Raw genomic sequence first — 71,613 nt, 5'->3', positions numbered from 1 at the left:
TCTGTCCCATTGCTCTGCCATCCTTAACATGCAGCTAGCTTTCTTCTTGATAGACCAGATGGCCGCTCTGGCTCCAGCCATAAGCCTACATTCCAGAGAAGAGGGGAAAGAAGGGCACACACCACTTCTGCTCACGTTCTAACGGCTAGAAACGATCGTATAACCATGTCCAGCCGCAAGGAAAGCTGGAAAATGTCGTCTTTAACCCGGCTGTGATATACCCAGCTGACCATTCATTACCACAGAAGGTTGATTCTCAAAGTGTCATTCCTGGACCAATAGCTTCACTTGCGAACTTGTTAGAAATGCAAATTCTCGGCCCCACTCTGGATCTATGGAGTCAGACACTGTGAAGGTGGAGCCCAGCAATGCGTTTTAAGGGCCCTCCAGGTGATTCACTCAGGTTTGAGAAGCACTGCCCTGGAAGAAGGAAGAGGCTGTTGGAGAAGAGCTGCAGTCAGTTGACTTTACCTCCAGTGGCCTCACCTTGTTTCTTCTGTAAAAGTGTGACGGGAATTCCTACCTTGCATAAGAATGAAATGAGAAAGTCTTTGGGAAGGATTCTTGTCTAGACCAATGTTTGGTACTAATAGGTGCCCATAAAGATCATTTCTTTCTTGCCCACCCACTGGGATAGAAAGTACCGGGGATGGACGTCAGGCCGGCTGAGTCAGCCTCAGGGGCGGATGGACCAGGAAGTGAGAAGTGAGGGGTGTTGGACGCTGTGGCTCCCAGGCCTTCCCTACTCCACACATGAAGCCACCTAAAATGCCCCATGAGTGCCTCAGCCTTTGGGTTAAGTATCGTCCTCCTCAGACTTTTAAAGAGAACACCCCTGCCCTAGCTCCCAACCCCCTTCAGGAAGTAAAAGAAACGATCTCCTGGACTCTTCCCAATAAGTGGGAGCAAACTCAGTAATTATAATTATAGTAGCTACTATGTATTAGGGGCTTAATATCTGTCCCAAATTATGCAAATTGTGTTATAAATACTAACTCATTTCATCCCCACAACCCTAGTGGATAGGGCCTGGTTTTGACAGGTAAGAAAACTTGAGGCTTAGAGAGAAAAAGTGACTTGTTCAAGGTCACCCAGCAAGAGAGTAGTGGATGTGGGATTTGGATCCAGACGGACTTCACACTAATGCTCCTATTACCACTGGGCCACACAGCAGGTGAGGAAACTAAGGCTCAGAAGGGGAAGGACCCTGGCCCAGTTCCCACAGCGAATCAAGGCAGAGTTAGGATCAGAGCACAGACATCTGTGGAGTGAAGCTTTAGGGAGTCTAATGGGGTGGGGGTGGACAGGGTGGGGAAGCTCCTCTGTGCAGGGCACCCTAACCCTGTCACTGGGGACCCTGGCTCAGTGGGAGAGCGTGGGCCTGGTCGGGTCCCGAGCTGCCCCCCCTCTTCCCGCCTTTCTGCAGTGTTCCCGGAGAAGCCCATCACCTTGACGGATGAGCGGAAGGCCCAGCAGCTGCAGCGCATCCTGGATATGAAGGGCAACCCCGTGCAAGGCCTGGCCTCCCAGTGGGACTATGAGAAGAAGGAGTGGAAGAAGTGACTCCCACACCCCAGCTGCTCCCCTGACAGCTCCCTCCTGGCCTAAACCTCTGGAGCACCCCTCCCCTCTCCGTCACCCCAATAAAGCTGCCTGTTCTCTTCTGCCTTTCATCTCCACCTCAGTCTTTACCTGCCATAAAGCCTACATTATACCTAAAATGAGGCAGTATAGTAGCTGAGGGACAAGAACAAGCCACTTTCCAGGGCCTCGCAGCCCGGGGGCTTCCTGGAGGAGTAGGGGCTAGAGCTGAGTTTTCAAAGGGTTAGGAAAGGCAGGAAGGAGAAGGAAAGCATTCCAGGTGGAGGAAATGGCTTGAGCAGAGGCAAGGACGCTCCCTTATTCAGTCCATTAACAAATACTTATTGAGTAACTACTGTGTGCCAGGTACTTACTAATCCAGGCCTTGGGGATGCAGCAGTGAGCAGGCATACAGTCTCTGGCCTCATGAAGAAGACATTTTTTTAATAGGGGGAGACAGAAAAGTGAGTAAGTAAGTATAATATGTATGTGGCATGGTAATAGGTGCTATGAAGGAACAAAACAAAGCAGGATAAAGGGACAGAGCTAAAGGGTGATGGAGGGTATTGGGTAGAAGGCCTCTTAGGAGGTGGCATTTGAGAAGAGGTCTGAATTAAGTGAGAAAACAAGCCTTGTATCAAAGACAGAGCAGCAAGTGCAAGACCCTGAGGTGCAATTCTGGTTTGCAGAACTTCAAGGAGACCACCCACAGTGACTGGAGTAGAATGACTTGGAGAGTAGCAGGAAGATGTGTGTTGGGGGAGAGGGTTGGTCTGGGGGAATAAAGCAGATTATATAAAGCCTCAAGGGATTTTATTCTAAGTATGATGGGAATTTTCATCAGCCTGCATCCTCTGAGAAGCAAATGCCAAGAAAGAATGAAAGATGTCCAGAGATGTGTTGGGGTTACACCTGTGAAGGATAAAGGAGACAGGGAGCAGAAGTAGGTGGTGAGACCCTTTAGACTGTGATGCAGGCCTGACCACTGTGGAAAGAGAGAAGGAAGGAAGGAGAATTGGGTAGGAGAGCCTTAGACTTCTGTGCACCATATCTGTTTAAGCCAACCAGGAGATAGTAATTTAACAGGGGCTGTTTAAAGAATTATTACATTTACACAACAGGGTAACTATAAAGGTACAAAGAGTATCCTCGGGAGCATGTCCAAGGAAGGACAAATTTGGAAGGGGTGTGCCTTCCCCAGACTGGGATTCAGACCTCGCTGGAGAAGGTGTGGTTGAAGCCCACCAGATGGCAGAGAATTTTGCTGGGTTGACAAGGCCACAGCTGTCCATAGTCACTGGGCAAGCAAGGTTAGAAGTCCTCAGAGGCCCAGTGAAGCTGAGGCTGGTGGGTGGGGGAATTGAGGCACCTTTGCAGATGTGAGGCCTAGAGCGTGTGGTATCTACCTGAGTTAGGAGAGTGGCAAGAAGATGGTCCGCAGGCGTGGAGGCTGCAAAGTTGCTGATAGACTGGACTCATGGCTGCGGCAGATCACCACCAGATGTCCTCACACACTATTGACCAACCGCACAGCAGGACCAAGAATACCCCCCCCCCCCCACACACACACACATACACACGCTCTCAGAACTAGAACATTTCCTCCTGAAATGTCCCCTCCAACACCCTCTGCTGGCAAAGTTTAGCATCTCACTGTAGAAGAGGCAATGCTCAGAGTCCAGTTCATTATTGCAGAGCAGGTACCAAAGGGTGAATTTGGAGTTGAGAGGCAATAAATTGAAAACTGGAACAGCAACTCTGAGAAAGTCTTGGCCAGGCCAGGCTTGGGAGCCCAGAGCAAAAAACAGCCCATCAGGGGAGTCTTTTGTTGGCAAAATTGACCCATCCTCAGGACCCCACTGTGCTGTCCTTGGCTGGGAGCAGCCCAGGGGGACCATGGCCTCAGCACAAAGGCTGCAGCAGAACCATAGCAGGTTCGCTTGGAGAGAAATCTGGGCAGCACACCTCTTTGGACACCTTAGATGCCCATAGAGGGATTTAGCAGAGCAGTTGTGACAACAATACCGGGTGGGGCAAAAGTTGGTTTACAGTTGTTCCTATGGAAAATAACACAATAATTAGCAAATAATAATACAAGAATAAGTTCTGGCCCGGCCGGTGTGGTTCAGTGGTTGAGGGTTGACCCATGCACCAAGAGGTCACCAGTTGGATTCCCAGTCAGGGCACATGCCCAGGTTGTGGGCCCGATCCCCAGTGGGGGGCATGCAGGAGGCAGCCAGTCGATGTTCTTGCTCATCGATGTTTCTATCTCTCTCTCTAAAAATCAATAAAGAAAAAAAGTATTTTTTAAAGAATAAACTGTTTCGCAACTCACAACTGTAAACCTACTTTCGCCCCAGACTGTACTTGTTCAATCAACAAATACTTACAGTGCATCCACCATGTACCAGGCTCTGGGGCAGAGCAAATGAGACCTCAATCCAGTCCTCATGACTCTGAAAGTCTGGAAGGGGGACATAGACATTAATCAGATGATCACACTAATAAATTATAGTACAAATGAGTGCTAAGAAAGGGAGGTGCATGTTACTTGGACGGATAGGGTGGGGAACTGACATAGTCTAGAGCAGTCAGGGAGAGATTCCTTGAGGAAGTGTCCTCAGACCTAAGATATGAAGAATGACTGGATATAAACTAGGTGAAATGGGTAGTAGAATAGCATTCAAGTCAGAAAAAAAGCATGTGCAAAAGCCTGTGGTAGTGAGGACTATGGCATGCATGATAGAGGGAATTAAGGGAGCCAAAGGGCTGTCAGAGGAGAAGGTAGTGATGGACAAGGGGTAATGGGAAAGTAGGAAACTCATACAGGGCCTTGGAGTATCTGCCGCCTCAATTGAAGGGACATGTCTGGAGAAAGCAGGGAAATGGAGCTGGGGGACTATGTTGGGGCCAGAATATGGGGAGCCTTGAACATTCATTTAATTTTTGTCTGAGGGAGACAGTTGCTTTGGTCCTAGGCTCTGTTTAGTATGAGGGATTCATTTATTAGTCACCATCTTAGCATAAGAGATGCTGGGGACCCAAATATGAAGCATATAGGAGCCTTGACCTCCAGGTCTCCTAGCCTGTTGTGTAGGACAGCCAGTTGGAAGCCAATGAGGGAAAAACTATGAAAATGTTTGGTAGTATGTTTTGACCCAGACCCTGATGCTTTTCTAGCAGCAGGAGCAGTTTCAATATACCTGAAAATGTTGAAATACGCAGTAGAATTTGTTTAGATTAATATATTGCTAAGGAATCATGTTGTGAGTAACAAAGAAAATGGTCAAAATTGGCCCAGGGAAATATTAGATGTTGTACTAAGTCAATTTCCCCCCTACAATAAATAATGCTGTGCAACAAACAACCCTAAAGCTTGGTGGTTTACAACTTAGAGCACTTATTTTATCTTTTATGGGCTTGTGGTGTGAGTAGGCTGAAGCTCTGCTGGGATCTGCAGGTTTTGTTCGTTAAACCCATAACCGTTGGGTTGAGGATTATTCCATGCGTTTCCTTGTTCTGGGACCAGCAGACATCCAGGGCATGTTATTCTCACGGTAGAAGTCAGAGACTCCTGAGGGGGCAGAGAGACAGGGGGACACATGGCACTCTTAAAGCCCAGCCTCAGAACTAGCACTCAGAAGCAGCACCACATTCTACTGGCCAAAGAAAGTTCCATGGTGTTCGGTTACTATCGGTACAAACCACCCCAAAACTTATGGGCATAAAACAACCATTATATTATGTCTACCAAGTCTGTAGGTCAGGAATGTAAGCAAGGCAGAGTGGGAACTGCTTACTTCTGCTCTAAAATGTCTGGGGCCTCAGCTGGAAACACTCAAAGGCTGTGGCCACAACCTTCTGAAGGTGTTTTCATTCATACATCTGGTGGTTGACGCTGGCTGTTAACTGGGACCTCATTTGGAGCTGTCAACCAGACACCTCTTTATAGCATCCTCAGGTGGTCTCTCTGTTTGGCTAGTTGGGCTGCCTCGAGGCATGGTATGTTGGTTCCAAGAGAGCAAGAGGGAAGTGCGTTGCGTTTTTATAATCTCACCTTAGAAGTCAAATAGTGTTACTTCTGTTGAACTCTATTGGTCAACACACAAAGGTCCACTCAGGTGCAAGGGGGAGAGGACAGAGACTTGCCCACTTGATGGGAAGACATTAAGGTCACAACATAAGACACGAGATGCTTACGAGATAGAAGTATTGTGGCCATTTTTAGAAAATACAGGCTGCCACCCGCAGTCAAACCCAACATCGATGGGCAAAAAAAGTCTTCCATCCACATGCATATGGAAAGTATGGGGAAAGAAGGCAGAACTGAGTGAAAAATACACCCCACCACAGAGGTATGGAAGTAACCAACACAAAATCAAGTTGGCAGAAACTAAAACTGACTATGTTAAATTGGAAATTGACTAAAATCCAAACAGAATATAAACTTGACATTTAAGATAATCAGATGTGACCTGAAAAAACTGGACCAATTGAAGATAATGAACAAAGTAGACAACGCACAATAGCAGGAAACTGGTGAAATCAGATGTGGACTAAAAATGACTGAGAAAAGAATGAAATCTCCCTGGTAGCATTTACTCCATGAAACCATGCGATTGTCATGAAAAAATGACTTTGTAAGATTACATTTAAAATAGAAATGAGAAAGAATTTAACTTTGGTCATATAATAATTGATCAAGGAATTAACTTGTCTTCGTGCAGCTTGCTCAAGAAAACTCTGTCTTGATGAATTAGAATTAGAGTAATTCTGATACAAATTACTGGGTTCAAAGCTCAGTCAAAATAGTCTTGTGGGAAATACGTCTATGAGGTCAAAACATTTGGGTCAAAATATCTTGTCACAGTATAATTTACTGTAAAAAATGAGAAAGAAATGCAAAAGACAAATGAGGAACTCAAAAGTGTTTATATGTATGAGAGATCAAGGGTTGATTTCCTTAATATGTTTTTTTTAATCTGACAAATCAGAAAGATAAAAAACAGGAATGCAGTAGAAAGTGAGCAAAAGTCAAAACCAGGGAGACTACAGAAACAAACAAACAACAAACCAGACAAACAAAAGGCCTAAAAAGTTCTTATAAAAAGATCAAACATACAAACCTGGCCAGTTTAGCTTAGTGGTTTGAGTGAGGCCTGCAGACCAAGAGTCTCAGGTTCGATTCCAGTCAAGGGCATGTACCTGGGTTGCAGTTCCATCCACAGCCCTGGTTGGGGTCGTGCAGGAGGCAACCAATAAGTGTGTCTCTCTCACATCAATGTTTCCCTCTCTCTTCCTTCCTCCCTCTCTCCTACTTTATTTGAAAATCAATGGAAAAATATCCTCGGGTGAGGATTAAAAAAAAAATTCAAACATACAGAAAAGAATTGTGTGTTTTTTATTAAAAATTTTTAATATTTATGGATTTTAGACAGAGGAAGGGAGAGGGAGAGAGAGATAGAAACATCAATGAGAGAGAACATCAATTGGCCACCTCCTGCATGCCCCCCACTGGGGATTTGGCCCACAACCTGCCACCCGCAGGGATTGTGCCCTGACTGGGAATTGAACTGGCGACCTCTTGGTGCATGGGTTGATGCCCAACCACTGAGCCACACTGGCCGGGCCAGAAAAGAATTATTTAACAAACCTCTATGTAACTCCCCAGTGTCCATAATTATCTGCTCATGGCTCACTCATTTCTCTACTCCGACCACTGAATTATTTAAACAAATCCCAAGTATCAATAATTTCATATATGTGTTTCTAAACAATAAAGACCATTTTAATACACATAACCAAAATACTATTAAAATACATAATAGTCCTAATATTTCTTTAATATCAAATATCAAGTCAGTTTACAAATATCCCTAATTACCTCATAAAAGTTTTATTTATTTGAACTTCCTTGGAATGAGGATCTACCTTAAATCTAAAGATTGCAGTTAGTCATCTGAATCTTTGTCTGGTTTTGATATTAGGGTAATTCCCTTTCTTCCTCTTCTACTTTCTGGAAGAAATTGGGTAGAAATAGTGAAATCATCTGGAACTGGAGAGGTTTTTTTTAATATGTTTTACTGTTGTTTTTTTTATCCTTACCGGAGGACATTTTTCCATTCTTGTTCAGATAGAGAGGGAGGAGAGAGAGAGAGAGAGAAAGAGACATCGACGCCTCTGGCACAACCCCAACCCTGGGCAGGGGACAAACTGCTACCGAGGTTTGTGCCCTTAGTGGGAACCGAACCCAGGTCTCTCAGGACCGCAGGCCGATGCTCCAACTGCTGAGCCAAACCGGCCGGGGCTGTTTCACTGATTTTTTTAGAGAGATATAGAAACATTGATATGAGAGAGAAACATCAATCGGCTGCCTCCTGCACTCCCCCTTTTGGGGATCAAGCCTGAAACCCAGCATGTGCCCTGACCAGAAATCGAACTGGGGCCCCTCAGTCCATGGAATGACACTCAATCCACTGTGTCACACTGGCTGGGCAAGAGTTTTTAAATTAAAAATGCAATTTCCTTAATTGTCATAAGGTTATTCAAATGATCTATTTCACGTTGGGTGAATGTGGTAGCCTGTTTCTCTCAAGTAATTGGTCCATTTCATCTACTTTGTACTCACTGCTATAAATTTCCCTCTGAGCACTGCTTTTACTGCATCCCATAAGTTTTGGTATGTAGTGTTTTCATTTGTGTTTAAGTATTTTCTTTCTTTCTTAAATATGTTTTTATTTTATTTTTTTAAAGAGAGATAGAAACATTGATGTGAGAGAGAAACATCAATCAGCTGCCTCCTGCCCGCCCCCTGCTGGGGATCGAGCCTGAAACCAGGACCTCTCACTCCATGGGACCATGCTCAATCCACTGAGCAACACCAGCTGGGCGTCTCTAAGTATTTTCTAATTTCCTTTGTGATTTCTTTTTTGACTAGCTGGTTATTTAACAGTGTGCTATTTGATTTCCACATATTTGTGAATTAACTAGTTTTCCTTCTGTTATTGATTTCTATCTTTATTCCATGTGGTCAGAGAAGAAACATTATATCATTTCAATCTTTTAGATTTATTGAGACTTATTTTGTGGTCTACCATACAGCCTATCCTGGAGAAAATTTCATATACACTAAACAATATGTATTCTGCTTACATATCTCTGGTGTGGAGAGTTCTACATCTGTCTGTTATGTCTAATTGGTTTATGGTGTTGCTTAAGTCTGCTATTTCTTCTCACTTCCTTTTGTGTATACTTTAAAGATATCTTCTTAATGGTCACCATGGGGATTACAGTTAACATCTGAAATTTATAACAGTCTAATTTGAATTGATTACTACTAATTTAGCTTCAATAACATACAAAAACTGCTCCTGTACAGCTTCATGCCTCCCTTTTTGTATTATCTTTGTCACAAATGATATCTTCATCATTGTGTCCATTGACACAGATCTTTACAATTTTTTATGCATTTATTTTTTAAATCATGTAAGGAATAGAGTTACAAACCAAAAGTACAGTAATATTACTTTTTTTTTTTAATCATCACCTGAGGATTATTTTTTTCCCATTTATCTTTAGATAGAGTGGAAGGGAGGGAGAGGGGGCAGAGAGAAAGAGAGAGAGAGAGAAAGATCAATGTGAGAGAGAAACATCGATGTGAGAGAGACACATCAGTTGGTTGCCTCCCACACGATCCCTACCAGGGTCGGAGACGAACCGAAACCGAGGTACGTGCCCTTGGCCAGAATCGAACCCGCAACTCTTTGGTCCACAGACTGACACTCTAACCGCTGAGCCAAAGCTGCCAGGGTTAATACTACTTTTATAGTTACCTATGCAATTACTGTAATCAGAGTTCTTTATTACTTCATATGTCTTCAAATTTCACTGATTTCTGTCCTATCTTTACAACTTTCTTTCCCCACCCCCCAGTTTTATTGAGAAATAACTGATTTACACCATTGTATAAATTTAAGGGGCACAGCACGATGGCTTGATGTACATACATTGTAAAGTGATTACTACAACAGGTTCGGCTAGTTATTGTTGTTCATATTCTTTCATCAGTGGCACTTGCCTTCACCTCCATTCCCTGCTTCTCCAAGTGTTTCCTTGGTGCCCTTGACAGCCTGTGGCAGGTCAGCAGGCTTAAGAACTGCAATGTTGCCCTGGCCAGTTTGGCTCAGCGGTTAGAGCGTTGGCCTGCGGTCCAGAGAGACCCGGGTTCGGTTCCTGCTAAGGGCACGTACCTTGGTTGCAGTTTGTCCCCGGCCCTGGTTGGTCGTGTGGGTGGCAGCCACTCGATGTGTCCCTTTCACATCGATGTTTCTCTCTCTCTCCCTCCCACTCTATCTGAACAAAAAATGGAAAAATGTCCTCGGGTGAGGATAAAAAAAAAAAAGAACTGCAATGTTGAATTTTCTTTTTGAAAAAAAATTTTTCTCCTTTATTGATTTTAGAGAGAGAAGAAGTGAGAGGGAGAGAGAGAGATAGAAACATTGATGAGAGAGAACATCGATTGGCCACCTCCTGCATGCCCTCCAATGGGAATCCGGCCCACAACCTGGGCATGCGCCCTGACCTGGAATCAAACCAGCAACCTCTTGGTGCATGGGTCGACGCTCAACCACTGAGCCACACTGGTCGGACAATGTTGACTTTTCATAAGTGAATAAAATGTTTTATAAACTATCACAGGCTCAGGCTCTCCCTGCTACCTTTGCAACACTGTGAAGGAAAAAACATTCATTGTCAATGTTCCCAGATTTTCTTTTTCAGAACTCCCCTATTTTTTGTGCTCCCAGTGCTTTTTCAAGATGCTCTCTTTCTGATCTCAAATACTCAGAGCCCTGGTGGTCTCTGCACCCTAACAGCTTCTTGTGATAACATGTTTTTATCTTTACAACTCTCTTCCTTCTGCTTGCTTTGAGCTTACTTTGCCTTTCTTTTCTTTGCTCTTGAGGCGGGAGCTTAGATTACTGGTTTGAGGCGTTTTCTCTTTTCTGATGTATACATTTATTGCATAAATTTACCTCTCAGCACTGCTTTAACCCTGTCCCACAATTTTTTGATATGTTGTGTTTCAATTTTATTCATTTCAATGTATTTTTAAAATTTCCCTTGGGACTTCCTCTTTGACCCATAAATTATTTGGAAACATGTTGTTTATTTATCTAATGTTTGGAGATTTTTCTGTTATCTTTCTGTTATTAATTTCTAGTTTGATTCCACTGTGTCAGAGAACACATTTTGTGTGATTTTAGTTCTTTTAAGTTTGTTGAGGTTTCATGACACAGAATATAATCTATCTTGGTATATATTTAGTGGGCACTTGAAAATAATGTGATGAGTGTTTAATAAATGTCAATTAGGCCGGTTTGGCTCAGCGGTTGGAGCATCAACCTGTGGACCAGAGAGTCCTGGGTTCGGTTCCTGCTAAGGGCACGTACTTTGGTTGCAGTTTGTCCCCGGCCCCGGTTGGGGTTGCGTGGGAGGCAACCACTCGATGTGTCTCTCTCACATCGACGTTTCTCTCTCTCTTCCCCCCTCTCTCCCTCCCGCTTTATCTGAAGCTAAATGCAAAAATGTCCTCAGGTGAGGATAAAAAAAAAAAGTCAATTGGATCCTGTTTGTTGATGGTGTTTTGAGTTCTATATCACTGGTGATTTTCTATCTAATTGTTCTATCAAGTGTTTAGAGAAGGGTATTACTTGTGGATTTGCTTGTTTCTCTTTTTAGTTTCATCAGTTTTTGCTGCTTTCTTTTGATTAGTGATTGCATGATATATATTTATTTATCCTTTTTCTTTCAACCTGCCTATATATTTAAATTACATTTATTATAGATGACATATAGTTGGTTTTTAAAAGTCACTCTACTTTTTTTTATCCTCACCCGAGGACATTTTTCCATTTTTTGTTCAGATAGAGTGGGAGGGAGACAGAGGAAGAGAGAGAGAGAGAGAAACATCGACGTGAAAGGGACACATCGAGTGGCTGCCACCTGCATGAGCAACCAGGGCCGGGGACAAACTGCAACCGAGGTACGCGCCCTTAGCGGGAACCGAACCCGGGTCTCTCTGGACAGCAGGACGACGCTCTAACTGCTGAGCCAAACCGGCCAGGGCTCTACTTTTAATTTGTATATTTAGACTATTATACTTAATATAATTACTGATAGGTGAAGACATATCTCCCAACTGTTTTTGTTTTCTGTGTGCTCTGCTATTCATTTTCTGTTTTTCTGCCTTCCCGTGGGTTTAAAAAATTTTATTTTAATTCCAATTTAATTTATCTTTAGTGTTTTCTGAGTGTCCCATTGTGTAGCTTTGTAGGGGTTGCTATAGCTATTATATTACATATACACAACTTAGCACAGCCTTCTGTCATCAGTTTCTGAATTTGAGTGAAATGTAAAAAACTTATCTTCCCTTATGTTCATTTACCCACTTTCTTATTGCCAGGTAGGGGTGAAATTCTGGTCTCCCAATGTGGTCTCCATTGACACTGTGGGAAGAAGGGGGTGGCAGGATAGGGCTCATTAATGGCCAGCAGAGATGAAAGCTTTGGCCTTATCTGACAGCACCCTACATTGGTGGGGGTGTTGAGTAGGTTGACTCATGAGGGTAGAAGTCTAGGCCCCCCACTCGGCCTTTGCTGATGTGGATGGGGCCATAGTTTTGTCAGCGGTAATTGGATGAAGTAGAACTGCTATTGTTGGGGCTATTTTTTCTTTTCTGTGCCCATTGGCATTTTGGGTAGCCAGCTCCAGCTTCTTTGGCTCCAAGTCTGGGATCTCTGAGGCAGAAAGAAAACCAAGGGAACTCACCACCATGTCATTCCTCAGGCCCTGATGTCCCTGACTGGTCAGCCTTCTCTCTATCTTTTAGAATTGTTTAATGCTTATTTTATATACAATGTCCTGGTGTTAGTGTAGGTAGCTAGATATTAATAATAGAAGGGAGTTGCCCAGCTATCGTGGCTCAGTTGGTTCAGCGCTCTGCCATGCACCAAGAGGTCACTGGTTAGATTTTCAGTGAGGGCACATGCCCCGGGTTGCAGGGCTTGATCCCCAGTGGGGGTTGTGCAGGAGGCAGCCAATCAATATTTCTCTCTTACTGATGTTACTATCTCTCTCTCCCTCTCCTTTTCTCTCTCTAAAAAAATCAATAAAAATATATTTTAAAATAGGAAGGGAACAAAGGAAATCAAACATTATTAAGTAAATTCAACTAGGCCTGGCCAGTGTAGCTCAGTGGTTGAGCGTCGACCCTTGCACCAAGAGGTCTTCCAAGAGGTTGCCGGTTCAATTCCTGGTCGGGGCACATGCCCAGGATGTGGGCCCAATCCCCAGTAGGGGGCATGAAGGAGGCAGCCAATTGATGTTCTCTCTCATTGATGTTTCTATCTTTCTCTCCCTCTCCCTCTTCCTCTCCCTTCCTCTCTCTCTAAAAATCAATAAAGATTATTGATTATCCTCACCCGAGGACATTTTTGCATTTATCTTGAGGTAGAGCGGGAGGGAGAGAGGGAGGAAGAGAGAGAAACATCGATGTGAGAGACATGTCTAGTGGTTGCCACCCACACAACCCCAACCGGAGCCAAACCGAGGTACGTGCCCTTGGTGGGAACCAAACCCGGGCCTCTTTGGTTCGTGGGCCCAATGCTCCAACCATTGAGCCAAACCGACCAGGGTAAAAAAAAAAAAATTTGTTTTTAAGTATAATCAACTAGGGAGCATTAGCCTGCTTAACCAGGAAATTACAGCTTCACACATTCCCCAGGGAATCCTCTGCCTTGAGGACCTAATGCCCTGAAGCAGGCATGGGTGTGTGTGTGTCTGTGTGCATAAAAACAGCAGGAGAAATTCTGCAGGGCACACATGCAGTGAGCCAAAATGAGGACCGCAGAGGCCTGTCTGTCTGCCTGGGAAAAGGATAGAATTGAATAGGGAACACAGAACCCCAAAAGATCTAGAAAATGGATTGGTTAGAGGGTGGGCCCATTGCAAGTCCCGGAAAGCATAGGAGGTTGATGTTATTTTGAAAAAGCACTTGGTCCTTCCCAAACCTGAAATAATATGACCCAGTTTAACAAGGAAGCGCGATCTCCCTCTCACACGCACTTGCCCCGTTGGTTTGCCTGTTCTCTCCGTAGCAGCCATGCAGCCCCAGCAGCTGCCTGGGGTCCGTGGCAGACTGCATGGGCCTGAGCACAGCACCAGCTGAAAACATACTAAGCTAGCTGGATCCGGACAGGGACATGGACCAATGGTGCAAAACTTCTGGACACGGGCCCTATTTCTGGGCCTGATGAAGACAAGACTGGACTTTTTCCACCATGGGAAGGACAGAGATGGGCCATTGGAAACCTGGGGACAGCCTTCAAGTTTTATCATGCTACAAGATCCCACGCATGGGTCTCTAGGAATGCTTTCCTTGGGACTGCATGAAAGAACATGACTTCCACTTGCAAGAATGAGTTTTTTGCCCAGGCTGGGAGGCTCAGTTAGTTGGAATGTCATCCCATACACCAAAAAGGCTTTGGGTCCCACTCCTGGTCGGGAGGCAACAGATTGATGTTTCTCTCACATCAATGTTTCTTTTTTGCTCTCTCTTTCACTTCCTGTCTCTCTAAAAATCAATAAAGACATATCCTCAGGCGAGCATTAAAAAAAAAAGGCTGGGTTTTTAGCTGGTGAAATAGGGAAAATTACATTTGCTTCATCTTCCTGAAAGTGGAAGCACAGAAGTGGGGTCATTCATCCTAAGGAGCTTCCTCCTGTCTGGTTCTGAATGGTTGCTTTCTTTTTTTTAAATCCTCACCCGAGGATATTTTTCCATCTATCTTCAGGTAGAATGGGAGGGAGGGAAGAAGAGAGAGAGTGAAACATTGATGTGAGAGAGACACATCGAGTGGTGCCACCCACACAACCCCAACCAGGGCCGGGGACAAACTGCAACCAGGTACATCACCTTGGCCGGAATTGAACCCGAGACTCTTTGGTCCAGGGGCCGATGCTCAAACCACTGAGCCTAACCGGCCAGGGCTACTGATTGCTTTTTCATGTGTCTTTTATTGCATCCCTCTGTCCTCTGTATTTTCCATTAATGATGGTTAGATTTAGAGGTTTTGGTTAGAGTCAGATTTGACTTTTGGGCAAGAATATTTCATAGGTGTGCTGTGTTCTTTGGCCAGGAGTCACACGGTACCTAACTGTCTTTGTGTGCCATTTGCAGCCTTTGTTGGTCACTGTAGATTCATTAACTTATTAGGGGTACAGACTGCTTTCAAATTATCTAAAGATGCTAACCTCAATTAGAGTTTTGAAAATAAAATTTAAAGTACAGGATGTTGCCCTAGCCAGTTTGGCTCAGTGGTTAGAGTGTTGGCCTGTGGATCCTTCGGTTCCCACTAAGGGCATGTATCTCAGTTGCAGTTTGTCCCTTGCCCCAGTTGAGGTTGTGTGGGTGACAACCACTCGATGTGTCTCTCTCACATAGATTTTTTTCTCTCTCTCTTCCTCCCACTCTATCTGAAGATAAATGCAAAAATGTCCTTGGGTGAGGATAAAGAATAAAATAAAGTATGGGATATCTTTCAGATTGACAAAGATCAAAGAGTGTTAACATGGTCCAGAAGACAGGCAGTTTCATTGGATGCCTGTTTTGGTTGTCTCCATTAAAATGACAAATGCAGGTACTCTTTGGCCCAGCGATTCTATTTCTATGAACATGGATTCACACCCATGTGTGCATAATGGACATGTGAGGTTGTTTATTGCAGTATTGTTTGGATGAACAAAAGTTGAGAACTACCAAATTTTCCTTTCTCAAGCAGAGTTTCCCAACTGGTGTGCTGCGAAGTCTCACAAGTTGTGGCAGATATGTTGGCGCCTCAGCCATGTGCCCTCAGCCCAGCTTCAGAGGTCACGTGCAGCTTTGGTAGACAGGGCTCATTCAAGGGAACAGGTGTCTGTGTTTCTTTGATGATAGGTTTATGCTTGGCCCAACCTGGGATTGAACCTGAAACCTGGGCCTATTTGGAGGACTCTCTAACCAAATGAGCTACCTGGTCAGGGTGCATTATTCTTTTTTTTTTTTTTTAATCCTCACCCGAGGACATTTTTTGCATTTATCTTCAGATAGAGTGGGAGGGAGAGAGGGAGGAAGAGAGAGAGAGAAACATTGACATGAGAGACACACATCGAGTGGTCGCCACCCACATGACCCCAACTGGGGCGGGGACAAACTGCAACCGAGGTATGTGCCCCAAGCAGTAACTGAACCCGGGTCTCTCCGGTCCGCTGGCCAATGCTGCAATCGCTGAGCCAAACCGGCCAGGGATATTCTTTTAATATGTTGTTAGATTCAACTTGTTAATATTATACTTAGTACTTTGGCTTGCATGTTTGCAAGTAAATTGGCCTAGAATTCCCTTTCCTCTCTTTCTTTGCCTTTCTTCCTTTCTTCCTCCCTTCCTCTCTTCCTTTGTGCTCTACATACAGTCTTGGTCAATTCAAATGCTATAATTTTGTCAAAAAAAAAAAAAAAAGATTTTGAGGAGGGACATCTGTAATAAAAAAAATTAAGTAGTTAAAAAAACTTATTTCCTGTGTTCTGGAATTCATCATTTTAAAATTTCTTACATTTTTTTCTTCATATAGACTGAGAGGGAAAGTGAGGGAGAGAGAGAGAGACATTGATATGAGAGGACACATCGACTGGTTGCCTCCTGCACGACCCTGACCAGGGCCGGACAAACCACAACCAAGGTTCGAGGCCTTGACTGGAATGAAACTCGAGACTCATTGGTCCACAGGCCGACACTCTAACTGCTGAGCCAAACTGGCTAGGGCCATCATTATTTTTAAATACTCAAAATGAAAAAATTCATTTGAATTTGAAATTCACTTGATTACAACATTATATTTGTCAACTAAAGAAAGGGAAGAACTATTGGAGCATTTAAATATAATTATTTAATTGTAAACTTTGGAATGGGTTAAAATCTTTTATCACCTACCTTAAGTTATTAAGTCTCTTAATGATGTTGACTACTAAGAATTTGAAAAGATCATTATTAATAGGCCTTGATCAGGAATTGTATTGGTAAACCATTCTGATAAAACCTCATATAGAAAGTTTGCATTCACAGGAGCAAGATCAAATTTCTTAATAAGTTTTAAAATATATTTGGATGTTTCCATTAGAGTTGTTGATACTTCATTTCCTCTCTGTGAAATATGTTGTCTTTCACTTCTCTCATCAGAAAATATTATAGAAATGGGATACATTTCCCAGGACCCACATAAATAGTCGGAATCGCCCTTCCAGCTTTCCCTCTTCAATATTTTGTGTGTGTGACATGGCACATTTTAGATTGAGAATCAACGAGTTAGAGGTCTGGTTTAAAAATTGGAGAAATACTACACAGCTGGAAAAAATAATGAAGCTGCCCTGAATTGTTAACTGGTGAAGCGCGATCTCTCTCCCATGATAAGTACATGGGAATTAATGTACTCATTGAAACTTCTGTAAGATTCATTATTTAGGCGTAAATGGCAAGACACAGTCCTCTTGTGTTAAAAAAAAAAAGTGAGATAAAACTGTATTGACATCTGTGTACTTGCCTGTGTGTGAAAAGACATTTCTGGAAGGATATCAAGAATCTGGGGAGGGGACTTCAGTAGCTAGATAAGAGCCAAGGGCCAGGGACACTTAATAGGCATAGAGGTGGGTGGGAAGCTGTAGGCTTTGGTTTTGAACTAAGAATGGTGACCCTGAGCTCCGGGTGAGCCGTGGCAAGCTCTGACTTCGGCACCCCAGAGTTGGAAGTGTAGACGTCCTTCTGGTGAGCAGGAAGGGCGAACACTAGAGAAAGCTGGCCAGCTAGGAGATAGGCTGAGAGGCCTGCAGGAAGGAGTCTTGGGGTGGGAGTGGCTTTCAGGTCGCATTCTCCGGCCACTAGGGGGCAATCAAGCCCTCTCCTGAAAGCGGGTTGGGCGGAGCGCCGAGAGCAGGTCCCGCCTCCAGGCCCGCCCCACAGCTGGAGCGCCCGCCCGCTTTCCCAGACCTCTCCCCGACCTCGGGTCTCAGCCACGTGGAATTTCGTGAGGTGCAAATCCTCTCTCCTCCTGGGAGTCCGCCTATTGGTGGGGTCATCACTGCAGCCCCCCTCATGGGTTATCTCATTCATTGTTAACCACCATAGTGTAAGATGACTACTGCCATCACACCCATTTCACAGAAGGGAAAACTGGGGCTCAGAGATTGGTAACTTGCCCAAAAACCAGAAATGGTGACCCAGGGTACACACCTGACCTGTGCATCCTCAGAACTGGAGCGTTAACCAAACCACCTCTTCTTGTCAACTCTGCTCCTCCTCCAAGACCTTTTTCTTCTTTTTTTAAAAAAAATATTGTATCACCCTGGCTGGTTTGGCTCAGTGGTTGGAGTGTCAGCCCACAGACCAAAGAGTCACAGGTTCGATTACGGTCAAGGGCACGTGCCTCCGTTGCGGTTTGGTCCCCAGCCCTGGTTGGGGTCCTGCAGGAGGCAGCCAGTAGATGTGTCTTTCTCACATCCACGTCTCTCTCTCCCCCCCTCCCACTCAATCTGAAGATAAATGGAAAAAATCCTCCGGTGAGGATTAAAAAAAAAAAAAAAAAAAAAAAATATATATATATATATATATATATATATATATATATATAGTTTCTATTGATTTTTTGAGAGAGGGAGAGGGAGAGAAACATTGATAGGCTGCTTCCTGCATGCCCCCTACTGGAGATGGAGCCTGCAACCTGGGCATGTGCCCTGACTGGGAATGGAACTGGTGACCTCTTGGTGCATGGGACTACGTTCAAGAACTGAGCCACACTGGCCGGTCCGTCAGGACCTTCTTTACACAGCAGCCAGAGCACCTTGGGGGCTCTAAGGGAGCATGTCACTCCCTAACAACCTTTCTCTGGCTCTGGATGACCTCAGGATCAGGTTCAGTCCCTTTACCCCACCTCTTTGGCATCATCTTGACCCAGGAGCCCCCATTCAACTCCAGACACACCAACTTTCCTTCAGCTTGAAGAAAACTCATTCAATCTGTCCATTTGCTTCTTCATCAGGACCATTCTTCTTGCCTCCCCCTTATTTTATGTTAACTCATATACAGTCTTCAGGCCTGGGCATCTGAAGCCTCTGAGGTCACTTCTTCCAGGGAGCCTGACTTCCTGAATCCGATATGCTCAGGTCCCATATTAAATGCTGTTCAAAACTCATTATGAGTCTCCTCGGTACTACTGGTCTCAGCCATGGGCTCCATTTTTTAAAAAATGTTATTAATTTTTTAGAGAAAGGAAGGCAGAGAAAAAATCATCCGTGTGAGACACATCGATTGGCTGCTTCCTGCATGCCCCTTACTGGGGGCCGAACCTGAAACCCGAGCACGTGCCCTGACAGGGAACTGAATGGGGACCTCAGTCCATAGGATGACGCTCAATCCACTGAGCCATACTGGCCAGGCTAGGCTTTATTTTTGTAACTGTCATGGCATCATTATTTCAAAAACTCGAATCACCCTTAATTCCTCTTACTCTCTTACTCTCTAGAGCTATCTCTACTTCATCAGCTGATCTTGTGAGGTCTACCTTTCTTTTTATTTTTTTATCCTCACCCGAGGACATTTTTCGATATTTTGTTCAGATAGAGTGGGAGGGAGAGAGAGAAACATTGATGTGAAAGGGACACATCGAGTGACTGCCACCCACACGACCCAACCAGGGCCGGGGACAAACTGCAACCGAGGTACCTGCCCTTAGCGGGAACCGAACCCGGGTCTCTCCAGACCACAGGCCAAGGCTCCAACCAGAGTCAAATCGGCCAGGGCTGTGAGGTCTACCTTTAAAATGTTATCTCACCTCTGACTCCTTATCTTGCCAGGTGTACTCATAGTCATCATTTCCACCTCTGCCTTCCAACAGCTGTCTTTATATTTGTCCACCTGTCTCCCTGACTAGAATGGACGCTCCATAAAGGCAAGGACTTTGTTTACTACAGAAGTCCCAGAGTCTAAGATTGCCTGTAGCTATTTAACTGTTTCTCCCACTAGAATATCAGCTCCTGAGGGCAGGAATTGCCCCAGTGCCCAGCACACAAGCAATAACTCAATAAAACCCATCAATGTACCGGTGGAGACTTAGGACCAGCGGGAGAAAGGAACTTGTCCAAGGTCCTCCTCGGAGGGCAGCAGAGCCAGCACCAGCACCCAGACCTCCTGCAGCTGTCAGGCAAGCAGCCCCTTCTTTCCCATCCCGGAACACACAAGAGCCCAGGCCCTCTGTTCAATGAATTAACACAGTTTATTACTGAACTGCACTTTCACCTTCACACAGACTATTTCAAAGAGCTGGAACAAGTGTGGGGTGGGGATTGGGGGAGGGACAGGTGCCCCTCAGGAGCCAGGACCCCGGCTGGCTTCCCCGGACCAGGGCAGGGAGGGAGCGTCAGGCTGTTCAATCTCTAGGCACCAGCTCTTCACGTGCACACGCACAGCAAGCCAGCAGCTCCTCACACATAAATACAGACACGCTTAACAAAAATAGTATATCATCTTCACAAGGAATAAAAACTAGTTTTGAATATGTACAGCAGAGAGCCCAGGGGGGCCAGGGCTAGGCCAGGACCCCCAGGGATGAGACAGGCCATGGGTAGAGCAGAGGAGAGAGGGAGGCCTGAAGGGCTCCTGGCCAGGACACTCTGACCTGGCAGCCCGGCTGCCCAGGCTGAATGGGGGTGGGGCACAAATCTGTTTGGCCAGGCAGGACTGGCCCCACTGGCCAGCCGCACTTTCACCCTGTGCACCAGGCTCTCCTTCCTGCCCTTTCTGCCTGAGGTAGGGAAGACCCTAGGGCTCCCACAGCTGCTGCCTGTAGCTCCCCTTCACCTCTGGGCCGAGGCCCCTGAACCCCATGGGCAGCAGTCCAAAGCAAAGATGCCACAAGGCTGATCTCCTTGCAGGAAGTGAGGCAGCTGAGGTCATAAACAGCTCTGGGGCACCTGTCTTGGGCCCAGTTGGTCCCTCAGTCATGGTCATGGGAGCCAGGGGAGGGGAAGCGGAAGGGAATTGGGATAGTGCTAAACTGCAAGGGCCACCCTAGCTTTGGCATGGGGTGCTTCCTGCAGCTACAGCCCTCTCCTCCTGAGTTGGGCTGGCCTCTAGCCAGAGACCTCTAGAGGACATTGGGGCTGGGGGGGCAGGGACTTTGGCCAGGCCAGAGTTGGGGAGGGGGGTCCTGGTCCTTGTTTCTTTATCCCAAGCAGCCTGAATCCCTAATTGGTCAGAGTTGGCCCCTAAGTAGCTACTGAAGGGTGGGAATGAAAGGAAGGGAAGCCCAGGTCCGGGGGAAGGGGTGGGGGTGGGGGACTGGGATAAGAAATGATTAATTCTGAGGCCACAAACATGAAAACGAAGGCAATCTAGTCTCTTTTTCTGGGAAAAAGGGTCAGAAAACTTTCTAGCTCCCTGGCAGGAAAGCATTCTTGGGGAGGCTAAGGGGTAAGGGGTTCCACCAATCAGGCAGGGCCCTTCCAGCCCCCAGCCACAAACTCCCCCACACCTGCCAGCTTCCATGGGCAGATTTTGGGGAAACTTTGTGGGTTTCAAGGCCAGGAGAACTGAAGTGTGGGGGAAGGTGGCTCTCACAGAAGCATAGTAGATTCTAGAAAACTAACTGCGGGGGACCAGGTCTAGGCCCAACCCTGTGATGTGTAGGGTGGTCATGGCTGCATGTAGTGGTTCTCCTGGTGGCAAAGGTGGCTGAAAGGAGGGATGTGGTGGGGGCAGGATGGGGGTGGGAGGGTGAGTGGGTGGGTGGTCAGTGTCTGGTCATTTCCGACTAAACAGTGAGCCCAGCAGAACCACGCCAGCCACAGTCATGCCCGTCAGGAACCAGCGGTTGAAGCGCTCCTGGCCCTTCCGGCTCTCGGCTGCTGCATTGTTCCCATAGAGTTCCACAAACGTGTCCTGCAGGGAGAGAGAAGAGAAGGAAAGGTGCTGTTTGAGTCTTCAAAAGGTAACGTGGGTGGGTGGGAGAAAGGGGGCCATCTTCACGCTTTGTCATCTGTGCCCACTCTGGGCCTGATAAAGGGTTAAGAGCTGCTCTCCTTTTTGACCTCTAGTTGGGAATGACCAACCCATGTTATTGTTAATAGGTGCAAAGCACGAAAACAGCTCTGTCCAAGGTCAGACAACTAAGAAATGGTACTCTAGAACCTGAGGTGGGAAAGAGATGGGCAGGGCAGGGAGCGACAAGTAGGCCAAACGGCTAGAGCAGAGGAAGAGATAGGGAGAGATGAGGGTGCCGGGGTGAGCGAGAGCTGGACAACGGGAGGCCTGGAAGCCACAAAGGAGCTTGGAACAGAGTCTGAGTGAGGGCAGAGTGGAACCACTAGGCTTTCCACTGTTGTGATAGAGGGACGGAGGAAGGGAGGGAGGGAGAGAAAAGAGATGGTAAATTTCCAGAGTGATTCACAGGGCAGAGTATGTCTGGAAACTCTTTACCAGAGGCTCCTTCTTCCTCTGGAGGGATTCTCTGTCCAGGGCAGGCTGAGTGGGGCAAAGCAGAAATGGTAACAACCATGCAGGACTGGGATGGGTCTATGAGCTCCAAGTCCCTGTGCCCCGCCCCAGGAGGTGTGACTCTGGGCCCAGGAGGAGGTGAGCAACAACCCTAGGCTGTGAAGCTAGTCAGGAGGGAGGCACATGATACTGGGAGGGAGGGGCTTCGGGTTAAATTACCCAGCCCCAGCCCAGGGTGGAGCTAGCCTGTGGGGCAGGGAAAGGGGAGCTTAGAGTACCTTTTAATGAGAAGCTTCCCACCCTATTTGTCCTTTAATCCTCCCAACAATGCTGCAAAGCAGGCTGTTTCTCCCCACTTACAGACCAGGAAATTGGGCCTCTGAGGGTGGAGAGACTCGATTAGGTCACCAAGCTTTGTCAGTGGTGGAACCAAAATCCAAGCTTAGTGTCTGGCACCTAGAAATCAATGTACTGTGTGTGTCCAGGGAGGGAATGACATGAATCACTAGCTGGTTCCAGGGCCAGTGTTTTTGCCTCTCCACCAAGAGCTCATACCTTGGGCCCACATTGCCACCTGGTCCCAATTAGCCGGGTGGTGTCTGCTCCCTCAGACAGGGCCTGCAATCCCCGATTGGCCCCAGGTCCCACCCAGCCAATTTGCTCACTCTGATACCTGCCTGGCCCCACTTCTGGTCTTGATGACCCCTCAGTCCAGGCCCCACAGAGATTTTTAACAGCATGCCAGTGCTTCAAGTCTTCTATAGTTTCCCCCTGCACTCAGAAAGCCACTGTCAGGTCTGTTCATATCCCTGGGACCCGAGCAGAGTGCCATGTGCACTGAGCTGCCAAATGACTCAAAGAATACTCAACATTTATTAAACGATTAGGAAGGTAGCAGGAGCCACAACCCTTATCAGAGAGCTTGCCATCTGCTGGGAGAAGGCATTAGGGAAAACAAGCAGTGGGGAAAGCCCCATTCAGACCACATCACTCCAAGCTGTCAACCTTTCCAAGGTTTTCCATCACACCTGGAATCAAGTCCTTACCACAACCAGCAAGTTTTAGCAGGACCCGGCCCCTCCCCACTGCACACTCCACACGTAGCACCAACCTCCTTGCTGTTCCTCGAATATCTGCTGAGCTCAGGAGCTTGTTGCTCTTGCTGCCTGGAGCACTTGACCCCAGATCATCACCTGCCTCACTCCTTCATTTCACTCCCGACTCTGCTCAAATGTCATCTCCTCAGAGAGACTTCCCTGGCCACTGTGTCTAACATGGTATCCATCCCCATCTCTCTCATCTATCCCCTTACCTTGCCTTATTTTTCTTTTCATAACCAGATTCTATACTTTGTTTTTGTTTGATTTCTCTCCTACACTAGATGTGGCTTGATGAGGCAGAGATTCTGTCTTGTTTCTGTATACCCAGGACAGTGTCTAACAGAGTTGGTGCTCAATAAATACATGAGTAGAACAAAGGTATTGCATGTCTACTAAGTGCCAGGCACTATTATCTCACTTCATCTTCATAATTCCCAGACTAGACACTTGAAACTCACTTCACAGATGAGACAACTGAGGTTTACAATAGGGAAGACCTTGCTGAATGGTGGCAAAGCCAGGATCAGAACCCAGGACTGCCTAGCTCCAAGGCAGTGCTGCTATACAGCAGGACAGTCCCTGTGTGGGGCACTGGAGAGGACCTGTCCTGTCACTAGTGCTGAATGGATTCCGTGAAAAAAAAATGTGGGGGTGGGGTGGAGGTAGAGTCTTGGGTCTAGAGGACAAGGCAGTAGCAGCAGCAGCAACCATCTCCTAACTCTTGGCCTTGTTGCTGCCCAGGCATGGCTGGTGTGGATATGCTCCCCTCTCTCCCCCCTTTCACCCTGGCTACACTCTATGGGTGTTGGTAAAGAAAATTCTTATAGGAGTTTTTATTTTTCTGATCCCAAGCAAAGTAGGTGCAGGTAAAGTCACAAAAAAGATGGACCTGTTATGGGGGGAGTCCTGGGCTGTGGGAAGCATGGGAGAAGTGAACCCATGGCCAGAAGGCCATGGTTATCCCAAGGAGCTAAATGTCCCACAAGAAATCAGAGACATTGGGGTTGTAGCCAAAGTGGGAGAGGTCTGGCTCCCTCAGTGGGAACTTTCCTGAAGTAGAGGGCTGGCAGCCACAGGACATTTTCGGCTCTGGGGCTGGACTGGAGTAAACAGGCTCTGTCCCTGCAAAGGCACAAAGCACTCACTGTCCAGGAACAGTCATTGCAGGGTGGAGGGAACATTCTCATTTCGGTGCCATAGAGAACAAGGCTCTGGCCTGCCCAGCCCCCATGCGTGTACATTCCTGGCCAGAACAACACTTCCCATCTCCACTTCAAGGAGCCCCTTCTTTTGGGGAGGGGGAGTAGGATTTCCAAGGGCTGGGATTCTGAGGATTGCTTTTGTAGAGAGAGCACCAACAAAACGGGGCGTGCTGTTCTAGGGCGGTGCCGGGAGGCAGTGGTGTGGGTATATTTAGCCCACGGTTCACACGACACACTTGGAAACAAACACGGCCATTTTCTCAGCAGGCGGCTGCTCTGGATAAATAAACAGGATTGCAAAGCAGCCCAGTCTGGAAAAGCAGAGATAAGCTCCCACTGCTCCTCAGTGGCTCCCACTGGTTTTAGCCAGAGCTGGCATGGTGGGCAGGGAGGTCTCTGATGTCACAGAGCCTTTCGGAGACCCAGGCCTGAGAGACTGTATCCTCAGCTTGTGTTAGAGCAGCAGTTCTCAACCTGTGGGTCGCGACCCCTTTGGGGGGTCAAATGACCCTTTCACAGGAGTCGCCTAAGACATAACAGTAGCAAAATTACAGTTATGAAGTAGCAACAAAAATAATTTTATGGTCGGGGGTCACACCAACATGAGGAACTGTATTAAAGGGTCACGGCATTAGGAAGGTTGAGAACCACTGTGTTAAAGCGAATGGGGAACTGTCACTCTGCAACTGTGACTGCTACCGTGGGGATCCATGTGGGAGTTTTCAGGGCCAATGGGGAAAGCAGTGGCTAATGACCCCCATGGGAGAATCATGGGCTCCTAGCCAGGCAGACACCACAAATCAGCAAGGCCAACACACCTGCACATTCTAGTGTCACACAGCCAGTTTGTGGTAGAGGGTGGACTAGGAATTGGGGTCTCTCAACTTGGCAATGGGGTCCTTCAGAATGGTGAGACAAGAACCAGGGTTCCCAGGAGAAGTCAAGGCTGGGCCCACTTTCAAGGTCCTGCCTCCCACAGTCCTGGCTACACACAAGGAATGGTTCCTGCCCCTGTGCCTTTGCCAACACCGTGTCCTCTAACTGGTCACTCTTTCTGTATCTCTCTTCCTCAGTTAGCCAACACCTAGTCAGTTTACAAGACTCCACATTGTTGTTGTTTTTTTAATTTTTAAATTTATTTTAGATAAAGAGGAAGAGAGAGTTAGAGAGAGATAGAAACATAGATGCCCTCCTGCATGCCCCCACTGGGGATAGGGCCCACAACCTGGGGATGTGTCCTGACCGGGAATCGAACTGGTGACCTCTTGGTGCCTGGGTCGATGCTCAACCACTGAGCCATACCAGCCGGGCCAGGACTCCACTTTGAAGTCCTGTCTTCCTAGAGGCCTTCCTTACTAGTCCCTCCTCCGATGCTGGGGAAAATGTCTCCTTTGTGCTCTCAGGGTTCATAGACTTTCATACACACCATAAATATTTATGAAGCACCTACATGCTCTAATCCAGCACTGGAGACACAGCAGTGAGCAAGACGAACAAGGCTCCTGCTTTCATGGAGTTTATGTTCTAGTCCACGCGTGCTCAATGCTGGCAATATCAACTCCAATGGGGCAAAGTGAAAAATTCTTGGATATTACAGTGGTTTGTGGCTCTCTGTGGGGCCACAGCACATATAGGACATAGCTGTGGTATTCAAATGTAACGGGAGAGCAATTAGGACAAAAATATCTAAAAAGACTCCTTAGGGGAGGTAGTAATAAAGGAAAAAAAGGTTGAGCAACACTGTCCTAGTGGGAAGCAGAGAAGATAGTAAGAAACAAGAAAATTTCAGAGGTGATGGGGTTTTGAAGATAGTAAGTTGTGGGGAGGTGACAGAATATCTGGGGACTGAGGTAGGTGGGGTGCTCAGGGAAGGCCTCTCTGGGGAAGTGAGGCTTGAGCTGAGATCTGAATGCCAAGGTGGAGGTGGCCAAGGGAGAATCAATATTCTTGAGTAAAACAGAGCACATTCCAACAGAAGCATGTGCAAAGGCCCTGAGGCGGGAAGGAGAGGCATGGCTTCCTTAGGTAAGGCCCTCTATCTGTGTGTCAGTCTTTCCCATCAGTCTGGAGGGTGCTCAGTGTGATCAGGGACCAAGTCTGATCCATGGATGAATATCCAGACAGGCATCTCTAAGTTTGGCTAGATCTCTGCCCAGAGGCAGCCAAATGAATGCAGGCCACCTGCAACCCTGGAGAAATCAGGAAAAAGGCTAGCATAAGGATGTTCCTGGTGCAGTGGCCCAAGTGCCAGTGGCCCACTGACCCTGTCAGGGCTACAGTAGTCCCTGCTTGAACCAGATCAGCCCTCCAATTCCCAACTCCTCTCCTCCCTCACCTCCCACATTTCCACGCTTCTTCCTAGAGGTATGACTTTGAGCAGGTTACTTCACCTCTCTGGCTCTGAGTGTCCTCACTTGTCAAATAACAATAAAATAATAACTGCTGTTATGATGGCTGCCCTTTACTACACATTTGAATGTTTAACCTTTGCCAGTCACTGAGCTAAAGCACTTTACCCTGACTGGGCCATATTCCCTGATTACATGCACCATCATGGTCACTTGAGTGATTATTTTTTGTCCTGTTTCCTCTACCAGACTGTGTGCGGTTTTGTCCCTTGTATCTCCAGAACCTGGTACTGTACCTAGAACACAGCAGGTACCATTCTACATGAATCTGGTGATCTGGCTGGGTTGCCTGCACCAATAATCTGGCTACCAGTGTCTTTGCTCCTAATCTTATACACCTCTCTGCTCACTCATTTTTTAAAAAAATATTTTTTCCTTTATTGATTTTAAAAAGAGAGGAAGGGAGATGGAGAGAGACAGAAACATCAATGAGAGAGAACATCGACTGGCTGCCTCCTGCATGTCCCCCACTGGGGATCGGGCCCACAACCTGGGCATGTGCCCTGACTGGGAATCGAAATGGTGACCTCTTGGTGCCTCGGTCAACGCTCAACCACTGAGCCATACCAGCCAGGCTCTGCTCACTTTCAAAAGGACAATACTTCTTGAGGCCCCACTGTGGGCCAGGTGCATGTACTTCTGTGACTGAAGGAGGTCCTCATTCTGAGTCCAGGTAAACTGAGGCTCAGAGATACTGAGACCTGCCCAAAGTAGGTAAGTGGGGAAGCCAGTTCAAGCCCCAGCATGCCCAGCAGCAAACCACTTTCTGGGCCAGGGCTATAAGCCTGAGTCCCTCTAGGAAGGGGAAGGTGGCCTGAGACTACTAGCTGAATGAATGAGCTCTGGCCCCTGCCAGCTGAGGGGGAACTGGGTGCCACAGGAAAAGGATGTGACGAAGACCAGGAGGGAAAGTGAAACCCTTCCGTCCTGGCTTCTGTGGGGAACAAGTGCTTGTGCCAGACGAGCCCTTCCTTCCTCTAGGGTGACTCTAGAGGGCCCTGGCCCCCTGCTTCCTTCCTGCATGGTTATTTTGGGAAAGAGGTAGGTGGAGAAGAGGAAGGGGCTCCCAGCAGCCCAGAGAAAGTGCAAGGGACATCAGGACTATATTTTGTCTTGGCCTCGCATGGCCCTGCATAAGCAGGCTGTGAGACACTTGCAAGGTCACTTTGTGCTCCTGGCCTTAGTTTCCCCAGGAGAGAGACTGATAAATGCCTGCTGAATAGCCCAATAAAACCTTGTCAAGAGATCCCTAGAAGATGACAGGAAGGGTGAATGGGGCAAATGGAGAGGCTTTATCACTCTCTTGGCAGGGAGTTGCAGGCAGAGACTCTGAGACTCGGAAGAAGTGAGGTTTGTGGTTGGAATCCACTTCCCCTGGCTTTCCCAGGGGAACATGGTCCTGGATGTGGGCAACTCAGAGAGGCGGCTTAGTGGGGCAGGGGCAAAGAGATGGGTGGCCAAGCTCTGCTGGGCCTGACACTTCAGTCTAGCCAGTGCAGTTATGGGTGACATAGCAACCCTCTACTTCTGAGCCTCGGATTCTCCTGCTCTGACCCCACCCACGAAGAGTGGTGGTATCAGGGGATGAAGGCACTTGGTAAAGCAAGGTGACCTTGGTGTTACTGGCTGAAGAGGATGGCATAGGGGGTCCAAGCCATCTGGGCTTTAGAAAATATTTGAAGGCATCCACACAGCAAACTTCGTTTTAATCTTTCTCCAACTCTGCCCGTCAGCTGCCAGTCTCCCTCCCCCGCCTCCTCCCCACCATTAGTTCTAAGAAGCTAAGCCTGACAGATGTGCTCATTTCTCAGAAAAGGAAGTGGTTGTGCCGGGAGGAGATAACACCTCAGCTGGGGAATTGAGAAAGCTATCTGGCCTAGCAGTGCAAGCGTGGGCTTTCCACCTCCTTCCTCAGCTTAGAAACAGGGTGCTAGCCTTGGAGACAGAGAATTCAGAAAAGCATTTATTGGGGGCACAGATGCTCATTTAGGGGCTCACAACCTCCTTCCCTGGGAGTGATGGCTGATATTTACTGAGCACTTACCATGGTGCTAAGAACTTCACTGTGTACACAAATTCACTTAATCCTCACAATAACCCCATGAAGTTAACTGCTATTAATACTTTCCATGTTATAGATGAGAAATCAGGCGCAGAGTTCCAGTGACCCTCCCAAGGTCATATAGTTCATAAATGACAGAGCTGGGATTTGAATGCAAGGCGTCTGGCTCCAGAGCCTAAGCACTTGTGGCTCCTGGGTGGCTGCTGCTCATTCGCGTTAATTCCCTAGAATTCCAAGGCCTCCTTCATCTCAACACTCTTTCATCCCACCCCTGGTGACTCCCTATTCTTTCATGAGTAGATGGCCACAAGCCTTTCATTCTTCTCCTAGTGTCCAGGGTGAGAAGGAATAAGGCACACCCTTGACACAGAGTCAGAGACTCAAAAGTGACCTAACAACATACCCACCCACTTTCTACAGGATGTGCAAGCTCAGCCCGTACACCATCACTGCCCAGATGGGGTTCAGAAAGGCGGAGCATCCAGGTCACAGTGAGGGTCTGCTTCGGTCTAGATGGCCCATACCTGTGGGAGCTCACAATCCTCTCTAGGGCTTACACACTTGTCATAAGGGGCTCCCTCCCTCCTGGGTGGAGCATTTAATCTTTGGACAAATCTGTTGGAAAACTTTTCCTTGTCAGCTCTCCTGGAAATCTTTGCCTCTTTCTCTCTACCCCTCACCCCCTCATTGGCTGGGCCTTAGTTCTGGTCCTCACTCCTCTGCTGCTTTTGTCCAACTCTGTCCCAGGAGCTGCCCGAGAAGGCAACACAAGCTGACAGAGGAAGCTTTGCTGGCCTTGCTCTGGGCCCTGAACCAGGTCCTGCTCCTCTCTGAGTATCAGTTTCCTCATTTGTAAAATGGTGGCACTACTGGATGAGACCAAGGCAGGTGACAAATTACGTTCTATTTCTCCACCAAGCTGGACTGCCAGAGCAAAGAGTAGGCAGGTACCCAATAAGTCTTGCAACTAGACTAAGATGTTTAGCTGTGGACCTCATCTATAAATAAGGATTAAAAACATACATATTTCACAAAAACACTGTGAGGATTCCATACATGTAAAGCTCTTAGAACTGCGCACAGCACATAGAAGACTGAGTAATCGGTAGCCTTGTCACCAAGGCTCGGTTTGAGACTTAGAGCCTTCTCCATGGTCTGCAAGACACTGCAGGGTTTCCTCAGCTTTGTCTAGGCTGCTTCATTCCTCACATGCCATGTTCTGTTCAGCCCCAGGACCTTTGTCCATGCTGGTCCCTTTGCCAAGCTCTCTCCAAGTTCTTAACATACAGGTCACTTCTTCAAGGAGGCCTCCTGCTCTCTGCCTCCAAGTCTTCTTGAGCTCTCTCACCAGTTTGTTAGCTGCTCATTTCTGACCATGAGCTCTGTCTCCCAGGCCTAGCCTAGTTAGCACTGGGCCCAAAGAAGGTGCTGATAAGTGCGGCTGACTGGTAGACAGTGAGGAGGGAAGGGAAAAAAGACCAGTTTTCCTCTCTCTCCATCCCCATCCTCATTGCCTGGCAACAGTAGGAGGAGGACCTGAGACATCAGGTGTTTGGGCAGGGTGCCTAGGACTGCCCAGACACCAGTTCTCCCAGGCTCAGGAAGAGCGACAGAAAGCTATGGGAAGGTTTTGGAAAAGGTACCTTCTGCATTGTGTTGAGGCAACAGACAGGAGAGACTGTGGTAGCAACCTACAAAGAATAGAAGCTTGGTTTCTAGGGCCAACCCCTTCCCTAAAACTGTTTCATTCTGGGGTCTATGCTTCCAACTACTGTACTCCATAGTCTAAAGCAGCCACTAATTCTTATCTGCCCAAATCTGTTCCCACTCCCTCATCTGGGGGTGATCAATGCTGTATACTGTAAAGAAAACAGCACTGAACTGTGACTCAGCAGATGCAGGGAAAGCCTGGGACTTTCACCATCCTGTAATGAAGGGGATCATCTCAAAGGGTTCCTACTAAGTGCTGCGGCATGAGGAGGACGAAAGTAACTCATACACAGATGAATGAGTGCCACCCTAGGTTCTCCCTCTCAGGGGTATCCCAAAGATCCAATAATTAGTGTGGAAGGTGATAGGTGACATTTTGGAGTAGAAGGACATGCTGCCACAAAATAATCTGATCCTCCTCCATCTCAAAGCCTTCTGAGCCTTGCCCTGAAACCTGCAGAATTCCTGGGAAAAAGAGCAATGGGCACATATGACCCTGGGCAAGTTCCTCGGATGGGTCAGACCCTGCTGGTCTCTGCCCCTGTGGCCTCAACCTCCTCACCCCAGTACCGCCTCCAACTAGTCCAGACAAGTCCAGGGTATTTTCAGCCACCTTTATCTGATGGGAAATGTTTGGAATTCCAAGCAGAAGGGGGTGGGAGCAAATCCCTGCACCGCCCTTCCCTCCCCCTGTACGAGTGAGTGCTCACACGCACCGCACCTCCTATCCCCCTACCCCCCTGGTAACCAAAAACTCAGCTGAAGGCTCCTGTGGGGCTGCATTTCCTACATTCCTGTCCCTTCCAGCCTTCTCCCCAATTCATCTCCACCCCAGTCCACCAGCCCCCTCAAGGTTTAGAATAGCCAGATGCCTGAGATGGTGCCAGGAAGAGCTAAAGTACTCAGTCTGTAGTGGATGATGCTGAGCCAGAGGCCACCTGGAGGTTTGCTATTCATAGTCAACACCCAGAGCACCAAGAAACTTCAGACAACCACCACCTCTATGACCACTAGGAGACCCAGAAGTAATTCACTATTCTATCTGATGTGGCATGTGGAACACCCAGAAATCATGTAATAATCTGTGGTTTACAGAAATGTGAAACTGAGATCCAGAAAAGCTAATGGGACACCCCCAAAAGGCCTCCTGACCCATGGAGTCTGACTGTGGGTTCTGACCTCAGTGCTGTGACTGCCTACTTGTGGGACTTGGGGCAAGACCCTTTACCTCCCTAAGCCCGGTGTCCTGTCTATAACACTGGACTCCACAGGCTTGGCAGTAAGAATTAAATGGTTCATGGAAAGTGCTCAATAAATGTTAGCTGTTTGGTTTCTTTAATAGCTAAAAAAGAGTGGTCCCATTTGTGTATCTCATTATTTGTAGCTACAAACAAAAAAGTAACAGTTTGGCCAGTGTGGCTCAGTGGACTGAGCACTGTCCCATGGACTGAGAGGTCCCAGTTCGATTCCTGGTCAGGGCACATGCCCAGGTTTGGGGCTCAATCCCCAGGGGGGGGCATGCAGGAGGCAGCTGATTGATGTATCTCTCTCACATCGATGTTTCTATCTTTCTCTCCCTTCCTCTCCACCTCACCCCCAAATCAATTAAAAAAAAAAAAAAAAAAAGTAACAGCTAATATTTACTAATCCCCAGCTTGAATTCTCAAGATCTTTCAAATAGCTGTTGTCCCCATTTTACCAACGAGGAAACTAAGACTCAGAGACGTGATGAAACTTTGCTTGAGATCACTGGTTACTAAGTAAGGGTGTCTGAGTCCACAGCACATTAAATTTTGCCAGTATAGTAGGACAGATGCAGAAGGATGTTACTAAGCTCTTCTTAGCTTCCCCATTTCACTCATCCACCCACCCGCCCACTATTTACTGAGGATCTGCTACTCTGCTACTCTTGGGCCCTGGAAGTCAGAAATGACTTTAAGGATAGGGAAGAGGTAGGTATACCTCCTGGTTCCCTCAGGGTTGGAAAGGGAGAAATGTGCTGGTGGCTACTTTGTGCTTCCCTGCCCCCAACTCATCCCCTGAAAGGCCAGTCCTTGCAGAGAGAGTCCCTCCCACTGTCTGGTCATTTTCTTGGGAACAAAATTGATGCCAAGTAGCTTTGGTAGAGCTGTTAGCTGAGTTTTTGTATAGTAGACCGCCCACTGGCCCCTTTGTGGGTTGACTTGTGGGTTGCAGGAAGGACCAAAGTGCCATGCTTAAGCTCTGGATACTCATTCATTCCATAAATCTTTATTATTCAGTGCCCACTAAATGCCAGGCACTATACTAAGTGCTAGGAATAAAGCAGTGACTATCCCTAATAATTGTATAATGCAGGTAAGATGAAAATTCTTACCTGCATTATACAATTTAAAGGGAAGAGACAGGCAATAAATAAATGTGTCAGATGGCAATAAGTGCCAAAAGGAAAAATAAATAAGAGAAAAGGGGTTAGAGAGAAACATAGAAGAGGGCAGGATTAGAACCCATGGTCAGGGAAAGCTTCTTGAGGAGGTGATATTTAATCAGAGCCCTGAGCCCAGCCAGTGTGTCTCAGTGGTTGAGCATCGACCCATGCACCAAGAGGTCAATGATTTGATTCCTGGTCAGGGCACATGCCTAGGTTGTGGGCCCAATCCCCAGTGGGAGGCATGCAGGAGGCAGCCAATTGATGTTCTCTCTCATCAATGTTTTTATCTCTCCCTGCCTCTATCTCTAAAATCAATAAAAAAGAAAAAAAAAAAAAATCAAAGCCCTGAATGAAGTGAGGAAAAAGGCATTGCAAGGATCCGAAGAGAGGCAGAGGGAACAGCAAGTGCAAAGGCCCTGAGATAGGTATATACTTGGGTGTTCCAGGAACAGAAAAGACACCAATGTGGCTAAGGCAGAGTAAATGAGGGGAAAATGGTAGTAACAGGGTCTGATGGTAGTCAAAGGTCAGATTGTGCAGGGCCTTGAAGGCCATTTAAGGCCTTGGGCTTGTCCTTTTGAGTGACCCTGGAACATGCAGGGTTGTGAGTAGTGGAGGGGTATAATCTGACTTTGGTTTTAACAGGATCTCTCTGGCTGCTGGGTGGAGACCTCCAGGGGCAAGGAAGCAGGAGGTCTGGTGAGGACCTGATGCAGTCATCAGGAGAAATATGAGTGCCAGGATAGTACCAGGGAAGCTAGTGAGAAGCAGGCAGATTTAGAATTTTTACTTTTATTTTTATTTTTTGTTAATCCTTACCTGAGGATATTTTTTCCATTAATTTTTATTTTAGAGAAGGGATGGGAAGAGAGGAAGGAAGAGAGAAAGAGAGAAACATTGATGTGAGAGAGACACATCGACTGACTGGTTGCCTCCCGCACCTGCCCAGACTGGGGCCAGGGATCGAACTTGCAACCTAGGTATGTGCCCTTGACTGGGAATCAAACCTGTGACCTTCAGTGCATAGGCTGACACGCTAACCACTTAGCACACCAGCCAGGGTAGAATTTACTTATTTATTTTTATCCTCACCCAAGGACATTTTTGCATTTATCTTCAAATAGAGTGAGGTGGGGAGAAAAACATCAATGTGAGAGAGATACACCGTCTGGGTGCCACCCACACGACCCCAACCAGGGCCAGGGACAAACTGCAACCGAGGTACATGCCCTTAGCGGGAACTGAACCCAGAACTCTCTGGTCCACAGGCTGACACTCTAATCGCTGAGCCAAACTGGCCAGGGCCAGGGTAGAATTTATTTTCAAAAGTAGAGTTGAAAGGATCTGGTGATAAGATGTGGACTGTGGAAGTTGCTTGTCTCTTTGGCCTTCTGTTTCTCATCTACAAAAAAACAAGGAAGAGCCTTTGAGCACTTTTTCCAAGCTTGATAACTTGGGCTATGGAATGAAGTAAGACAAAATTATTACTACACTCATTGAGGAAAAGGCATTTGCTCCCAGGCCCTGAAGGGCAGATGACAATAAGAGAAGGAAGGAGGGACTGGACAGAGACAAAGGGAGGGCAGGCTCTACCTGGGCTGTCATTGCCCACTTTTAGCAAACATATCACCAGAGCTCCAGGTATGTGCAAGACCACAGAGAAGCCAGGCCTGGGATGAGGGAAGAGGTAGAGATAGCTTGCTTTATATTAGGAGCAAGAGGGCATCAGACCTGTGTTGTCTCCAGGCCTACTAGGCAGATGGTGCTCAGTGTGTGTGTGTGAGTGAGTGAGTGAAGCAATGCCAGGAGGCTAGGGTATGTACAAGAACTTCCCAAGTCTTTCCAGAATTGACATGAGGTAAACCTGGTCCAAGGGATTCCTGTCTTGTCATTCCTTCTACATCGATTACATTCTAGGCTGAATCTCAAGTTCCCCTTCTTCATGAATGGGAGACTGTGAAGTCTGAAACCACCAAAGCAGAATTTTAGAGCTGGAAGGAAGCACAGAACACCTGGTCTACTCTACTGACAATTTCAGCCATCGCTTTGTTGACCATATCCATTATCCATGTATCATTGTTATTATTAACATTTTTCTATCAATTGACCCACTTTTTTTAATTGACCCACTTTTTAAATATGTTTTAAAAAAACTTTTTTTATTCCTCATCCGAGGATACTTTTCTTTTTCATTTTTTAAAAATTCTCATCTGAGAACACTTTTTGCATTCATAGAGCAAGAGGGAGAGAGGGAGGAAAAGAGAGAGAGAGAAAGATCGATGTGAGAGAAACACACAGACTGGCTGCCACCCACACAACCCCAATCGGGGCCAGGGACAAACTGCAACCGAGGTACATGCCCTTAGCGAGAACCGAAGCCGGGTCTCTCCAGACCGTGGGCTGATGCTCTAACCACTAAGCCAAACCAGCCAGGGCCCGAGGATACTTCTCTATTTACCATCAGATAGAGTGGGAGGAAGGGAGAAAGAGAGACAGACAGAAACATCGATGTGATAGAGCTACATCAACTGGTTGCCTCCCATACAACTGAACCAGGGCCAGGGACGAACCACAACCGAGGTACGTGCCCTTGACCAGAATCAAACTGGAGACTCATTGGTCCACAGGCCAATACTCTAACCACTGAGCAACCGGCCAGGGCATTAAATATGTTTTTTATAATTGATTTTAGAGAGAGAGGAAGGGAGAGGGAAAGAGAAACATCTATTGGTTGCCTCCTATACCTGATCCAACCAGGGATCAAACCCACAACCTGGGCATGTGCCCTGACTGGGCATCGAACTGACGACAGTGCATGGGATGATGCTCATTCAACTGAGCCACATTGGCCAGGACTCAATGGACCCATTTTTGAAAAATTTAAATAAATGTATTGATAATCCTTAACTCCCATCCCCACAAACTTGTTCTTTCTATATCTTTCGCCTTTCTAATTAATGGTAGTAGCTTCATCATTCTAGGTTCTAAAGCCTGGAACACCTTAGAGTCATCCTTAAACCCACTCTAGCTTTGATCTGTCAGCAAATTCCACTGGGTCTCTATTCAAAATTGACCCAGAATCTACCACTTCTCTCCATCTTTACCACCATTATTTGGTCCAAACCAACATCATTTTCTGCCTGTGTTGTTGTAACAACTTCCTTATTAGCCTCCCAGCTTCTTTCTTACCTCCTGTTATGGTTCTTCACCAAAGAGCAGCCAAAAAGGGTTCTTCCAAAAGCAGAGGGGTTCTGTCTGGTCTAAACACTCCACTGCCTTCTACCTCACCTAAAGGAAGAGCCAGAGTACCTCACCTCAGCTCACACAAACCTTCACCTTCTACCACTTCCTCCTCTGCTCACTCTGTTCTAGCCACACATTTCCTCTGCTCTTCCTCAAACATGCCAAGCACAACGTTCTCAACTTGGGGTCTCTGTACTTATTCCACAGGGTCTGGAATGTTCTTACTACAGATTATTACATGGTTTACTCCCTCAGGCCATGCAGATTTCTCCTCCTATGACTCCTCCTTGGAGAAGTCTCTCCTAATCACTCTTTATTAAAAAAAAAAAAAAAATACTTGCCCTGGCCCAGGTAGCTTAGTTGGTTAGAGTGTAGTGCCAATACACCAAAGTTGTGGGCTCAATCCCTAGGCAGGGCACATACAAGAATTAACCAATGGTTGTCTGGCCAGTGTGGCTCAGTGGCTGAGCATCAACCCATGCACCAAGAGGTCGCTGGTTCGATTCCAGTCAGGACACATGCCCAGGTTGTGGGCCCGATCCCCTGTGAGGGGTATGCAGGAGGCGACCAACTGATGTTCTCGCTCATTGATGTTTCTATCTTTCTCTCCCTTTCAGTTCCTCTCTCTCTCTAAAATCAATAAAGAAAAAAAAAGAATTAACCAATGGTCCTGGTAGGTGTTTCAGTTGGCTGGATCATTGTCCCATACACCACAAAGGTTGCGGATTCCATTCCCGGTCAGGGCACATACCTAGGTTATGAGTTCGATCCTCGGTTGGGTCATGCACAGGAGGCAACCCACCCATGTTTCTCACATTGATGTTTCTCTTTCTCTCTCTCTCCCTAAAAACATCAAGTAGGATTAGAAAAAAAATTTTTTTTAAAAGAACCAACCAATGAATGCATAAATAAGTGGAACAACATATTGATGTTTCTCTTTCTCCCTTTCTCTGAAATCAATAAATAACAAAAAAATTAAAGAAAAAAGAAAATACAAATACCAAAAGCTACCTAGTCACCCTCCACCCCCACCATCACTCTCAGTCTTTTTAGAATGTAATCTCCAAGGAGACAGATATCCCTAGTGGCTAGAATAGTGCTTGGCATAGAGTAGGCACTATTTGTTAAATAAATAAAAAAAATAAAAAGGCAACTTATATTACTAACATAAATAGAAAACTGTATCATTTGCCACAGATGGAAATAAACACAAAATAAAAACACTAACAATAAAAATATGTCCGTTTGCATATATAAACTATACATTATATTGTAGACCAGTGGTTCATATACCAATCTTGGTCCCATATCTTTACAAAGGAGATAAGTGAGACCTGAGGCAGGAGAAAGTTCAGAACAGAATATCCAGCCAAGTGGAGGTCAGTCCAGAGCTGCCACACAGGTGCCCCCTTTGTACCTTAGAACCATAGCCCCACCCACCGACGATACAGAAAAAGGGACTGAAGCTTAAGAAGGATGCAATTAGGCTGGACCAACAGAGCTTGTCTAAGGGGCCAGGAAAGCTCTCCCTTGGGCCAGGCACAGAACTGGCAGCTCTGCTGAAGAGAACAAAGGCCAAAGAGGAGTGTGCTGGGCTGGAAGAGCCTCATGGGGCTGCATCGTAGGGGATGGGCATGCAGAAACCTGTAGGTGAGGTCCATGGAGACCAGACAGCTGAGAAAAATGAAAACAGACTAGGTCCCAAAGGGTCCGAAAGGGTGGTAGCTTCAATCTCGTAAACATCAGACAGGTGTGGGGGTTCTGGTGCAGGCCTGGGGGTCCAGCTGAGTCCAAGGGGAGGATGGGACCTTCCCAGTCAGCTCCCTCGGGATGATGACTCTGAGCTGAGCAAAGGCACTGCTAACCCTACTACTAGTCATACCAGGTATCAGACACTAAGAGAGAAAGAAACAGAGACACCCTCCTAGACCCCACATTCCAGATGATCTCTTCTAGCATCCTTCTAAGTCCCAGCCAGCTCTGCCCACATGGATTCTTGAGGATTCGATTAATTTGGAGGGGAACCTCCTTTTCCCATCCCCATGGGGCTCAGCAAATGTGGATGCAGGTGCAGGGGGTAAAGCTAGAGCTGTTGTAACTGCCAGGCTAGCAATGTCTAACCTACATCTCCATGGTTGGTTGCATGCAAAGAAAAATACCAGGGATTTCCGTTGGTGTTCACCAGATGCAGCTGCCAAGGGAAAGCTGAGCCTTCTGAAGGTCTGTTGTGAGTGGGGCAGGACAAGTGGTGAGCTACTGGGAATAGGCAGGGGCCAGCCTGCACTTTTCCTTTTGAGTACCTCCTTAGATTTCAGAGACTATCAAATTTTTATCTTTTTTCTACCAAGATCTTCCACTGAAGCCCCACCCACTTCTAGTATATTATCCTTACTAAGAATTGAGAGAGAGAGAAAGAGAGAATGAGATTGTATTTGGGGAAAAAATTGCCCAAACCAGTTCTAACTGTTACTGGCATTTGGAGTGAGGCTTTAGATTTGCATAGAAAAAAGGCAATTTGGAAGTTTTGCATGGTAGTGTAAAAAAGACCAGTGGGCTTACTCTGCTCTGCATAGCTCTCTGGCTATGGACATGTAAATTAAGCACCCTGGGCCTCACTTTTCTCATCTGTCAAGTGTGGAAGATGTACCAGATGACTGATCTCTAAGGCCCTCTCTCTAACTAGAAAGTGCTATGATGGATCCCTAGGCTTCTTGCATCATGACACCTCCGGGAGCAGTGCTATGTAAGGAAAAACTGGCAAGTGGTTTTAGGAGACCAGAGACATGAGTTCTAATCCCAGTGTTGCCCTTTATTAACTCACTGTATGATCCCGGGCAAGTCACTTCACCCCTGGGGGCACCTCACTTTCTTCATACCTAGAACTATGATGTTATTGTGTTGTCCACTCCGTAGCATATGCTTGCCTCCCAAAGGTCCTGTTCTTTACTTGGAATCACCCCAACTTGCAAACCTTAAGATCTTTGAGACATGGAGGAGGTAGGGTTCAAACCCAGGTGTGTCTGATTGCAAAGACTGTGTTCTCACTATAGAAACATACATGAAGAGAGCATGGACGGGATTTAAAATCAGAAGACCTCAGTTCCCTCTATGGTAAGGGGATGGCCTCCACTACTTCCAAGAATAGTCAGAAGCTAAATGAGATAATGTATGGACACAAAGCACTGGACAAATCTTAGTTAATGATCATATCATGTGCTATGACTTTGTGGCCCAAGCCTGGATTTCCCCACATTCGAAAGGAGAGTGGAAGGCACAGGCTATAGTATCTTAGGAATATTATGGCTTCACTTCTTAGACTTTTGTGCTACAACATCTTAGCCTCTCCTTTCTTGTCCATATCTGGTCTATCCTTCCAGACTCCTTTTACCTGGAGCCCTCTGGCCACCCAACACAAAGCCTAGAGTGCTCTCCTTTGAGAGGCTGTTGAAGGGTTCAGGGTCCTAACTCTGACACTTATTTGCTGTGCCACCCTGAGCTAATCTCATAAACTCTGAGTCTCAGGATCCACATTTATAAAGACCTACCCTATAGTGCTCAATAAATGTTTGTTACTATTACAATTGTCATACTTCCTCTCTCCTCTGAACTCCTCTAACCCTGTAGTCTTTTCATACATTAGTACTTACAGTCTCATGATCTAAGTTGTACTAAGCCTGTACTTTATACTTCTCTTCTTTCCCACTGGAGCAGTAAGCACATGACATGTGTTCAAAGAGAACCTGTTACATGATTGGAAGATGGGTCCTTTTTGAAGCAGTATCAGTGAGGGTCATCACCAATGATCACCCTCACACTCAGGCATCATGTGGCAGACCACTCTGGCTACTCTGTGCTAAGTACTGGGCGGGGGATATGGGGCAAATGGAAGTTATAGGTCATCTCCTTTAAAGCAGTCAATGTGAGGTGGAGAAGCCAGACTCACCCTCTGGATAGGGCCCCAAACAAAAGGAAAAAATAGAAGAGACAGAGAAAGCCAAGAAAAGCCAATGGAACACCAAAGTGAGGGCTTCTAACAGATTGGATTAGGATTCTGTCCTTACAAGAATTTGATCTTAGAACTATTATTTAACTTGTTATACTCTCAGTTTTCTAATCGGGACAATAATGTTTCCCAAGCAGGATTATTGTGAGTGTTAAAAAATAAAACTTGCCTGGCCCGTGTGGCTCAGTGTTGAGCATCAACCCATACACCAAGAGGCCGCCGGTTGGATTCCCAGTCAGGGCACATGCCCAGGTTGATCCCCAGTGGCAGGCATGCAGGAGGTAGCCAATTGATGTTCTTTCTCATCGATGTTTCTATCTTTCTCTCCCTCTCCCTCTCTCTCTCTAAAATCAATAAAGAAAAAAATATTTTTAAAGATATATATATAACTCAGTGTACCTTATAGCATCTTCCACATGGTAGAACTCAATAAATGGCAGCAATTATATTGTCATTAGTATATTAGTCATAGATGGGTTATGTCTATGGGCCTCTCTAATGGTCAACAGATGAACACCAAGAACCACTGACCCTCCTGGCCAATTTGGCTCAGTGGTAGAGCATCGGCCCATGGACCAGTGAGTCACGGGTTCAATTCAAGCCAAATGCACGTACCTCGATTGCGGTTCGTCCTCTCTTTTTCTCTCCCTCTCTCTCCCTCCCACTGTATCTGAAGATAAATAGAAAAATATCCTCGGATGAGGATTAAAAAAAAAAAAGAACCAGTGACTAATGGTTCTCTATAGAAACTAGAGTTCTAGATGAAGAAAGTTCTTTTGACGGAAAGTTCTCTTGATGGAAAAGAGGCAGCTCTGTACAGATCATACATATGTGGGTTACCTCCATTCAAGAGATTCTATAGCTTCCTGGCTGTGTGTTCTTTTGGCCAGTTACTCTCTCTGAGCCTGATTTCTCACCTGTGTTAGACTCTAAGACCCTATGTTATTCCTCTTGAGAGGTAGTTAAAGGTGCCTTTAAGAGCACAGATGTTAGAGGCTTCAAACCTAGGTTTAAATCCCAGCTATATTCCACTTACTAGCTTGGGTCAGCGACCATATCACACATTTAACTTTTCCGAGCTTTAGTTTTCTCATCTAAAAAACTCCCTTGGCCTAGCCAGGTAGCTCAATTAGTTAGAGTATCATCCTAATATGCCAAAGTTTGGGGTTTGATCCCTGGTCAGGGCACATGCAAGAATCAACCAGTGAATGCATATATAAGTAGAATGACAAATAGATGCTTCGCTCTCTGTTTCTCTCTCCCTTCATTTCTCTCTGAAACCAATCAATAAATAAAAATTTAAAAACTTTCCTTGTTGGGTGGCTGTATTACCAGATAATGTGCCTGTCCTTGGCACACAGTTACAATTTCACTTGATACATGAAAGTTGTTATCTTTGTATCCAGGGCCTGCCACTGGAAGGCACTCACTCAATAAACTTGCTGAATCAAACCTTAGAAGAAATACAAATGTATAATAAAATATAAGATGTTTTACTTCATAAGTAACCCTGGAAATAGTCCTTGAATTTTTTTTTTTTTACTTATGAAAATATTTGGACATGTACAAATTAAACAGAATGATAAAATGAACCACCATGTACCTATCACTCCACTTCAATAAATAGCAACTCAGTACTAATCTTATTTCATCTGTTCCCCAACCACTCTCCTTTACTCCTGTACTATTTGAAGCAAATTCCAGACATAGTTGAATATGCATTTCTAAAAGATAAGGAATCGTAAAGAGGAAAAAAAATAATAACCATAATACTATTATCATAGCAAATATTTGAAAAATCCAACAAAAATCTTGGAAGAGTTTTAAATGTGATCATAACGCTTTCCCAAAGAGGGCACCTTTGTTCAATTTGAATATTAATGAAGTGTATATAATAAGCTCTCAGTACAACTCAAGCTATGAATAATTCAGGTCTACAGACATCTAAAACCTAGTAAAATAAAGGTATTCCACAAACAAAAATACTAAGGTAACATGAAAGTCAATTCCATATCTATTACAGACTTAGATGTGAAAGAAAAAACTTTAAAACTTTTAGAAGAAAATATAGACAAATGTCTTTAGGATCACAGGTTAAGAAAGGATTTCTTCAACAAAGTATAAAAGGTATGAATCATAGAAAAAAAGACTCAACTACATTAAAATTAAGAAATTATAGTCACCAAAATATACTATATAAAAAGGGAAAAGACTGAAAACCTACATTTGTAACATGTGTAGACAAGAGATCAGTATTCAGAATACCTAAAGAATTCCTACAAATCCGTAAGAAAAAAAAATCAAATCCAAAGAAAACAGAGCAAAGACTTGAACAGGTATTTTACAGAAGAGGAAACATGAATGGTCAATAGGTGTAAGAAAGGGTTCTCAACCCCATTTGTAATCTGAGAAATGCAAAACTAAAACCACAAGATACCATCTCACATCTACCAACTCTATAAAAATTTAAAGTTTGACCATATCAACTATTAAAGATGTAAAGCAATGGAGACTTGTGCTTCTAGTGGCAGCGTAAATTCTTAAAAACACCTAGAAAAACAATGAAGCATTACCTTCCATCAAGCAATTTGACTCCTGGGTATATACCCTACAGCAACAGATTTTCAAAGTGTGGTCTTCTCAGGACCTGCAGCAGCATCACCTGGGAACTTGCTAGAAATGCAAATTCTCAGCGCCTCAACCCAGACATACAGAATCTAATACCATGGGGGTGGAGCCCAGCAAAGTGTGGTTTAACAAGCTCTCTGGGTAATTCTAATGGGCAGCTAAAGTCTTTAAAACCACTACCTCAAAGAAACTCTTGAACATGTGCATGTGCAGGAGACACCAACAAAATGCTCAAAACCACACTGTTTGAAGTATCGAAAACAAGGGATGGACCCAAATAACCACTGACAGTAGAATGGATACACAACTTGAGATATAATACAAAGGGATATGAAAATGAATGAACTACAAGTGTACAACATAACATCAATGGATCTCACATGTTGAATGAGAAAAGCAAACTGCAGATGAATGCACACAGTATAATATTTAAATGAAGTTTAAAAGCAAGCAGAAGAATATATATGTGTAGTAAAACTATTTTTTTAAAAAAGGCAAGGGAATGAATGATAAACATGTAACTCAGGAGAATAGGTAGGGGGTGGCTGTGATTGGAGAGGGACACACAGGGACTCTAAGGTATTCATAAATGTTTAATTTTTTTTTAACTGGGTACTGAAGTTACAGGTGGTCAATTTCCTATTTTATTTTTTTTTTTTTATCCTCACCCGAGGATATTTTTCCATTTTTTGTACAGATAGAGTGGGAGGGAGAGAGAGGAAGGGAGAGAGAGAGAGAAACATCGACGTGAAGGGACACATCGAGTGGCTGCCACCACACGACCAACCAGGGCCGGGGACAACTGCAACCAAGGTACGTGCCCTTAGCGGGAACCGAACCCGGGTCTCTCCGGACCGCAGGCCGACGCTCTAACCGCTGAGCCAAACTGGCCAGGGCGTCAATTTCCTATTTTTGAAACTTTACATGTGCATTAGATATTCTCTACTATATTTATGATAAAATTATTATTTTTTTATTTATCCTCACTCGAGGACATTTTTTTTTTCCATTTTTTGCACAGATAGAGTGGGAGGGAGAGAGAGGAAGAGAGAGAGAGAGAGAAACATCGATGTGAAAGGGACACATCGAGTGGCTGCCACCCGCACGACCAACCAGGGCCAGGGACAAACTGCAACCGAGGTACATGCCCTTAGCGGGAACCGAACCCGGGTCTCTCCGGACCGCAGGCCGATGCTCTAACCACTGAGCCAAACCGGCCAGGGCAAATTATTATTTTCTTAAAGTGTGCAATAGTTGGAGCCAGAACTGCAACCACTAACTCTGGCTACATGTGTGGTGTCCAAAGGGTTAAGCTTGTTTCCCTGCCTGTGGGTGGGAGGACAGGCGGCAGCTGGGGCACAGTGGGAGTCCTTGGCTCCAGCTGGCTTCAGCTAGGATCGCTAGGATCAAGCACCACGCCCAGGAACTGGCACCTGGGGGGTGGGGGAGCTCTAGACAGGTGGCACCTGAAATCTTTGGTAACCTGATACAACTGAGGGACTGGGCCCAGTTAGATGGATGGTGGCCTCCTCCATCTGGTAAGGAAGTGTCCTGGTGGCAACTTGGAGCTGGTGAGAAGGGAAAGAGGGTCTGGGACTCGGGGGTGGGGGGGTGGGGGGGGTGGAGGAACTGGGTGGGCTGGGCTCAGATACCAAGGGAGGCTGCTGGGATTAGCACCTGCTGAGAATGAGATTAGGTTTCCTGGGAAGGGCTCATCTATTTAATGCCCCCCAAAAGCTGTCTCCCTGTGGCTTTTCTCTGCTGGACAGATGGTGTCTGAGCTGCCTCTTGGAGGGTGGGATCCTTGAGGGTGGTCGAGGTGGGGGTGGGACTGGCCTGCTTGGTCAAGGGATTCCCTGCTTTCCACAATAATGTCAGAACTAACGCTTTCTTACTGAAGCCTTACTATATGCCAGGCACTATATCCAAAACCCTTCACACAAATTACCCCCATTTAGTTTTCACAGCACCCAAATGCCTAAGGTCTAGACAACAAATTTACATTTGAGGAAGTTGAGGCTCGGTAAAGGTAAACCGTTACCCAAAGTCAAACAGCAAGCAAACTAGGACCTGAACGCAGGCAGTCTGACTTCACAGGCCTCTCAGGAAACCGTGACTGGCCATAGTTTTCCCCTTCTTAAATGGCAGCAAGCTCCTTCCAGTTGTTCAAGTTAAAAACCTGGACTCCTCTCCCTATTTCTCCTTCACACCCCTTATCCAACTGTCAGCAAATCCAGTTGGCCTGACCTTCAAACTGTATCGAAGTTCTGACCACTGCTCACCACTTCTACCAGACCTCCACATTCATACAAACCACCATTATCACCTGCCCAGCTTCTTACTGGTCTCTTGGCTCCTGTCCTTGCTTGCACAGTAAAAACAGGGACTTTGGTTTGTTCACACTGTATGCCCAACCTATAGTTCAGTGCCTAACACATGGCAGGCATTCAATAAATATTTGTTAATGAACAAATGAATGAATGGACAACATCTCTCTCAGGAAATGACTCAGATTCATAGGGGAAGAAGGTCGGCCTGAGTATCCTTGGCTTTCTCAACCCTTATGACCTTCAGTAGCTGCAATGCAGTGTAGTCAATGTCCTTCACTATTATGAAATGTCCTGGGTGTATATGTAACCATCACCACTGAGTCATCCACTTGTGCCTGCATATGTGCACACACACAGGGACACGGGAGCTGGAACAAGGCTGAGAAGAAATGAGTCCAGGACACTAATTTCTAGGGGACTGTCCTCCACCTGTCCCTGCGCTATATACACTTTGGTTCTATTCTCATGAATAAAGAGTCACTGGAGGATTTTGAACTGAAGAATGATAGGCTCTGACTTTTATTTTAGAAGGATCACTGGTTGCTAGGTGAATAAAAGATTTGGGGGTGGGGAGGCAAGGACAGAAGCAGGGAGATGGCTGGTAGAATTGCTCAGGTGAAAGGGAATAAGCAATAGTTGTGCCCTCTCACCTCCCACTTCCAGCCTGTTACCTGGCTAGTTCCCCTGCCAAACAGCAACAGTACACACTGAGGACTTTACTCAGCAGTTTCAATTGTCAATACAGCACCTCGTTAACTCTCTCAACAGTCCTGTGAGGTGGGTTCTCACAATACCCACATTTTACAGAGAAGAAAACCTGTAGGTTCTGAGAGATAAAGTCACCTGTCAAAGATTACACAGCAGACTGTCAGCATCCAAAGTCTGTCCTCTTCCCACTTGAACAGGCTGCCTCCAGCCAGCATCCATCCATAGCCTATCCAGGCTCCAAAGTCCATCTCCAAGTTCATCTTGTCAAGAAAGCCTTCCCTGACCTTCCCCAATGAGCTGTCCCTCTTTTGAGAACCTGTCTACAGGGCCACCAATCACTGAGAGCTCCCTGAGTGCTGGGTGCACTGCTGAACGCTTTATATGTTATGTAGTATTCCAATAACCTAAGGAGCCACATACCCTGTTGACATCCATTTTTCACATGAACAGTGAAGCTGAGAGAAGCAAAATCAGAGCAAGTAAGCTGTCTGCTGTGTCCTACTCATCTGGCACTGAGCCACCTTATTACTTTCTTTCTTTCTTTCTTTTTAAAATGTATTTCACTTATTTTTTTCCTTTCAGTCATTGGGTCAAGGGGGGTATTCAATAGGTCATAGTGTGGTGGCTGCTCTGCTCTGAGATCTGTCTTTTTGTCCTCTTGACCAGACTCTAAATCAAAGTCCACAAATAATATTTTGTTTGCCCATTCTACAGTGTTGGGCCCGTGCCTTGAACTTAGGCAAATGAGATCAGAAGGATCAAGAGTTCTTGCCGAAGTGGAGGAGAGGGATGGGGCCCCTCCTGTGAATCCTCCTATCCCTCAAAAGCACTCTGTTCCCTTAGCTTGAGGATAGAGGACAGGTTTCTCCAGAAAAATGCACCTTCTAGCTCTTTAAGAGCAGGAGCACTGTTTCAGCTAAGACCCTGTGGATAGGTGAAATACCCGCACCCCAGCCTTGTTCTAAAGAGATCTGCAGAGTGGGAAGGAAGGGGCAATGACTTTCAGTTCCCGTTAATGTGTCTAGAAGCAGCAGCTGATTCAGCTAGATGATGTCACCTTCCTAAAACCTCCTGACCAGCAGCTGAGATGGTAAAAGCAGGAAACTGGGGGATACTCAGTTGGTTAAGTCCAAACATGCCTTTGGCAAAGGCCAACAGTAATCCGAGGCTCTGGGGTACCTACCCTGCAGAGCAAAAAGAGTCCTCTCAGTTGGGAGGACAGTAGTTGTCCTTCAAGGCTCACATTCCAAGATGTGTTCCCAACTCTCCTTTGGTTAAATAGCTTTCTGCACGTCCCAAACTAACAATGCTTCATTTATTCTGAGGGTGGAGTAGTGGAAAAAAGCCTGGGTTTGGAGCCAGACTAATTTGGATCTGAATCCAGGTTCCACCATGTACAAGCTGCAGGACCCTGGGCATGGAACTTCATCTCTTAGAAACTCAGTTTCCCCACTGGAAAAGAAACTGGGGCCAACACACCATTTACCATATAGGCCGGGTGGGAGAATTAAAGGAGAAAATGCATACAGAGTGCCTGGCACAGGATATGTGCTCAGTAAATGGTAGTCACCATTATTCCCTCTGGAGCTCTGTGAGGGAGGTGCGAAAGACCACCTTCATCCATAACACAAAGAGAAAGCAAGGCCCAGACTGGGCCCACCAGTGTCAGCTGAGTATCTGTGTGGGCTCAAAGCTCAGATGAGCAAAGTTCAGTCTTACCTTGCTTCTCTGTTTTTAAAATTTTTGCTTCAAATCTTCCCAGGCTGGCCCTTTCTCCTTAATCTATTCTCAGGCCAAATGTCATCTCCTCAGAGAGGCCTTCCTTGACTTGCCTGTATAAAGCTGCTTCCCTAGACACTCCATCATTCTGTTTCATTTTCTTTTTTTTCTCTTGTATTTATTTATTTTAAATCCTCACCCAAGGATATTCTATCTTCAGATAGAGTGGGAGGACGAGAGGGAGAGAGAGAAACATCGATGTGAGAGAGACACATTGACTGGTTGCCTCCTGTATGACCCTGACCAGGGCCAGGGACCGAACTGCAACCGAGGCGCGTGCCCTTGACCGGAATCAAACCCAAGACTCTTTGGTCTGCAGGCCGACACTCAGGGCTGTTTCATTTTCTTTACATCATTTAGCTTTCTATCTGAAATCATCTTATTTGTTTGTTTCTCAGGCTAGCTGTCTTCCCCACTAATATAAGAGTTCTATAAAAGTAGTGTCCTTAACTGTCTTATTCATCACAGTACCTCTGACACTTAGCACGGGACCCACATGTAGTATATTCAATCAGCAGCAGGGAATCCATGTACTTGGAAGGCTGACTTAAATTATACATGGATTTTCGATTGCAAGGGGGTCAGAGTTCCTAATCCTCTGCATTGTTCAAGGATCAACTATAGCTGGTGCTCAATAAACATCTGCTGAATCACCAGACAAATGTACCTGAGATGGCCAAAGGCTAAACTGACAATGGCCCCCATACTTACTCTTCTGCTCACTGTCAGTTCAAGGTCCTGGCTCCCACTTCAGGTGCTGGCACTACTACCTGGGAATCAGTGGACCGACAGGTGGCCAGAATGGGCATCCATGCCTGGCAATGACTCATCTACTGGAATACCAGTGCTTCTGAGAGCCTTGGAACCTTTCCCTGGCACTTGAGGCTTCCATGACTCTATTTCCAGCTGACCTTTCTAGCTTTATCACCTAATAAGAGAGACCCTTCTACACATACTCCACACTGACCTGCCACTGCTTATGGGTCTCTTCTTGAGAGTCCATCCCAGCCTGTACATCTTAGCTCACGTGGACCGCCTCCACGCCCCCCCACCCCCCCTTGCTGGGAGCACTGGCCCCTCTTTATTTTTTATTTTTTCCTCATCTGAGGACATTTTTCCATTTATTGATCAGATAGAGTGGGAGGGAGAGAGAGGAAGAGAAAGAGAGAGAGAAACATCAACGTGAAAGGGACACATCGCGTGGCTGCCATCCGCACAACCCAAAAAGGGCCAGGGACAAACTACAACTGAGATACATGCCCTTAGCGGGAACCGAACCTGGGTCTCTCTCTGGACCACAGGCCGACGCTCTAACCGCTGAGCCAAACTGGCCAGGGTGCACTGGCCCCTCTTTACCCTGTCTCTGTGATTAAGTCCCAGCACAAATCTCACCTCTTCTATGAAGTACTTCTCTTACTTGGCATTTATTGTTGCCTTTCACAAAATCTCTTTTTCAATCCAGTTGGAAGTATCTTGAGAGTAGAACTGGATCTTCAATGGCAATATTTCAGTTAATAAATCTTTAGGGTAAAAGGCCCTCTTCGAACAAAGCTGGCTGGGTCCAGAGAGGCTTGGGGAGAGGGTCAAGCTCCTCCCTACTAGACTGATCCCTTTGGTAGACAAGGAAGAAGAGATCATGCTGCCTCAGTCCAGGAGCCCAGTGGATGAGGCAGTGAGGGGCCAACAAATCCAGCACTATCACATACAGTCTGGAAAAATCCCAAGGTCATCTGTATGACTGGGTTTCTGAGAAACCATCACTTTAAAAACTCTGGGCACAATTTAGTTATCAATCATAAAGAATGGTAGAAAAACTGCTCAGTTCAAAGGGACTGGTGTGGTATCTGTTTCTGTGAACTAATCTTAGTTTGGGTTCCTGTCCTCTTACCACACTATCCTTTCACTTGACTCCCCCTACATATTTTATCCTCTTGGTTCTATCCTTTGGTTTATTGTCTTTTTGGAACTTTTTTAAGGTGTCTCCAACTCTTTGTAAAACATAGTAAGGTTTCAAAAAATAAAAAACAGTTGGCCCGGCTGGTGTGGCTTAGAGACTGAGCATCATCCCGTGCACCAAGAGGTCGCTGGTTTGATTCCCAGTCAGGGCACATGCCCAGGTTATAGGCCCAATCCCCAGTGGGGGGCATGCAGGAGGCGGCCAGTCGATGTTCTCTCTCATCGATGTTTCCATCTCTCCCTCTCCCTTCCTCTCTCTCTAAAGTCAATAAAGAAAATAATTAAAAAGAAAGAGTTGGTCCAGTTTTATTTCAAATGAGACAATGGTGTACAAAAAAAGATTTTCCATGAGCTGGCCAGTTTTGCTCAGTGGTTAGAGTGTCTGTCGGTCCATAAACCAATGAGTCACAGGTTTGATTCTGGCCAAGGGCATGTACCTTGGTAGCAGTTCATCCCTGGCCCCAGGGCCATGCAGGTGGCAGCCAATCGACTATCCTCACATTGATGTTTTTTTCTCTCTCTCTCCCTCTCTTCCTTCCTCCCTCCTTCCCACTCTATCTAAAGGTAAATGGCAAAATATCCTCAGGTAAGGATTTTAAAAAAAAAGGTAAGGTAAAAGAACACTGTCAATTCTTATTAGCTTTTCTTCTCTGGGCCTTAGTTTTCTCATGTGTAAAGGAAAACAATGTCTTAGGTTTGTTCATTTGTTCAACCATTCATTTCAAAATCATTCACTGAATGCTTATTACCTGCAAGGAACAATTCTAGGCATTAATGATAAAATGATGAACAAACTAAAGTCCTTAATGTCATGGAGTGTATATTCTGGTAGAAAAAAAGAACAATTAAACAAAAGGAACATTTAAGATACAGGTAGTGCTGTGAAAAAATACAAGAAGGTAGCCCTGGCCAGTGTGGCTCGGTGAATAGTGTTGGCTTGTGCACCAAAGGGTCGTGGGTTTGATTCCTGGTCAAGGGCACAAGCTTGGGTTGCAGGTTTGATCCTTGGGGGGCATGTGCACGTGGCAACCAATCGCTATGTCTCTCTCACATCAATGTTTTTCTCTCTCTCATTCCCTTCCTCCCTTCCACTCTCTCTAAAAATCAATGGAAAGGAAAGAATGTCCTCAGAGGAGAATTAACCAAAAACAAACAAAAAAAGACGGTAAAAAACTAGAGAGTGACTTAGAAGTAGCTTAGCTACTTGAGACCAAAGGTCAAAGAGAACCTCTCAGAGGAGGTGACCTGTGAGCTGAATCAACCAAAAGAACCAACAAGGCCAACACCAGAGGCAGAACATTCTTGGCAGAGGAACAGCTACTACAAAGTCCCTCAGGCAGGGACAAGTATGTCAGGAACCAGGAACAGCAGGAGACCCCTGAGGCTCCAGTCCAGAGAGGAATGGGTGAAGGGATGGATGATGAAGAGAATGCCAGTATCAGACTGTGTAGGCCTGAGAGACCTTGGTAAGAAGTCTGGGTTTTATTCCAAGTGGATAGAGGGTAGTAAGCAAGTTATGATAAATTCTAAACTTGGTTTTTTAAAAATCAGTTTGGCTGCAGTTGTTGGGGCAGAACTGTTTTTTAAGGTTCTTTCCCCACTCCAAATTTCTCTTTATCTGTCATTCTAGGCTCCCTGAACAAGAAAGATGATGCATCGTCCTCATTAGAGAGAAAGCCAAGGAATGAGTAGGGAATCTCAGTCATCTTGTTCTGCAAGAGATGGAGGGAGTGGCCCTATCAGGGAGGGGTGGGAATCCCAGCTAGGAAAACATCCCTAAGCCACCTGTATGGTCTCTGCCTCCAGTGTGGAAGTTTCTGCCAATGACACAGTGCTCTGGAATTACCCCCCCCCCGCCCCCCCGCAATCTTCCGGTTACAGAGACTAGTTGTACTTTGCCTTTCTCCCAGTATTTAGCTCAAACCTAGCCAATAGGAAATGATCGATAAAGACCTACTGATTGATTAATGAAGACAGGGAATATTCTTAGCCATTAAGCAAATATTAATGAGTACTGTGTTGGTTTCTGGGGATGCAAGGTGATTAAAATGGGTTTCTTGACTTCACTGAGCTCAGAACTCAGCAGACAGACCAAAAACCACAGACAGCTATAATGCTGGATACAAGAGTAACAGCAGCAACATTTACCAGGCCCTTCTTATCCTGAGGTAGAACATGTGGGCTTTGGAGCCAGACTGCCTGGGTTCAAATCACTTCACCATTTACTAGCTGTGCATCTTCAGACAAATCCCTTAACTTCTTTATGCATTATTATCCTTCTCTGTAAAATGAGAATAATAAGAGTACCTACCTCAATGGTACTCTTTTGAGAATTCAATGAATTAACACATATGAAACACTCAAGTGTAAGTGCTCAATAAACATTAGCTATTATTAAAATTACTACAATATCTGTGCTAAGCTTGACATGTATGTTCTTACTTTATCCTTACAAAAAACCTTTAAAGCAGGTATTATTACCTCCATTTTTCAGACAGGAACTGAGGCTCAGAAAGGGACAGAGATGTGCCATAATCAAATAGCTGCTACATGATGGAGCCCACATTCAAATGCAGCTCTGTCTGACTTCAGAGCCTATAATTTCAATAATGAAATGATCCCATTCCCTTAAAAAACCTCCAGCATGGGCCCAGCCGGTATGGCTCAGTGGTTTAGCATTGACCCATGCACCAAGAAGTCACTGATTGTATTCCTGGTCAGTACACATGCCCAGGTTGTGGGCCAAATCCCCAGTGGAGGGGTGCGCAGGAAGTGGTCAATTGATGCTCTCTCTCCCCAATGTTTCTATCTCTCTGTCCCTCTCCCTTCCTCTCTCTCTAAAATCAATAAAGGATGCCATGGCCGGTTTGGTTCAGTGGTTGGAGCGTCGGCCTGCAGACCAGAGAGTCCCGGGTTTGATTCCTGCCAGGGGCTCATACTTAAAAAAAAAAAAAAAATCAATAAAGGAAAAAATATTTAAAAAGCCTCCAGCATGGTACAGGGGCTCCCTGCAGTGGTTATTATTTCATTATCCCTGAAGATCTTCCAATAGTAGATGCTGTGGAGCCCAGAGGAAAGGCCTCTTTCACCCTGACGGAGTCTGAGAAAGGTTCCAACGTACTGACCTAGGTGCCAATTGCAGGCTTTGCTCTGGAGTTCCACGGCTTCCCATCACTGAGGGTTGGGGTACTAATTTGGAGCCACAACCAAGTAAATCAGACTCAGAAACTGCTCCCAGGTGCCCAGACACCTGCATAGATAGGAAGGTTGTTTCCTCGGGGTTGACTTCTTGTCTGGCCCTATATACCTCTCAGTTTCATTACTTAGCCATCAGCCTGGGGCCTCATACCTGCACCTGCTGCTTGACCCAGTCCCAGGAGATCCTGAGCCTCAGACATGGACCCTTCCCTGGACTCTGCCCCAAAGGGCCATTTCTGAGTGACTCCCCGTGGACTTCCTTGATATGGTAAACCCTATGAATCTGGGTGCTATGAGCAAAGGGAAAATTTTCTCACTGAGTAGCAGATGGAGAGCAAGAAGAACAAGGGGTGGATGTTCCTGTTCTGAATCAGAAGTAAAAATGGGGTGAGGCCCGCTACGCCTCACAGTTGTATGTTTAAACAGCACTGATCCTGGCCAAGTCAGAGCTCCCACTTAGCAATACAGTCTAGAAGGACAAGAACATCTTGGAGTTAGAAATAAATACTCATTTCTACTTCTCATTTGAGTCACACTCAGAAGCCTGGACTTGCCTGGTAATCTGGCCACAGATGGCAACTGATGGCTGAATCAATGAATGACCAAACTTCACAGTGAGAGAAAAAGGAAAGAACGCACATTTGGTAAGCTTTTACTCTACATCAGGCACTGAGCACACACCATTCATCATTATGAATGTTTGTTAACTCAGTCACTAAACACTTAGCCACCCAGTGATAGGCTTAATAGTTAGTAGCTGATAACAGTTAGTAAGACAGTTTCCATCCTCAATATAAGCTCAGAGCACCTTGCTTAGTCTTTCTCCCAACAATCCTGTAAAATGAGTATTATTTCCAATTTATAGATGTCCAGGCTTAGAAAAGTAAAGTAACTTTTCCAAATTCAAAAAGCCAGATAAGTGAAAGAGCTATGACATTGCTTCCACTCAAAAAATGCTTGCTGGGCACAGCTGGTGTGGCTCAGTGGTTGAGCGTCGACCCATGCACCAGGAGGTCACCATTCCCGGTAAGGGCATATGCCCAGGTTGTGGGCCAAATCCCCAGTGGGGGACTTGCAGGAGATGGCCAATTGATGTTCTCTCTCATCAATGTTTTTATCGCTCTCTAAAATCAATAAAGAAAAAAATTAAAATTGTGCCATTATCTTTTTAAAAAATGCTTGTTGGTTGATTGAATGAATGACACAGCTATGGCTATGATCTTAGTCAAGGAGCAGAAACAAGACCAAACATTTATAGTTCTCAAAGTGCTTTTTCATCTATCATCTCCTTGGGCCTCACAGCTAGCCCATGAGGGAGGCAAGTTGGGTGTTATCTTCCTTCAACAGGCAGAGCTGGGCAAGAAACTTACAGCCACACAGTAAACAAGGAATGGGGCTATCCTGGAAAAACTCTAGAGTCCCCATAACACCTTGTTTACTCAAACACAGACCAAGCACCTACTGTATGCTAGGCATGCTCCCACACACTTTAAATATTCAATTCACTCAGTCAACAAATATGATTGAGTACCTTCTATATTACAGGTTCTGTGGCAGGATCTAGGGATACAACAGTGAATAAAGCAGAAGAGGAGTTCCCTGTTAATGGAGGCACTTGGCAAAGATCGAAGAAAATATGCTGCCCCACTGCCAAATGCCTACTCTGCAAAATTGGCCAACTCCTACACTGTACAAAGCATGACTTGGGGACCTTGTGAAGGAGGTTGGGGGTCAAGACTGAGTCAGTCCCGAGCTTCAGGAATCCTAAGATCTCCAAGCTCTTGGTTCAAAAGAGAATCCACATACTTTATCAGCCTAAAAGTTTACTCTTAAAAAGTAATTCCAATAGCAATGACAGCAACTTGAGCACCTATGAAGGCAATTTGATAAAACAGTAACAGTAGCTGCATACTGAATAGTAATTACTATATATCAGGCTACATGCTAAATGTTCCATGTATCTTACCAGTTATTTTCATGCTTACAAAAATCTTTCAAGAAAAATGTTATAGATTATTATCTCCTTTCTTATAGATGAGGAAACTAAGGCTGGGGGAGATTAAGTAATTTGCCCAATTATATCTATAAAGCAAGTAGGATTCTGCATTGGTTTGTCAAATGTTGTACCTGACTCTTAACAGTGGTGGAATTTCTCCCAGGGAGGCAATGAAGAGGCAGACATCAGGACTATCAGGAGCAGCTGCTGCCTGGAGGGCTGGTGCCTCCAGAGCCCCCAACAGATTCTTTCTCATTCCACTGAGATGAGAAGGTAAGGTGGGAATGGTTAGGTATGCTTGAGCTATCCCTAGGGCAATAGGAGTCTCTCCCTCTCTGCTTAACCTCCAGGGAAGAAGTTTGTGACCTCCAGTTGCCACCTACAAAGCTCCCAGGGAGAGACAAAGGGGCGGGGCAGGATAGTCTTTCCTCCCTGGGATGGGGTGGGGAGCACACCAGGGAAGAGAAGAAGCCTGATTGGTTCTTTACTCTCTTGGGTAAGAAGCCAGTACATGTGATTTGGTGCATGTCCTTCACATAGAACCCCTGTGAGGGGATGTCAGGGTACCTTTTGAAACCAAGAAGCCTCAGAAAGAGAGATTGGCACAACCCTGAACTGCAAACTAAGCTAACAATTTCTAAGCTTTGTAACTAGGTCATCAGGTTCCTGGAGAAGCCAGCTGTGGCTGGGGGTTGGGGAGGGAAATTTTGCAGCCTACCAAGATCCCTACTTCCCTTCAGGCCCCACCCTCCCTGAAATCTGCACCTGCTCCCAAATCGACCCCTCCCCCCAGCTGGGTCCAGCTGTCAACGGCTCCCAATGCCCCGCCCCAGACTTCTACAGGCCAAAACCACGGAAGGGGGAGGCTGCTCTTGGGCAGGAGGCACCTTATTGCCACCTGAGCTCTTCAGGAGGGAACTGAGGGGCAGGAAAAGAGTGGCCCCTCTTGGGGGGTATTTCTTGCTTCACAAGGGCAGCAAGAAAGCTGGGCCCCATTGGGCCGCCCAGTGTACCTTTCTGGCATTGTTGCCACAGGTGGCAGGAGACAGGTGATGTTTACCCTGCTGAGACCAGAATTGCCAAAAGGCTTCAATCAAGCCTTTGAATCTGCACCTGGCCCAGAGCCCCAAAATAACCAGGGCAGCCTACCTGATCTGCAGGTCGCAGGTGCTTCTGGCTTTTATCTCCCTGTAGCCCTGTCTGCTGAGCACAGGCTAGCAAGGGATTCTCTTTCCCAAGGGTTACTGGAGACATGGTTGTATCCCTCTGGTGTTAGGCCTTTCTCCATTGGGTACACCTCTACCATCAACCATCCCCATCCCTCTTCCCAGAGGCCTCCATCAGTCACCACTCCCTTTTTCATGAACCAGCTTTAGTGGCAACCCACACCGTTTTCAGCTAGTCTGAAATGCTTCATATTTCTCCAAATGCTTCATACACGATCTACATTCCAGATCTGAGTTGTTCTCATCTACCAAGCCCACCCTTGCAAGTCTTTTCACCTACTGAAAGTTTTCATAGCCCACATCTTCCTAAGAGATAATAATGATGCCTTACATGAACTCAGCATACTGTATGTCAAGGCACTGTGCTAGGTGGGCTACAGAGTCAGTCAGTCATTCAACAAATATTTGTTGAATATCTCCTATGTGTCAAGCACTCTGCTAGATGCTGGGGATGAAGGTAAAAATGAGACAAAGAAAGCCCTTACACACTGGGAGTTTAGGTTTTATTGGAGGAGATGGACAGTAAACATGTAAACATGGGTAGCCTCTGTTGAGGTGATATTTGAGTTGAGACCTAAATGATAAGAAGAGAGCCCTAATCAGATCTAGGGGAAGAGTGATCCAGGTAGAAGAAACACAGCAGCCTATGAGAAAGAGATTATTGCTATTATCTTCATGGAGGGATGACTATTCATTTTACAGATGAGGAAACTAAGGACTCAGCGTGAATTACACAAAACCACACTTCTGAGAAAACTATTATTCAAGCCCCTAGTGACCTTTTCCCTTTCTGACACTCCACAATTGGCACCGAAGAGGGTCTGGCTTGATGATGCAATTGGCATGGGAGAGGGTACACACTGATGATGCAGGCTGAGGATGGATGCCTCTGGGTCAAGTTATCAACTGAGTAGCTGATGGTGGAAGTGGGCTGGTTTGGCAGGGGTCCAGGGCACCTATAGGATGCAGCCAGTGGGTCTGTCCTCTTCTGCTTCTGGAGTCTACACCACAGATTTGGCACAGTTTGCCTGGAGCCATTCACTGAGTGTTTTGGGTCTACTCCTACTGCTTCAAATGAGTTTGCTTCCTTAGAGACAGTGACATTTTTGTAGCCTAACCTGCATCTAATAATAACAACCCTTCTTGTTCATTGAGCAGACCCTGGCTGAGTCCTTGCCCAACCCCAGGCCCTGTGCCAAGTACTCAAAATGAAATAAGCCAGTCTGGGCCTGCAAAGAAGCTATGACGCAGTGGCTTGTGGATAGGCTTTGGCACCAGACATATCTGAGTACAAGATGTACAAGGTGTGTTACTGTGGACATGTTATAGAGCCTCTTGAAGCTCTGGATTCTCCATCTTCACATCAGAACAGTTGTGAGGACCAAACAAGATGGTTATGTCAAGGGCATAAACATAGCACCTGGCACAGAGCCAGCACTCAACACAGACTATCTGTTATTATTACTAAAAAAAAAATGCTTTTTTGTTTCACTTTCTCATTTAAGCCTCGCTTACTCTGGTAGGTTGGTATTACTCTCTCAGATTTATGAATGAAAATTTGAAGCTGATTTGCCTAGTATCAGGCCACCAGCAAGAAATCAACCTAAGTTTCAAATCAGTGTGTTGAACGTGATCAGTACATACTAACTAGAATAAACCTTGCCTGGCATGTCTGGGAATTGAGGGGACAAATCAGTAATGCACACAGCCTGATGGCAGAAGGACACCAGCCAGGCCCAAGGTATGTGGTATAAAAACAGACCATTGAGGCATGAAACCCAGTCCCAACCACTGCAGTATCCACAGTGTCCCTAGCATTTAGCATATATAAAGCATTTATCAGTATTGGCCGATTTAACAAATGAAAAACTCTGACGACAAGCTCTGAGCAATGAACCAGCCTTAGAGAAGGCAGGCAACATCGTTAACACCTGCCTTACAAGCCAGAACACGGATTCAAAATCTGGTTCTGCCATTTACTGTAGGTTAAACCCGTGCCTTAGTTTCCTCCCTGAAATGGGACTGAACATACCCACCTAACCTAACTCACTGTAAAATGATGTATACAAAGAAGCCTGGTAAATTATAAAGTATTATCATGTACATGAAAAGTGATTATCATCAGACTACCAAGGCAGTAAAGTATGAAGTCAAACACTTCGAGTTTGAGGCCCAGGTCCTCCTGGTACTAGCTTATGAGGCACTGAGCATGCCTCAGTTTTCTCAACTACAAAATGAAGATAACAACACCTACCTTGTAGGGTTTTTAAGAAGGATTACAGATAACATAGGCTTTGGGGTAAGACAGACTTGTTTTGAAAGACAGACTCTGCCTCCTGATAACCACGTCCTCCCAAATCTGTGTCCTATAATGATAAGGTTGTTGCAATAGTAACAGAGAGATGATATTGGTAAAAGGCCTATCACACGTGAGCACTGGATAAATGCCAATGATCATCCTGACACTGGACACTGGGGATAGGGGCACAGTACAGTGTTTAAAAGTGGGAGCTTGGAGGCTACCCTCCCTGGCTTTGTCACACTTATTAACTGTGCTACCTTGCATAAGCTGCTTAACCTTTCTGTACCTCAGTTTTCTCATTTGTAAATGGGGATAATAACAGTACTAACTTCAGGGTGTTTTTGTGCGAATGGAACAAATTAATACATGTAAAGCACTTTGAACAATGCCTGGCATAGAGTAAGCACTTGATAAATGTTAGGTGCTATTAATAGTGATGTTAACAATAATATTAATCACCAAGTGGAATAAGAAAGAGAGACTGTTTAATCCTGGGACATGGGCATCCCATGGAATAATTCGAGGTAAGTTGCTGAGCAGCTGTTTCTAGGCAAGTTCTTAACCTCTGACAGAAAAACTCTTCTATGGAAAGGACCTGAGACTCGGGGCTCCTGAGCAAAAAATCCCAGTCCCACTGACCAGGAGGCCATCCTCTGGGGAGGCAAGTCAGGCTCCTTGGAAGGGACACTGTGTTCCCAGCCGCCTGACTCAGGGGAACAAAGGCACGTGTGTGTGGCCAGGGAGGAGGGAGGGGAATGTTTCCCTTTCAAGAGCAGAACAAAGGATCTGAGACATAGTTGAGTGTGTTCCAATCCCCTCCCAAGCTATCTCTCATGCCTCAGATGATTGTCCAACAAGGTTTCAACCTTGCTTCCTTCTGCAAGGTGGCAGGGGTGCGGGTGGTGGAGTGGGGGTGAGGGAGAGAGGCTCCACTTCACTCTTCCTTCTGTCATCAATCTCCAAGAGGCAAGAGTTATATGTGACAAACCTCTAAGATCTCTTTTAGGAGTCTCCATCCTGTGCAGGGGTGGGGTGGGGACCCCTGGGGAAACTCAGGGTTAATGGATGACATAAGCCACTGCAAGTGACAGGCATAATGTCCCTCTAGGGGGAGTCTCTACTGAAACTGCTACTAAGTGAAGGAGCCATGGAGAGAACCCAGGAGTTCTGACCTACTCCCCTGCGTGGGGTTACAGGAAAGGTCTGACAGAACTAAGCAGAAACGCATTTTCTAAATCTTAAAGGAATGAGCAGAGGCTGGAGAAGCTGGGTGAAGGGTGAAGGGGGAGGAAGCAAAGAAAGTAACTGACAAGAGGAAAGGGAGGTACACGTTAAAAAAAAAGTAGTTTGTGGAGGAAGGGGGGAACCGTTAGAGACATTGCTTTCCAATTTCCATACTCTCGCCAGCAGGAATCTGGCTGCTGGGTTGGGACAGGAAGCAGTCCATGGAAGTCATAGCAATGGCATTTCCTGAAGAGCAAGAGAAAAACCTCTAGTTCCGAGGGGAGCTCTGGAGTCTGCCCAAAAAACCCTGTAGCTTACAGCTAGCTATAAGGCTCCAGCTTAGCCTGAGAGTCTCATCAGGGATGAAACCAAGAAGCAGAAGGTTCCAAAGGCAGTTTCTTTCTGCAAAAAAGTATTTGCAAAAATCAATATGTAATAAACAGGGAGCCAGATGTGACTGAAGGAGCCTCAGATGCAGCTGCTGTTTGCTGCTGATTCTAATAGTCACTACTCTGAAAGCCTAAAGACTTGAACACACTGAATCTTCAGAAAAAGGCACTATTATTATAACCATTTACAAGTTAAAAAACTGTCCAGGGTCATGCAAGTAAGTGGTCAAGTCCTGATTTGAATGTCCCTCTGGCTCACCTCCCCAGGTGTCAATGAACACCAAAAAGGCAAGGTGGATATGAAAGTGCTAAGTGGTAAAGTGCTACATAAATCTGGAGTATTATTAGTATGAGGTATGATAAACTACCCTATACTGATACTGAGATTAGTTAATTTTTACAGTTAAAGTACTGCAGCTGCTAACAGAAAAGAGCCATTCTAAAACATAACTAATGTGAAATACAACAATGGTGGAATCGGCCACAAGGCCAAGGCCAGTGAGAACCAGGATTCCTAGACTGTCTACTTCAACCCTCCATCTTACAGATGGGGAAACGGGTCTGGGGCTGAAGTGACCTGGCCAAGGTGAGACAGTGAGTCGGAGCAGATTGACAATACAAGTGGGATCCTGACTCCAAGACCAGGGCTGTACCAACATGGCACAGGAACACTATGGAGCTCCTGCCCTGACAGGAACACTGGTAGGGACTGTCTGCCCTGAGGATGTGCTGGAGGGTCACTATCACACCCAAAAAAAGGAGACTGGATGGATACTGAAGGTTCTGAGAATGGGTCTTCAACATAAGTTCTGAGGCAAAGATGATAACTACAATATCAACTTGCACCAGGATCTATGCATCTCAGGTACACTTCATTAGGTCTTTGCCATGACCTTCTGAGGCAGGTATTATTTGCCCCAAGGTTCAGACAATTCAAACAGGTATGTGTAGGTGAGTTGGGACCTGCATTCAGACATACAGCAGTTATTCAGACAGAAATATTGCTAGAGTGGAGGAGGACCACATTTGGAAAGAACAATCCCTGAAGAGCATTTAACTCATTTAGCCCTCATTCTGTGATCTCCAAATAGTTGAGAAATGTGGCTTCCAAGGTGGCTAGATTCATCAATACCCTATGTGTAAGCCTGGGTCTTATTTTTTAGTCCCTTTTCACCACTTCCATCTTTACCTCCTGATCCAAGCCACTATTTTTCTCACCTGACAGTTTTACCAGCCACTACCCTTGCAGAATTCAGATCAATTCACCCCTGCTCCAAAACTCCTGGCCTCCCTCATTTAACCAAAGCTAAGTCCTCAACAAGGCCTGTAATGCCCTATGTGATCTGGCCCTGACTACCTTTCCCCGCTCAATTTCAGCCACTCTCCACTTTCACCTCCTACCATCCTCCCTCTCTTACTGTTTCTTCTCCAGCTGCATTGGCCTTCTTGCTTATCCTTGAACATACCAAGCATACTCACTCTGAGTACATTTCCTCTGCTTATAACACCCTTTCTGCAGGTACCCACATCGTCCACTACCTCATCTCCTTCAGGTCTTGGCTCAAACACTAACTTTTGGAAATGCCTGCCTTGACCACTCTTAAAATTGCAGCCCACCTCCCTTGCTAGGCATGCCCTATGGATCAACCTGCTTTATTTTCTTCATAGCATTTACTGTCACCTAATATGTGTATGTGTATGTGCATGTGTATAAAATGCATGTATGTGTGTGTGTGTGTATATATATATATATATACGCATACACACACACACACACATATATATGTAAAATTACATGTTTATTATTTGTCTCTCCCCACTAAAATATGAGTTCCACAAGGACAGAATATTTGTTTTATTTAATGCTGTTCCTCTGGAACCTAGAAAAGCCTGGCACATAGTAGGAGCTCAATAAATACTGTTCAAATCAATGAATAAATGATTAGGTAAAGGGAAATTCCCATTACAATTATTCTGGTTAAATATGTGTCTGTTTCTTCAGAAATTTAGTGGGCTTCTCTTTCACTAGGTACCTGCTGGACCTAAGACTTCTATTCAGAGCTGAGGAAATATGTATGGACAAACAAGTGTTGACTTAGGACACTCGGGAAGCCTCTAAACCTGATAGAGATATGGTAGTTTTAGAAATGTCTTCTTTACACTAATTTAAACTCTACCATTGTTATTTTCCTCTCATTAATCTAAGTTCTGCTGGGTACTAGACTGGTTAAAAAGGCTTAGCCCCTCTTCCTTCAGATATTTGAAACCGGTGATCATATTCTCCTAGGTCTTCTCTTCCCCAGGCTAAACAAAAAGACCCAGTGGGATTGTGTGATTCGGGTCCGCCAACTGGGAATGGGGAAGACAGACTGTCAGCTGGAAGAATGGAGAGAAATAGATCTAGGAGCAGAGTGACTCCTTCAAAGAAAAGAAAGGAAGTCCTTAGGGAAGACTCGGTGGAATTAGGTTGGAGATTGGGGATGGGGACAAGACCCTGCTAATTAATGTAGTAGGAGATTATGTTTCTGTAGAACAGCTCACTAGGAATTACCCCTAAACCTATCCATGCTAAACCCAGAAAAAAAAAAGACATTTGCTGAAAGAAAGCCCATGATGAAAACCTGAGGGCACTGGAAAAAACAGGGAAGCTGGGGATAGAAGAGGATACTCAAGCCCACTGGCCTCAAGACAGATACCTGTTTGGGAAGAGACAGCTAACAACTGCTGCTTCCTGCAGCCCAAACAAATCTGGTGACTGCCCACACAAAAGTCAAGAAAACCCTCTGGGTTCCATTGGGGCTCTCTGTAAAAAACACCTGGGTAATTTTCTACCAGAAGCTGAAGGGCTCCATAGGGCTACTGGGGAAATCCATCCTAGGAAGTGTGGAAACCCCTGTGATAGTGACAGAGTTTAAGCAGCAACCTCAAATATACATCCAGAAGAACTGGATGCTTTGAGGGGGAGCCCCTGAAGCACTTCTATCTCACTTTGGGACCTTAATGAGATTACTAAAAATGACCACGTTTGAGGTTTCTAATGGGGTTTCCCCCAAGAAAACTGCAGAGCTGCCAACAGCTCCTGAGATCTGCAAAGGTCGCTGAGGTGTTTCAGCGAAACATATCTATGCTTGAAGAAGCCAAAACAGGCAAGAAGAAATGTACAGAAAGTAGAAGACCACAGAGCCATGAAACTTGGAAAGGCCAAATTATGTTTTCTCTCCTACACAGTTTACTGCTCTCAACAATGGTGTTTCCATCTAGCTATGGGGTTTCCCGGGGACAGCAATCCCAAAATGTCCTGGCTCACCAGGGTCCTTATCCTATAACTGTCCACATTCCCATTGGAAAGCCCCAGAAACACTCTGTCCCTCCACGGAAGGTCATATCATATACCATTCTGGATGACTATCTTAGGGGCTGACTTTGTTTCTTCAGACACTCTAGGGACAAAGTTCAGTCTTCTGAGGCAGGTAGTCTATTCATTAGAAGGGGTGCTTCCACCCTACAATTAAGGCCTGGGAAGGGCCTTTGTTCTAGATCCTTTCCTAGAGTGAAGCTATGGCAGCTGGCCATCATTATGGGAGAGATGGATGAACAAGAGACAAACAGGTTCAGCATCTTGCCAGGTAACTCCAGGCAAGTGGTGGTGTGGCTATAAATCCGGAATTCCAGTCCTTGAAGCATCTCCCACAATTAAGTAGACATACCTGGAGCAGGTCACCTTCTCCCCACATGCACGATTCTTATCTATCAATAGGGCCTGAGAGGGTTTTAACAATGAAAAAATTAACAAGAAGGCCATTCTGATTGGGCAAACCTCTGATACCCACTTGAGTTTTACTAGTGCCAGAATCTGAAACTACACATATGCCTCTGGGAACCTGCTACTGTCCAACAAAAGCACAGTTCTTCCTGCAGCTATCTAAACAATGCCAGGATCACAGACCACAGCAAGCATCTCCACAGGCATGTTACTTGGCCCAACAGCATCTCTGGCTTTCTTTGCTAGTATGCTGGGGTCACTTTATTACTCCTTATAGAATCTGATATGGATAGAAAAAGTTTAGACTTTGGAGTGAGGCCAACCTACTTGTAACTCCTCATTCAGTCACTTAATTGGCTGTGGGACACCTGGGCCAGTCACTTAGCTTCACAGGTAAACTGGGAACAAACCTATCTACCTTGGAAAGTTATTGTGTTGAACATATAAAATAGCATATAATTTCCATGAGGAAAGGTACCATGTCTGGCTTATGGCCAACACCTAACACAGTGCATGTCTCATAGTAGATGCTCAGTAAATTTAGTTGCATAAGTAAAAGACCTAACACAATGCCTCGAACATAAGATGTACTCCATAAAGGCTCGTTTCCTTTCCTTTTCCTATAGGGATGTTAAATTTAGAGAATAACCAAGGATGGAATGACCCATAACTCCTACATTCACGGATCCCCCCAGTCACATCCTCCAGGAAGGTTATGAGATGCCACTGCAGTAGCAAGTCTGTGCAGCTCAAACAGAATGGTATCTGAAAGGGAAGTGGGCAGGTACCTTCTGCCCAAAGGATCCTGAGTCAATACCTTCCGGCCTCAGGGAAAAATGAATGCCCAGAAACGGTCCTGACATAACTAGCTCATCTGCACACCTCCCCTCTGTTCACCAAGAGGAAGAAGTATATGGTACATTGTCCAACGGGCTCTGATGATTCTCGAGCAAAGAGAGAGAACATAGAATTTCAATCCAGTGGATGTCTAATGAACTTGCCTAGTGCTGCTGTGTCTAAAACCTCTTTTCACATACAACACTGGGTGACTGGCAATTCTCTAGTCCAGGTAGCCCTCTGCAGAGGCTGGCTGGCAAACCAGGCCCTCTCCCAGAATGCCTTTTGTTAATAGCTGGCAACAACCCACCTACCTGTAATTAGGACTACTGGCCAAAGACTACAGTCACACGAAGTAGGCAAATGGCCCAAGTCTACCTGGAGATGCCTCAGAGGGTGTGTCTGAAGCACAGGAATCCTGTCCCTCCTGTAATCAGCTGAACAAATATTTGCCCCCAAAGAAAATCAAAGCAGGAGGGAATGAGAGGTCATTGAACAAACCAACAGGAACTATTTAATCATTTATCCCCCCGGGGAGTTCATTTACAGAATGGCTTTCAAGTCTGGTCAGCCTTAGCTCAACAGAGCCCTCTACCTTTACCTCCCCCACACCACCCCAGTCATCTGACCTCTATTGACTTGATCTCTTTGCTTGTACAAGAACTGGCAGTGGGAAGAGTTGATGAAATTGCAAAGAAATGGGAAATAAAACCAAGGCAAACTCAGAGGTCTCTGCTCAGTAGTAAACTGAAGTGTCTGCCACGCCCTAGGCCCAGCCTATGGATAATTGCATTCTTGACATTCCTGAGTCCATGGTGCATGGCCCCTCCACCTCAGTTCCTTCAATAGATGACTTATTTTCCGCAGCCTGCTCAATTTTAGGGGTATTCTGAGGGGACAGAATACCTTTCTCATAAGCCCTTACCTCCCTTAGGCAGGGAGATAGCAAGAAAATATGACTGAGGTCACTGTAGAATAGCAAAAACTGTCTACAATGACCACTGCTACAGAATCTCTCACCACTATCTCATCCTGACTTGGTGACAGGCAAAAGAATTCTCCCTCCCTGGGAAAGCAATGAGGCATGACTCCTAGGCCCAGAAAGTGCGTCTGGGACCAAGAACGACTACCACAGCAAATTTGTTGGTGTCGGTCACTGGGCTCACATTAGCTCCAAGATTTACAATATCCTGCAAGGCAAGAAGGGCTTGCCACGTGTATTTTACCTTTTAGGTCCAAGGTAAACTAGTCTGACAAGGCCACACAGCTAGTTAAGTGACAGTGCTGGGACTCACTCACACCCATGTCAGTTTGATTCTGAAGTCAGTCACTCAATTTTGATGTCCCATAGAGCCCCACAGACTCAGTTCTTGCTTTGCCAGCAAACAGTGCTCAGTGAAGAGGCCCCAGAGCCCTAGCCGGAAAGCAAAAGGCAGAACAGCTGGAGCTCCCAACCGACCCTAGGCAGTGAGGTACAAAGTCCAGGCTTAATGTGTGACACAGCAAGAGCTCAGCAAACAGGCCAACCATGCAGAAAGTTGCACACTTTAGAGCAAATGAACATAGGGATGCAGCACAAACACAACTGGCCACTAAAATCAGACAATCCTCAGCCATCCAAGCCAGTGGGAAACTCCTGCCCAGCCCATGCATGCCCTTTTCTGAGAGGAGAATATCAGATATGCAAACTCTGAAATAAAAAGAATTTGATGTGGCAAAGGAAGCCCAGGAAAGACTGACATCCCTGGGGGAGAAAGAATGGAGGGGCTTATGGGTCACTGATACTCACTATCTTCTCCAGGCATTATACTCATCATCCCTCTCCATGGTAAGCCATTATGTCAGGGGAGGGGAACACTGGACTAACTTCCCTCTCTCAAATGAATACACAGGCTATGTTTTCCTCCACTGAGAAACTGGAACACAAGTATGAAAGAGTAGGGTCATGAGGGTGACCAGAATGAAAGATGGCTGGTCCTTCAAGAACTAGGTCATCTGTGTTTTAGAACAGTTAACCTTTTGCAGTGCATTGAGGCTAGTCATGTTTCCTTAACAAACATGTCCAGTAATCATCCAGCACAACAGAAAGATATGGGGAAAGGCCATTGAGAATTTCTCTGACCAGAGGCCAAGGAAAAGGAACACACAAGGGGCGTGGTCCTTACCCAGCCGCCGTTCTCCTGGATCCAAGGCTCTAGGTGGTCATTCAGGTAAGTGGCCATCCAAGTTGCAATCCGACTCACCAATACCTGCATCTCCTTGTCTACGCTTTCCACGCACAGTGCCCCACCGAAGGAGAAAAAGGCCACAATGCGACCCCAGTTCACCCCATCCCGGAAAAGTTCATTCACTACTTGCTCAAAGCTCTGATATGCTGTCCCTGGAGTGATGTGGAGCTGGGATGTCAGGTCACTGAATGCTCGCCGGTACCTCAGTTCAAACTCATCGCCTGCCTCCCTCAGCGCTTGCTTCACCGCTGCCATGGGAATCACCTCCCGGGCATCCAAGCTACTGCTGTGGCCAGTGGCTCCATTCACTGCGGGGCTGTCCGCCAGGTGCCAGGAAGGGTTGCCATTGATGGCACTGGGGGTCTCCATCTCTGATTCAGTCCCTTCTGGGGCCTCAGTTCTGTTCTCTTCCACATCACTAAACTGACTCCAGCTGTATCCTTTCTGGGAAAGCTTGTAGGAGAGAAAGTCAACCACCAGCTCCCGGTTGCTCTGAGACATTTTTATAATAGGGATGGGCTCGACCAGTCCATTGTCCAAAACACCTGCTCACTCACTGAGTCTGGTCTCTAGTTAGTGGTTGTCTTCTGAGATCCAATGCCAAGATAAGGTTCTGAAGGGAGAGAAAGAGCTTCAGGGAAAAAAAAATTAATATGCAAGCCATTTAACCTACACCATCACATTCCACCTCCAGATACCAGAACTGGTTTCTTTGTGGCTCTTATGAAGGTCTGGGTCTAGCTTCCCAGAGACTTCAATGAAGTCAAATTGAAAGCACCAGTGGGCTCTGAACCATCACACCGGCTTTTTCTTTCTTTCTTTTTTTTTTAACCCCAGCCACCCCCTTTTCTCCGAAGCTGTCTGGCCCCCATCCCCACCCCCGCTCCACCTACATTCAAATCCTTCTCCGGCAAAGGCAGGCAGGTGCAGCCCCCGGAAGATCTTTTGTATCATAGGTCGGGAAGGTGGCAGACGGGATGCCGGTAACTCAGCCGGCCTCGCGGCGGCTAGCAAAAAAACCAGCTCCGGCTGGATGGATCATGCGACCCAGCCGGCTGAGAGCCCAGAGGGCGACACAGGAATTACGAAGCTCAGGAACCGGCCACCTCGCTTGCTTCCTCCTCCATCGCCCAGAATGAGGGCGGCCTCCTGCCACCCGGGAGCCCAGCCCCCTCGCTCTTGCACGCTCCTTGGCTCTCCGCCTCCTACTGGGAGCCCGGAGAATAGGAGAATTCTCCCAGAGGTGGCTGGTGTGGGATTTAGGTTTCTTTTTTTTTTTGGTTGTTGTTTTTTCTATTTAAGTACCGGCCCAGGGTGAGGCATCCGAAACCCTGAAATGACTTCTCAATGGGGCTCAAGGTTTCGATGAGGGACCGAGGGAAGGGGAAACTGCCTCGGATCTGAGGTCTGACTTCGGAAAGACCATCCCCGGGCCTTTCCGGGAGGCTGAAGGCCGGGGACCCCCCAGAAACGCCGCTGGTATTCTTTGAATTCCCCAAAGGCCCTGGACGCGGCGGTGGCAGTAGGGGATTGCCGGGTCCTCCATTTCCCGCACGGACACAATGGCCGCCGGCGCCCTGCACAAAGACGGGGTGAGGGTGAGGCGCCGAGCCTCTCCTCCGGTCAAGGAGAAGGGTCGGGGCCTGCTCGAGGACCCGGGCAGCTGAGACCACGATTTCCTGGAGCCAGGCCCCGGGCGGCTTCCTGGCGCCCCCGGGAGGGCTTGGGGGCTGGGGGCTGCACCTCTCTGGAACCCGGGGAAGGTGGGCTGCGGCCTCGCGGCTTCTCCCGCGTGCCGGGCCGGGTACCCGCCGGGCCACCGCCCCGTTGCTAGGTAACCACTCTCCCTCAGGGGCGCCCCCTAGACCTTTCTGGGAGGAGGGGTCTTGCCCCCGGCGGCCCGCCCCAGCGTAACCAATCAGAGGGCCCAGTCAGCACGGAAGCGGGACGGCGAGGACTCTCATTGGGCGCAGCGCCTGCCACGCACAGGGGAGGCGGTGTTCTCACCTGCAAGCCTCGCGATCCGTGGGGGGCACATTCCCCCTTCTTCGGCCAGGTCGTTTCTAGATGTGAGGGCTCTTCGTGGCCGAGTTCCGCGCCGCTGACCCTGGCCGGCCAACCTGGATGACGGTCCCCTCTGTCTCTTTCGAACGAACCGGCCTCAGTTTCCCCTGAAGAGACCGGGGGAACTTGCAAGCTCAGTCATTTCCGGTGCCGCGGCAGCGCGCGCGAGCCCGAGACGCAAAGGGAGTGCGCGCCTTGAGGACTGGCGTCAAAACCTGGGAGAGAGCGCCCCCTTGCGGCAGGTCTCGGGAACCCGGAGACGCCAAAAAAAAAAAAAAAATGAACGTTTACATTTCCATTCCTTGGTTCAGTCAGTCAGTTTCATCTGTCTGTCAGCTTATATATCGAAAAAGCATTTCGTTGTGGCTAAGAACTTTGTGCTTAGGATTCCAACTCCAGTTAGGCAAGTTACTCAACAGCCCTGTGCCCCATTTTCCTTAACTGTAAAATGAGTAAAAATCAACCTCTATCATTGAGCCACTGTGAGGATTAAAGGAGTTGATATTTGTCCTGCGCCCAGTTGGTTGGAGCATCGTCCTGCTGCGCCAGGGTTGCGGCTTGGATCCTGGTCAGGGCACACTCGAGGAGGATCAACCAATTAATACATAAATGAGAACAACAAATTGATGTTTCTCTCTCTCTCTCTCAAATTAATAAGTAAAAATAAACAATAAAGAGTTGTTTGCAAAGTCTGTAGAACAGTGTATGGTCCATAGTATGGGCTGCATAAATTAATTCATCAAATGTTTATGGTTGGGTTGCTGAAGATTGAATTGGGAACCAAACAAGACAAGGAACAAGACACCATCTCTGCTTTCACGGGGACTTTTTAAACCCTTTAGAGAGAGACAGCAAACAACTAAGAAAATATACCAACAAGGGAATTTCAAACAGTGGCTGGATCTATGAAGAAAGTAAATCGGGGTAGTACTGTCACAACAAGGGTGAAGGGAGAGGTGCTACTTTAGACTGGGGATCAGGAAGGTAAGCCCTGCCCAGTGAGGGGGAGAGGTATTCATTCAGCAAGTGTTTCTGTTGGGCGGCTAAGCATGTCCGCTTTGAAGAGATGACGCAGAACCCAAGTCTTGAAGTATAAGAAAATGCCAACGCCCGGCCGTTGAGGGTCAACCCGTGGACTAAGAGATCCCGGCTCAATTTCCGGTCAGGGCACATGCCCGGCTTGCCCGCTGCATCCCCGGTAGGGGGCGTGCAGGAGGCAGCCCATCCACGTTCTCTCACATCGACGTTTCTACCTCTCCCTTCCTCCAAGGAAGGGAAGGAGAGGGGGCGGAAATGCCAATCCATCGGAAGGGCCTAGAGACTAGAAACCTGTGCAGAGGGACCAGCTTGTGCAAACTGTCCTGAGGCAGGAAGAAAGATTTTGGCCTGTTCCAGAAGCTGAAGGAGAAGCAATATGACTGGAAGGTAGTGAGGAAAGGCAGATGCGTGAGAGGAGGTTGGAAAGTTGTTCATGGAAGTAAGTTGGATTTGATTCTAAACATTGAAAGATGTTTTATTTGCCCTGGCCGGTTTGGCTCAGCGGTTAGAGCGTCGGCCTGCGGTCCTGAGAGACCGGGGTTCGGTTCCCGCTAAGGGCACGTACGTCGGTTGCAGTTTGTCCCCGGCCCTGGTTGGTCGTGCAGGTGGCAGCCACTCGATGTGTCCCTTTCACGTCGATGTTTCTCCCTCTCTCTCTCTCCCTCCCACTCTATCTGTACAAAAATTGGAAAAATGTCCTCGGGTGAGGATAAAAAAAAAAAAAGAAAGATGTTTTATTTCGTGTTCATTTAATTGATTAAAATTAGGTATACAGGAAAAGTGAATGTTAAAAAATATACCCAAAAACATGCCCGGCAGGTGTGGCTGAGTGGTTAAGCGTCAACTCATGCACCAAGAGGTCACTGGGTAGATTCCCAGTCAGGGCACATGCCCAGGTTGTGGGCTAATCCCCAGCGGGGGGCGTGCAGGAGGCAGCCAATCGATGTTCTCTCTCATTCATGTTGTCTCCATCTCTCTCCCCCTCTCCCTTCCTCTCTCAAATCAATAAAGAAAAATTTTTTATATATATTATATATAAATATATATATTTTATATTGTATATTATATATTATATATTATATATGTGTGTATATATGTATATATACATATGTGTGTGTATATATATGTATATACATACACCCAAAAGCATAGAATTAAAAAGTAAGTCCTCTCGCCTGGCTGGTGTGGCTCAGTGGATTGAGCGTCGTCCCATGGACTGAGAGATCCTGGTTCAATTCCTGGTCAGAACACATGCCTGGTTGCAGGTTTGGTCCCCAGTATGGGACATGCAGAAAGCAGCCAATCGATGTTTCTCTAAAAAATCAATAAAAACATATTGAAAAATAAAAAAAGTCTTATCAACCTGCTTTCCAATCCCCAATTCCCCTCATAGAGATCATCACTCTTAACCCCTTTCCTCTATAGTCTTTCAGAGATAGTCATTGTATTCACAAGCAAGTTTATATGTATAAATATTTTACACAGATACTTCCATATTTTTGTTTTGTTTTTGCTGAGCTCTACATTTTGGATCTGCCTCAATTTTTTAAGTTAACAACTTTATAAAGATATGTCATAATTTACTTGCCCAATTTCCTATTTTGGAACACTTAGGTAGTTTCCAATCCTTTTCTATTATAAATAATGTTATAACT

The 71,613-nt window shown here is 46.2% G+C and overlaps 2 protein-coding genes across 4 annotated transcripts in view; one reads left to right on the top strand and one right to left on the bottom strand.

Moving 5' to 3' along the window:
• Positions 1 to 1,668, top strand: part of LOC118618823 — a 6,371-nt gene extending 4,703 nt beyond the window's left edge. Inside the window, exon 5 of one of the 2 annotated variants that reach the window (XM_036245341.1) lies at positions 1,427 to 1,668. In XM_036245341.1, the coding sequence (XP_036101234.1) occupies positions 1,427 to 1,563 (137 nt within the window). In that variant the 3' untranslated portion in view covers positions 1,564 to 1,668. Of the gene's footprint in view, positions 1 to 53; positions 149 to 1,426 lie in introns of those variants that run through there. The other variant, XM_036245342.1, reaches the window with a different exon arrangement.
• An 18,248-nt stretch (positions 1,669 to 19,916) lies between these two features.
• BCL2L1 (BCL2 like 1) lies at positions 19,917 to 68,578 on the bottom strand. 2 transcript variants are annotated; one of them, XM_036244347.1, is made up of 3 exons: positions 67,750 to 68,578; positions 66,794 to 67,487; positions 19,917 to 21,599 (listed from the first exon to the last, which is right to left on the bottom strand). In XM_036244347.1, exons 2-3 carry the CDS (start codon positions 67,355 to 67,357, stop codon positions 21,462 to 21,464), a joined length of 702 nt encoding a protein of 233 aa, XP_036100240.1. In that variant the 5' UTR covers positions 67,358 to 67,487; positions 67,750 to 68,578; the 3' UTR covers positions 19,917 to 21,461. The 2 variants fall into 2 exon arrangements, with proteins under 2 accessions (XP_036100240.1, XP_036100239.1); XM_036244346.1 differs by having other exon boundaries at positions 19,922 to 21,599; positions 66,794 to 67,469; positions 67,750 to 68,577.
• Positions 68,579 to 71,613: the final 3,035 nt, after the last annotated feature.

The sequence above is a fragment of the Molossus molossus genome, unplaced genomic scaffold, assembly GCF_014108415.1.
Source record: "Molossus molossus isolate mMolMol1 unplaced genomic scaffold, mMolMol1.p scaffold_m16_p_6, whole genome shotgun sequence".
In the NCBI taxonomy this organism is placed as follows: Eukaryota; Metazoa; Chordata; class Mammalia; order Chiroptera; family Molossidae; genus Molossus; species Molossus molossus.
This window is presented reverse-complemented; position numbering and strand designations above follow the sequence as displayed.

What these genes read in the sequence shown, in the direction of transcription:
- BCL2L1 (XM_036244347.1), bottom strand. Translation starts at nt 67,357, where the DNA reads ATGTCTCAGAGCAACCGGGAGCTGGTGGTTGACTTTCTCTCCTACAAG. An exon ending in TCCAGGAGAACGGCGGCTGG is followed by an intron (nt 21,600 to 66,793) that starts GTAAGGACCACG and finishes CTCTCCCTGCAG; the next exon opens with GACACGTTTGTGGAACTCTA.